Source organism: Aphidius gifuensis, linkage group LG2, assembly GCF_014905175.1.
Source record: "Aphidius gifuensis isolate YNYX2018 linkage group LG2, ASM1490517v1, whole genome shotgun sequence".
NCBI classification, from domain to species: domain Eukaryota; kingdom Metazoa; phylum Arthropoda; class Insecta; order Hymenoptera; family Braconidae; genus Aphidius; species Aphidius gifuensis.
Genome location: NC_057789.1, coordinates 10,800,495 through 10,872,583, shown reverse-complemented (window position 1 = coordinate 10,872,583; position 72,089 = coordinate 10,800,495). Strand labels below are relative to the sequence as shown.

Here is a 72,089-nt window from a genome sequence, read left to right as displayed (position 1 = left end):
TCAATACATCTTTTGTCTGTATAAATACTTAATGTGTGTTGTAATATTTAATTTATACTCTTAGGTGTTTTTTGAATATATATCCCAATACTTCATTATATTCTGTGTATTGATTTTTTCTCTTTTCTTGACAGGTAAAAACATTGAAAAATGAAGATAAACTTTATAGAATTTTACCTCCTGATGACAGTCGTTTAAAGTTCTGGAAAAACTGGATTTCATTTTTTCGACAACATGTTAAGAAGACAGATGAATGTGACTTAATTCATTTATCAAATGACACCGCAATCATAAAGATGAAATTGTTAGACGAGTGTACACCAGAGAAAATTAAACAATTGTTAAATAAGCACTATGAAAAGAGGTGTATTTTGGGAAATTATAAAATGAACAAAAATTTTTTTCATGACAATGAAATAGTTGCAATTATTGTCAGAGATTCGATAGATATTGATCAAATGTGAGTTTCTGCTGTTTTTTACAGTTTATTTAAATTTAATCATTATTGAATTTAATATCTCAATATGTATGTTATTTTTTAATCTATAAACTTAGTTGAAGATCACTATAAAGAGATTTCAATGTCAATAATCCAATATATTTGAAGGAAAATTACTTGAGACGTACTAAAAACCCCATGGTGTAAAAATTCATAGAAAATTTGAGAATGAATCACACAAATGTCGTGAAATACTCGGAAAAACCAAACAAAAATAATCAAAGAAGAAAAAATGATAAAAACTTGAGTACTATTTAAAGAGTAGGCTTTAAAGGTAAATCAATTATCAAATCAATATTTGTCGTCGACAATTATTATTTAAAAAAATTTCTTCTATATACTAATTATTTGTTTAGATCCTGAAATGATCTTGTGGCTTTCTGTAAATGATAATGAATCATCTCTTGATACAACTATTGATCACTGGAAAATGACTTTCAAGTGGCAAATTACATGCAAGAAAATGCAGAAATAAATGTTGTTCAAGTCTATGTGAAATGGCCTTATCTCCAATGTCCTTACGCTTCATAATTAATTTATCAGGACTTTTCTATGTTGTTTCCTGATCAACAAAATGGTATAAAAAATTGGGACAAATTTATTAAATATGTTCGAGAAATGAAGAAATGCAATAAAAATACTATCTGCACAGACTTGTGCATTCTCATAAATGGAGAAACAACTACACCAAAAATAAAAACATCATTGGAATTACTTCATTCAGCACATTCATTCCCAGTCAAGGGTAGTCCAAAATATTGAAGATCAAGAAGATCAAAAAAAAGTTGATTATTCACCTGTACGAAAACCAACTGAAACTCGAGGAATTAGTGTCCTCGCGACAACAGAAAGTTTAGTTGTAAGCGTAGCTGTAAGTTCGAAGCAATTTTTTATTTATAATAAATGAGATATGAAATTTTCACTTTGTCGAATGCCACAAAATAAATTATTTATAAGATACAATTTATGAGGAAGAACAAATTGTTTTCATTTTATTTTTTACAGACTGATGCAGATCTGAAAACGTCGATTAACCAAAAATCACTCGAATCAAGAAATAAACAAATTGAACCATATATAATTACAGTGAGTAATAAGATATATCTAGATGAAGCCAAGAAAACATTTGTAGTATTGGACACTCATAAATATGCTGTGACGACAGGAAAAAAAGCAATTGATTTATGCTACAAAGTGCTTCATGTGTTGAGGCTAGAATTTCTACGAGAAAGTCAACACGTATGGGAAATAATTCCACAAGGTCTGTACAAATGCGATTCAAAAAGTACAAGAAAAAGACCTGGCTACATGGTAAAATTTGTGAATCCTATAAAACAAAAAATTTATTAATTTTATTTTACGTGCGTTCCAACAAAAAAAAAAATTACAAGATCTGAAATATGTTTGATGCAGCTGATAAAAATCATGTTTCATCTTTTAGTCTTTTTTATTTCAATCTTTATACTTTTTCGCTGAATAGTTCAAATTCATTTATTTAAATAGCTTCAGTAGGATATGGATACAATTATAACTTTACATGCAGTTGTAAAACCATAACTTAACAGTGTCTGTACAATTCAACATAACGAATGTTAAACTCATAACAACAATGTTACAAAAAGACCTGGTAACGTTTGTTGGAGCGTGTGGCCCGCATTACCCGTTGAAAATTAAAAATTTTCAATACTGCGGCTAGAATCATGATTATTTCAAATTATTGCTTGAAATATAATTTAATGGTTTATCTTTAGAATAGCTTATTGGAAGCGTCACAGAAAATTAGATTTCAGAATTTGCAGTTATTTTAATTAATTGCTGGGAAGGGTGCGTTCAATATGTAGTAATTAAATCAATATTAAAGTAATTGAATTTTTTGCAAGCATAAACTCTCATTTACGCGAGAAATGGATTGTAAGGTAAATAGTAATTTCAGTAACTATTTATTGTAATTAAATGTAATATGTATAATAAAATTCTTCGCAAAAGGTGTCATTCTTTTTGCAATCTCTCAAAGATAACCTCAAAATCTTCTGGGTGTTGTATGCACGTATATACCAAGTATATAAGACAGTAAATTTAGTAGCTGCTCTGTCTACGGCAAAACAAAGTGTTGTCAGCTCACAGCTAAGTGAAGCTATCCAGTTGAAGAATAATCTGAACATTCTCGGATCCATCCGAGAAAAGGCGAATCCAGCAAGCAAAGTCACACATAAGTGCCGTGTATCCAAGCGCTGGTGTGACGTCAAAAATGAAGCTGGCTTGCAGGTGCTGCTATCTTGACCCCACGGTCACTTTTGTTAACATTCTTTTACCTCGACAATGTAATTGTCAACTTATGTCTGTGTGACCTCAATTGGTAACATACATAATTAAGCTACTTTCCAAAAAGATTCCACGAACTTTCTCAACAATCGCAACTTGTTGAGACGATTATCAGGTACATCCAACACAGATGGCTCAGGTACTGCATTCAGTGGTTTACCAACCAAGAAATAACCAGATGTTAACGCCTGAAAATCCTCAGAATCATCACCATTGAGCACAAAGGTTTCGAGTTGAGTAAACACTCAACTTGTGTTAAAAACGTACTAAAATGTTCGTACGTTAGCTTGTGATCACCAATGACTCTCTTCATGCGACGTTTAGCTGACTTGACAACGGATTTCCATTTACCACTAAAATGTAGTGGCCCATGAGGTATAAAGCTCCAGTCTGTGCGATCTTTTGCCAAAAGATTGGCAAGATCTTCAGATTTCTTCGACGCTGACTTAAAAAGACGTTTTAATTCAGCATCTGCTCCAGCAATATTTGTACCACAATCATTAATTTATTTTTCACATCGTTCACGACGACTTACAAATCTCTTGAATTCCTCAGTTGAATAATCAATAGCTAAATCAAGATAAACTGCTTAGCTCTTGTAAGACCTATTACATTTGCCTGACTAATTCTCCAGTCTGAATAGACCAGCATAGTCAACTCCCGTATGGCTTGCAGTTTAAGACTGTAGATGCTGGCAGTTGACCCATTAACTGTTGTGCAGCTTCAGCTCGATGTCTCACACAAACAACACATTTATTTATAAAGTTTCTAACTGGTACTCGTCCCGTAACAATCTAGTATTGTTGTGTTAAGGTGGCCAACATCAGTTGTGCACCGCTATGTAATATATTTACATGACACTCGTTGAGTATCAGTTCAGTTAGTTTTGACTCTCTCGGTAATATCAACGGATTTTTTTCATCACCTGTCATGAGGGATTTACTCAGTCGTCCTCTGACTCTCAATGCACTATCCATGTCAAGGAATGGTGTTAATTTTATCAAAGGACCAGACCTTGACAGTGCCTTACTCTTTGATAATTGTTTAATTACCTAATAAAAGTACAATCACCGATTATTAATTACTAATCCCAGCAATGTATTTCGACATTCTTCAGATGTGAGCCAGCATCACTTATTAACGATATATCTTATTAAAAAAGTCCGATAAAATCTCCCCAACCAAGCTGCAGCAGTTACAGCCTTTTCCAGTGATGAGAAATTGTATAAAAACCTCTCACTGATGGTTGACGTCACATTGCAAACTAGAGGTTTTTCTTCAACTTGAGTCATATGAATCTCTTGATTGTTTAACACAAGCCACTTATTTTGATTTTTAATAATCCAAGCTGGACCCTGCCACCACAAAAGACCTGTATGTAATAATGATGACAATGTACCACGTATTCTACATCAGCTCGATTATCATTACCTAGTACGTCATGCTAGGTTGCCTGTTTTAAAATATTTTGTATAAATACCACTCTGTTACGGACAAATGTTTTTCATCGATTAACGTCAACAATTATCCGATAATATGTATTCGATGAGTCAGTCCACAAGTGTATCTTTGCTGACTGACAATCTAAACTCTGTTGAATATTTCTCACTAATTTTACCGACAGCACTGCTGCTGACAGCTCAAATCTCGTTGTTAAAACTTTAAATTTTTTTTTATTGGAGCTATTAAATTCTGATTTGATACGTGCAAGCTTCGAGTTGGCCGCTATTATAATACTCTCAGCTATACCAAGAGAATCAATAGTCCCAAGTAAACTACAGCACCAATTGCTGCATCCGCAGCATCGCCAAATCTATGAACCTCCATAAAAGTGACCGTTGGTGTGATATTCAACCACCGTGGTATTTTTATCTCTGACAAATGACTCAGTTGTGAGATAAAATCTCTCCAAGGACCCAATGAATTTTAAGGAATTGGCTCATCCCAATCAAGTTTGATTTTCTGCAATGACTGCATGTATAATTTCCTCTTTACAACCACTCGAAAAATCTAGGCAAGTCGATCAAAAATTTGAGTTTTAGACTCCTTGAATGTTATCAAAATGTAACTAAAACATACAGACGTCGTATCCCAGCTGAGCCCAAATGTCCTGAAAATTTCATGGTCTCCACTCAAATGGTCTTGTTGGTTTCTCGTGAAACTCCTGTGGAATATTACACAGTAACTCCTTTGAATTGCTGATTCATTTTCGCAATTCAAACCCACCAGAGTAAAGCATTTTTTGTACTGCCTTGTCAACTGCTCGTTGTAAATTATCAGCACCAACATATATATCATCCATATATGCTCCTTGTGAAATTGCTGATTTTACAAGTGGAAATTTATCTCCTCTTTTCAGTTGACGTTCGTATTCTTGAACTGGTGAGTCGAGTGTGTGTTCCCAAAGTAATGCCTGGTAATTTCGATCTTTAGGGTGTATCAAAATCTGTTTAAACATTTGTCTGATGTCAGAAGAAAAGACAAAACGCCACTTTCTCTATTGTGTCAACACTAATCCCAGAGAGTTTAACAACTTTAGACCCTCGTATGAATTGTCATTCGATTATTCTCTTGTATTTGTTTTTTGCAAACTATTAAATACAATTCTCAACTTTGTTGATGTACTCGACTCTATTATGACACTGTGATGTGGTAAGTAATCACACTGGTCTTCAACAGGTGATGCTTTTACCATGTGACCTTGTGATTCATATTCAGTCATGAATTCATAGTATGACTGTTAGAGAGCTGGATTTTTCACTATTTTCCTTTCTTGGTTGTGGAGCATTAGGGCCAATTCAAACGAGTTACCGAGAATGTGTTGTTTTTTAGATTGGTATCTTACCACAAAACGACCGTGCGTATCTCTCTTATAATTTGAGATGAAATAGCTCATACAGATGTAATTATTTAAATAAAATTGAAAGATTATTATGTTTAACGTATTATCTTTTATCACAAATGTGTAGACGAAATTATAAAGAATCAAAAAATTAGAATACTCGAGCAAAACTCATTGCTGAAATATAACAAGTAAAAGCTTACGATAATAACATAAGAACTGTTAAATATAAACAAGAATTTGGAGTTCAAAAAAAGATAGAATTTTTTAGACATTTCTGTCAGTAAAGTCACTTGACAGTACCTTGTAACTTTGCTTTTTTCTAAATTTTTTATTCTAGGTAATAACTTTCAATGACATTTCGATGTAAAAAATTGAGAGCAACAAATTTAACAATATTATCAAGGAAAGAAAGAATGATACTAATGATCTTATTGTCATAAAATTAATTATAATTTTTAACACTTATAATTCTCTCGTATGCGAATGTTTTTATATTTTTGATTTTTTACAATGTCAATATCACGGCGTTGTACACAAATAATAATTTCTTCATAAACCCATACAGATTATAAAGATAATAAGAGCAATTATCGTTCGTTTTCAATTATCTAATCTGCTTCCTTATTTATTTCGTTGACAATAGCAAAATCTGGCTCCTTACGATACTTTTTTCGATAAATGCTAACCTATGATCGCATTTGGACTTCTGTTCGAAGAACATTTTTACTTAGTTCAAGAATTTCTTTAATTTTGTTTCTTTGAAGAACTGCACCAGTTGTAACATACAATTTGCACATTTTCAAAGCATTTTGATTTTCAACTTCCGTCCAGCGAGGTTTTTTATAAATGATTTGCCTAAAAAAGGAAAAAAATTATTCAAAAAAAATTAGTAAGCGCTTTGAGAAAACGTCGAAAATAACATGTTTATTTTTTTTTTAGTTATTCAACTTCGTCAACGCAATTTGGAGATATACGTAGATATTTCCTTTTTCTTACATGTATTAGATTTGTCAATACACCTTTATATAAGCTTGTGATCATATTTTCACTTGTGATATTACCTTGGCCATCTAATTGATTATCATTCAACGTATCGTAATTCAAATTATCCCGATTATTAAAGTTGACAGTAGGGGTAAATTAGTGGTGGAAGGGATAAAACAAGGGGACGTAAGTTATTCAGGTATAAAAGAAATATCATCAGTTCAGAACTAGTCTCTATACAGTAGGGTTGATATATTATAAAGCATAATGTCAGCATTCATTGATTTTCATGAATTTCGAAAGCTTTGAGGTTTATTTGTTGTAAAAGAGTTGGTTATTGAACCTTCCAATTCAAGATCTTCACCAACTATAAAATATTCAAACCGCCTTGTGGCCAAACCAAATGCACTAATTTTTCATACATTAATTATTCAATTAAACACTTTAAAACGCAGATTTAATAATGATGCAACGGCAGCTGTCAAAACCCTAGAGTGACGGTGTAGCAGCATAGAACGCTCAAAGCAAAGTGAGACCAGCCGGTTGTACACCGGCAACGAATCTCTCGGCGTCTCTACACACACACATACAAACTTGTATGCGCGAAGTCATTAGCGACAACTACACAGCATGGCTGACAACCACGCGAGCACTTGAATATGTAATTTTTCAATGAATTTCGGTTTATTTAAGGTTTATATAAAGGTTTATTGTTTTTGATTATTTAAAAATACTATTTGAATAATATCGCGTTCTTTATAACTAACTAAGTAATTAGGCGGAGTTGTCAATAAATATTGCGCGAAAATAATTATTGATATAGCACCCATTAAATAATAAAATTATAAACAATGGAGTTGTTAGACAAATAAGTATGAGTTAATATCGCGTTCTCTATAATCAATTAGATGATTAGACGGAGTTGTTAGTGGATAGTCGCTCGTTACCTAGCCAATAATATCGCGCCTAATAAATAATAAATTCATAAATAACGGAGTTGTTAACTATTAAAACTTGATTTTAAAATTTCTTCTTGATAACGGGTCCCTGTTTGGGCGCCATTTGTAACGTGACATTTTTGCATGTTACCTTCTCAGACTATAATTATCAAGTATTTTATTTGGTTTATTTATTAATTTATCTCGAAACACAAAACTAACCAAACTCAAAATGCAAAAACGTCAATTATTATTATTTTAATGTTAAAATCGTGTAGTTTTCAATTCGCCCTAAAACTCGAAAAAGGCATAACACATTCATACCAGAAACACGAGATAGAAAGAACACATAAACCCAACAACCGAAACAATAACCAAATAGCGTATCAATAATTAGCCTAGAGGGACGCTAGAATCACTCAGTGTGCTGGTCGTGGTAGAAGGGCCGGATAAAGTCACAAGAAAAATAATTAATATCAATTAAATAATTAACAAAACACATTAATATTTTTATACTCGTACCAAAACGTAATATTTATTATCCAAAACTTAAACTTAAATCCAAAATACAAAACGTAGTCTCAAAGTCCAAAACATAATCTCAAAACCTCAAAACGTACAACAAAACTTACTCGTGACCTTGAATTTAATTTATGAGCACATTGGCGCGCTACGCGCACCTGTCTCCATATTTTTTAACTTAATATTTATTGTAATTTACGTGTTATTATCGATTTTCACGATATAGTTTTAATAGTTACTTAGTTATTCTTTATTTTACAAAAAAATAAAAGAACAAATTCTTTATATAATCTTTTCAATTATGAAAATACATATATTACCTAATCAATTTTGGGGTATGTTGAGGATAGGTGCACGTCCTCAAATTTTCCTCCAAACACAGGTGATAAGTCTCTTCTGATTTTTCTTAATCTATTCAGCGCTAGCTTGTAATGAATGAAATTGGAAAAAAAGCTGTAAGTTAAAGTCAGATGCATTCCTTCAGATTTCCTCTTGCTTAGAGCCAATCTATTTTATGTGAGGTTTGGAAAAATGATTACACAATTGAGGTGTATTTTTATTGATTTTCTTCTACATACAGCTAATCTATTTCGATTTCATTTTTAAAAACCATATATTTTTTTAACTGATTTTTGTAAAATAAGAATCGATTTATTTTATTGACATTTAATCCTCCGAAGATCACTCTTTGTTTATTCGATTGATTTTGTTAGCGACAAAAAAAAAAATACGTCTCACTCACTCTTTTTTTGTTGCTAACGAAATAAATAAAAAATAATAGAAATAAACGAAAGAAAACAAAAAACTCTATAAGAGTGAGTGAGAAGAAAAACGACCAATCAAATGTCCGGAAGACCGATGATGTTTATCCTTTTTATATAAGGATTAATTAAATAAACAAAGGGACCGCGTATCTAATTATTTAAACAAAACTAAACTAAATAATCAAAACGAAAATGTATGCTTGACCACGTCCCACAGCCTCACAGAGCGAGATCAGATCAAGATATTTCGGAGCAGCCCGGATCTACCAAGCTGTCCCCACTCAAAGCTATCCCTCCTCTCTTTATCTTGGTGAAAAAGGGGGAGAATATAATGAACAATAATAATAATAATATACCAAAAGAAATACTAAATAATAAAATATAAAAACGAAGTCGTTGGTTGGAGGATTTCCGTTGGATCGGTCTTTATCAGCCTATAAGGCAGCGAGAATCGCTACAAAAGATTGAAAGACTAGAAAAGAAGACTAACCATGGTTCTCGATGGTGAAAATAATCAAGATGTAATATTAGATGATAGTATATTCAATTTACATGATTTCGATGACGATGAGAAAATGTGAATGAATAAATAAATACACTGAGTTACAATTATTCTCAATTGTTTTTTTATTTAATTAAAACCATTAATTACATTTGACTTATGTTAACTTATGTACCATTCCCCTTATCGGTCTATATTCAGTTATTTCGTCATGTCAAATTGAGCAATATGCTGATGTTTCTTGAGAGAAGTTTTCTTTTGATTCAATATCTAAGCGTACATCTACAGAACTACTATTTAAAAACTCATTTTGTTTACAACAATCTATAACGATTAATAAAGATTTTGTAATAAAAGTATTTTTTGACATTAAATCTATCTTTGAGCCATAGTAAGACTGTGAAATATCGTAGCCAGATTATTTATTAAACATGTGTATTTTGCCCAATAAAATAATCCTGCCTGATATATAATTAATTGAACCTAATTTTCCCTGCTCACTTAAGAAAACAATAGGAGGGTTTAGGCAGATAGACGCGTAATTTAGAAAGGATAAATGACACCTGAAATGGACACGAAAAAAATATGACACAAACACAGATATGACTCAATAATAAAATAATCGAGACGACACACGACATTTAGTATTCGGAAAAAAGCATTAATTTTATTTATAAAAACACAATAATTTGAATTAAAAATTACATATAAAAACACACTCAATTCGACTTAAAAGTTATAAAAATATGAAACGCTCAAAACTACATTAAAACAAAGGCCCCACGTGTCGATAATATAGAAAGAGAAAAATCAAGTGGATTACGGAGTCAGTGATTTGAAATATTAAATAAACGACTCGTTAATTAAATCTTACGCGACCCGATAAAATATCAACTAGATTGAGAAGCAATCTAGTTGTTAAAAAAATTAAATGAAACACTGACTCTACATATACGTAATTACTACACTTGATTATCGCCGTGACTCTACTTAAAATTACACTGATATAAAACACAAATAAACACTTAATATAACATTAATAAATGTACTTACAATGATAGATGAATTAAAATTACTGGCTATGTACGACGTGGACCTTGACCTGGGCTTCGCTTTGATTAAAGTAGATAATTAAAGATGTGTAGTTGATTGGTGATGGACAACGGTATTAATCGTAAAAATAAAGCACTCGCGTAGCACAACAATTTAAACTTTTAATTAGTCAATGATAAAATATATTTAAAACCAAATTATTTAATTTTTTTGTATAACAGAAGGCTAAATAGAATTAAGTTAAAATAACTAATGAATTTAATTTCAAATGAGAAATATAAAAATATTGAAATAATTAAACTTGCAAATGATTCGAAAATAAAAATATTCTAAGTTTTAATTTAGCAAAAATAAAATATTCTAAGTTTTAATCCAAAAAACAATTAAATTTCTCTAAGTCAAAACTCAGATATTGTAAAATTTTCTAAGTTTTAATTCAGAAAAAATATAATATTTCTAAGTATTTATTTAGAAAATTGAAAATATTCTAAGTTTTAATTCAGAAAAAATAAAATATTCTAAGTCTTTAAACTCAAAAATAAAAATATTCTAAGTTTTAAATCAGAAATAATTAAAATTTTCTAAGTCTTTATTAGAAGAATAAAGGTTCGGCGATTATGTACAACTTAATTAGAGCTGGAAGAGCTAGTTATGGTGCAGAGACTGCGGACCAAGTGATTTGTAAAATCTAGATCGATTTAGTTTGGGACTCAATCAGCCCTTAGAAAAGTGGGGATCTTTCGGAGACGTTCGGTTTTCTCCTGGTCCATTTCCTATTTTCCTTAGTCTACTTTTTTTCTATTGGCCAGCCCGGAAGCGTGATCTTTGATTATTAATTAAAAATATTTCTAATTAAAATTTTATAACATGAGTGGTATCAAGAGGATCCTTGTAATTTTGCGATTCTGTTGATATCACTCACTGTACTAATTTATATGTTAAATCAATTAAGAAAATTGGCGGTATTGCCGCTTGGCATTAGTGCCGGCTCAAGAAAATTATTGAGGGGGCCAAGTCGTTGGTTCCCCAAAATATATTACTGTTATATTGCGTAAGATGGAGCTCGGGGTATCGAAATATACCCTGAATATATATTAAGATAAAAAGATTTAAACATAAAAATAAAAAAATTGGTGCGCCTACCGCAGGACATTACAACTGCAAAATTAGCATACATATCATATAATAAAGGAAATTGATTTTTTTCAATATCATGATATGATGATATGATTCAATATAGTTTAACATTTGTTATTTCACAATGATCAAAATGTGTTTCATCTTTTTGTCAATTTTTTTTTCTATTTGATTGAAAACCAAGGATAACCTAACGTTTTTCCAGTTCAAGCTGAAAACAAGCTGACAAAAAAATGCACGAAATCAGGAGGGGTCGGAGTCACTTTTTGCTGATTCACGTAAGCTCTTGTAATGTTGCACTCAATTTTATAGGTATTCACTTTTAAAATATTAATTGGGTGATCTGATTCATGTATTTCATTAGCCTTCCATACTTTCGAATCAAATCCTAGTAAACCTGCTGGTGATTTTGATCTTTCAAAATTAATGTCTTTATTACTTTCGATATATGAACGCCGAGTATTCTTATTATATGTAATTTTGATATAATATCCGTTCAAGTAAGCAGCGAGATCATCTATTTCATAACTTCCAGTTGGTATTTCAATTATTTCATCACTATTCAAAAATGAAATTATATTATGATCACGATCGATTCTTGGTAATGAATTGAATGATAAAAATGAAATTAGTGCTGATGAATTATTTTTTTTACTTGATAATTGTATTGGTGGAAAGCAATCAGTTCCTAAGACCGAAGATTTACCGGTTAGAGTTGAAGTAAATGTATTGTTCATTGTCAAAGTCGATAAAAAACTGATAAAAATTTTTTTTTCTCAAGCTTTTATAGTTTTCGTGTGAGAAATGCAAGACTTTACCGATTGTTCGCAATTTTACGTATTCCAATCTTGATAACGTTTATAACTATAATTAATGCTACCAACATTGAGATAACTGACGAGATCTTTTGGTGGTTGCAAGTTGCCAAAACTATCAAAGTATATTGCTAAATTTTTATTGAGCCTTTTATATGCTACCCAATGTGTTCTAGGATTTTTTATATCATCTAAATTAATGATTCCGCACTCTTGTTCCCATGGTCCATCTTTTGGCATATCATTTCGCATAAAAACTACCCGAAAATTAAAAATTTTTGATTGTTTGGCAAATTTCAATAAATCACCGTTAGTCGAAGCTCTTTGTGGTAGCAGCAATTAAAGTTTTTTGGAGACAGATAAAGTCCCATACTGCTTTTATGAGGTGTTAAATAAAGTCCTTTTCCTATGGCAATTGATTCCATTATTTTAATATGTCGCTTATTTCCATTTAATTGTTCTTTACTTGACTTTACTGCATTGATAGCTTTCAGGCATTTTCATTCTTTGAATAATTGAAAATTTTCTTCCTCCATCAAATGTTTCTTTCCAGAGACTCTCAACTTCGTCCTAAGGGTCAGCTAAAGTTTTCAGTTCATTCAGCTTATCAACACTCGATTCAGGTTTTGGAATTGAATATATATATTAGACCTGTCCAAAAAAAAAGAATTTTTTTTTTTTGTACCCTCCTGAGGTCTAAATATGTTCTTTATGATGACACAAAAATACTGCTCATCGGGTTTTTGTATTTCCCAATTGATTAACACGGGCGCGTATGGCTGTATATCTTTGACTTTGTATAACTCAGTCAGTTTTAATCCTAGAAAGTTGATATTAGTCTCATTTTGTAGCTTATGAAAATACCTTCAAATTGTCACTGTACATTTTTTTTGTACTGTTAATAGTTTTGTTTCAAGAAAACCTAAAATATCATGACTTTGCAGGTATATAAGATTTAACTTGTAAACGTATTTTATTATTATTATTAGTAAGATAAGTATTATTATTCGAAAGTATAAAATTGTTGAGCTTGATAGAGAAAAAAAATTTTATGTTAAATAAAATATGTTTAGCAGTTAAATTGCAAATCATGATTTTCGAGCTTTTTTTGAGACGAAAAAGTAGTACTACTTAAAGTAGTACTTAAAATTATTACTTTGTTTTTTTGGGATCACCATATTTTTTTTTTGTTTTTTTTCTAACAAGGTTACAAGTTGTTATCATTCAATGATAGATCATAGTTTCGACATTAATACAAAAATACATAATATCTAGAGAGGTAGTTTAATATGGCATAAAACATCTAGAATTTTTTTGTGCTTACATTAGTACTTAAAATTATTACTTTGTTTTCTTGGGATTGTCCATATTGTCATTTATTTATTCTTTTCCTGACAAGATTACAAGTTGTTATCATTCAATGATAGATCATAGTTTTGACGTTAATACAAAAATATATAATATCTAGAGAGGTAGTTTAATATGGCATAAAACATACACGACAGATAGTATCATGAGATTACACGTCGTCATTATTCAACGATAGTTCCTGTTTTCTTCCGGCGACCTGAAAAAATGTCATAAAAAGTAATTGTATAATTTAATTAATTGTAAAATTTTTTCTGATAGTTAAACTTACAATCTACGACTGCATAGACATTCTCTGATTCAGAACTGGCAATATCTGAGTTCTTTTCTTCTTCAACTAAAAACAAATAGACAAAATGAATAACCATAACTTAGAAATAATTGATATATATTGTGACGAAATTTATTATTTCGTGGGTTCTCGAAATAAATGATCATCGGAAAGAATACCGATTATTTATTTGTTAACGCTTGCGTGTTAATAATTAATGGGAGTTAGTTAGTAACAAATAAAGGATCACTAGTGTGAGGTTCTGTGTAGGGTCAAGACTATTATATATAACATCAATGGGGCGCCTATTTGATAATTATAAGATGTCTTGATACGTAAACCTTATTGCGGCGATGGCTCCACTCCTCCGTCGAAGAGACGAACTCACCGAAGGCTGCGTACGAAGACCGATCGTAAACCTATCGAACTGCGGGCTAGGAAAGCGTGCTGCGTATGTCCGGGGGTGATAGGTAGGGGAGTGCTACTGAGTGAAGTTAGAGCTCACAGTAGATAAGCACTGAACGTTGTCGTTAGACGACACAACTTGTCTGGCTCTCGAACTGATCACTACCTTCTCTTGACTGGCTCTCTTGGTTCACTACTGGTTTTCTCGACATCGTTTGGATATCTCGTAAAGGCTCTCTAGGTATCTGAAGTTAAGTCCTGGTGAAACTCTGTCCGAATTTCCAATGACAGACTAATACTAATGATCACGCTATATGGCTCTCTTATTATAATAATAATAATTATTATATTCTCACTACGCAATATGTATGTGATGGTTAGACTGTCATCACACATAAATGTGTATGTGTGAGTTCACGAATGGATCGCTGTAAATAATAACAATAATAATAATATTGAGATATATTATTATTGCAATGACAACGTATGTGTAAGATCTGGTCACGGATGGATCGCTGGATGGTTCCCTATACAAAATACACATCTCACGTGTAGACTATTTGCTCCCACACTTACGATACTTGTGACGTAGGTATTTTACTATAGTATAGTCGCAATGTAATACACTATATAGGCATATGTAACACACTATACTTGGTTCACGATAGTATCCTCAGGTTTGGTTACTTATTCATAATCCGATCAGGTAGACCACGCCCCTCTACCATTTCTAAGACTGAGTTAGGCTCCCGTATTTTTTCTCGTGACTCCCACGGTTGTTGGCTTCCGAGATAACCAACATGGCTCTCCCTGGTGATTTTGAGGAGGATGGTGAGAAATCGTCGTTGCTAACCTTGGCCGATAGTTCTCGCCGCACAGGTCAGAAAATCGGTTACAATATATATATACTCACTCATAAAAAAATCTGTCCTTTCCATTTCAATATATTCGATTTTAGGTGGTACATGTTCTTTCTGTTCTCTTTCCTTTTTAGCACCAATTTCAGCTAACACGTCAACTTTTCCTTTTTTAACTGAAACGTTAAAACAAAATTCTATATACAGAATTTTTTATTAACAAAATATATTATTTTTAATTGTATTTTGTTTACGTAGGCCCCTTTGTTAATTACTTTATTTTTATTATTTATATTATTTTTTTTATTATTATACTAAAAAGTAATCGTCAATTGGTCACAAAAAAAACAACTCATATCTATATACTCTGGTTCAGCCATATCGGTAGATGTTTCCGTTTCTCGTATTTCGTTTTCCCAGGTGATTTATAGTTCTGTTGATGCTTCATTTACATCTTCTTTTACGACTGAAAAAATTGAAGAGTTAACATTAATTTTAACGAACAAAATACATTGTTGTGTGATAATGTTATTGCACTATAATGAATAAATGATGCAACAGTGAATATTTTTTTAACTCCTGTATATAAAAAAATAAAGTAGGGAACAGAAATACTATTATTCAATTAATAATATATAAAAACCTTTGTCTTTCCAGGTGATTCTAAGTCCTTTCGCTGGTTTGTAGCTGTTATCAAATTGATTTACATTGTATTTTTTTGTTTTTGGTTTTACCCAAAGAATTAAGATAATAATCCCAATGATTAACACAATGAAAATAATGATCACAATTTGAGACCAAATATGGACAAATAACTTGTATCGTATCGGATAGTCGAGTTTTTTAACAACAGATTTTATGCACGTACGATTGTACATTTCATAAGATGCGTTAATATTTGTTGATGATGATCTAATACAGACACTGCAGTTTTTAATTGAGTGAGAGTTGAATTGTATTTTATAGGTGGTGATCTATTCATTCAAATCTTTACATTCACAGCTGGTCAAGCTTAAAGGGTTATTTTCTATATCCAGAATTTCAAGCGAACAAAAAACTGTTGAATCATTTACTGTTACTTTTCCTATATTGTTATTTGATATATTAAGATATTTTAATTTTGGAAATAACATAGAAGATGGTAAGGCTGATAATTCATTTCCAGAGACATCTAAATATTCCAAATTTGAACGTAAATGATTTTTAAAAGAAAAGTGTCCCATGTGATTTTTTTTGATTAACAAGGTCGTTAACTGAGGATATTGAAATAATTTTGCTGGTATTGATGACAGATGGTTGCCTGATAGATCGACAAATTTCAGATATTTTTCTTGATGCATGAATGCATTTGCATCAATATGTAATATGCTATTTTGACTGAAATCGATGCTTGTCATTTTTGAAAAATTTTTAAGACAAAATTATCAATACGTGACAATTTGTTTCCTTGAAAAATGAGAACCTGAAAATGATTAAATACAAGATGTAATTCGAGTTGCACATTAGTATTTAAAGTTATTGAAAAAATTATTGTGACATTTTTTATCAACACGGCCTCTATGTTGAATTATATTATTTTTATTATTATTTCTATGACCAAAAATTATTTTTGAATTATTTATTATAGTATAGTACACGTTGAATCATGTCGTTTTTATTATTATTTGTATGATTCAAAATTATTGTTCAAATATTTATCATAGTGTAGTATATTATTTATAAATAAAGTAGCCATAAAAATTAATCTTATAATCATATGTTTAAACAGTATAAAGTTTTCAAAATCGCCAAACTATAGGGCGTTCTCTCTGTCTAATTATATTATTTTTATTATGATTTCCTATGATAAAAAATTATTTTTGAATTTTTTTAAAATGAAAATGGAATTGTTTTAATAGAAACTATGATTTGAAAAATGTTAAACTTTGTTGTTACCTGAGTATCAGCTTCGATATTATTGGGAAATTTTCTCAAATTTTTTCCCGAGCAATTCACTATTTTTACATGGTCATTAATCTCTTGAAAACACTTTGTTAAGTTCGTCTTATTAACGTTTTTTATTGTTGGCACTGCTATACCTTGCGTCACCATAAGTAAAAAAACAATTAATACTTTAATCATTATAATAATGGTTAAACAACTTTTTCGATTTTATTTTATATTATATCTTATAAAAAAAAAAATATAGGCAATTAATATACAACGTCTGGTGTATGTGACAGTATGACTATCTTATACTATCTATTAGTTGTGGTTAAAACAAAGATATTAATTTGGTCAAATGCAGTCAAATGTCAACTGATCCTGAACGGATTGTCTGGAAAAATGTATGCTTCGCAATCGAATTTACAACAATAACAAACCGGCGCCTTCCGATTTAGGACGGATCTTTGATGCTTCGAACAGGCTATGCGGGGCTATGAATGGCTGAAAAGAGAGGGATTGCGAGTGTGAGAACAACACAGACGTGTATGTGTGTGTGTATATGTGTCAACTTCTTTCAGCACTGTCTAGAGATGCACACGAGACGAGACCAGTCTCGGCACTTTCTCGTCTCGTCTCGGGAACTCGAGACGAGACCGAGACGATACTAGCATTTGTCCGAGACTTCTCGCGAGACTCTCGCGGGAGTCTCACCGTGTCATCGATAATATCAAATTTGGTTTTCTTAATTTTTTTTTTTTTTTTGTGGTGCCTTTTTCAGTATTAAATTCTTATACATATTGCATCTATATAATAACTATAAACAAACGAAAAAATATATTTATTTATTTATTTTTTGAGTATTACGCCCTTGTCATTTTGTACTTACGCTACATTATATAAGTTTTACAATTACAAGTTTTGTTTCTTAATAATATGCAGCGTTGCCAACTCTAAAAACAGCAATATGGTATGAAGGAGGGGAAAATATGGTAAAATGGATACCATTATGGTAAAAAAGGAAATTTTGAATTTTTTATTGAAATAAATTAAATGAAACCATGCAATTATTTTTTTTTATTATTATTTATTTATTTATTCATATTTACTTATTTTTATTAATATAATTATTTATTAATAATGACATTTTTCATATTAATTTTTTTTAATTTTTATCATATGAATTTTAGTACTCTTTAATGTAAAATATATTTTTAATTAAAAAACAATGGGTGCATTCCTTTAATAAAAATTTTTTTTTCGTTTTGCAATTTCGCCCTGTAATACCGGCCAAAATTTTATAGGAAAAAGCTGTTTCGTGTAGTGGCAGTACTGGCACATGACATTATTTTTTTTGGCTTCCAATTATTAGATGGATAACTGTTCAATGTTTATATCAAACTGAAATAAATAGAAAATTGACTTGTTGTGATTGTTTGTTATTGTCACATAGCTCATACCACACATTATCGTAAACTGTAAAGGCTGGAATATTGCATAGAGAAATTTATCACTTTTGTCGTTTTTTCTGTTTCTAGTTTTTAGTCGGTGATACAGGGCGAAATTGCAAAACGAAAAAAAATTTTTTATTAAAGGAATGCACCCAATATATATTGTTTAATTTTTTTTTTAATTAAAATATTTAGTTTGTATCAAACGAAACTCCCGATAACTCATCATCATCATCATTAATATAATTTTCTTTTTCTTCAACATTTGGTTTATCATATAAAGTACTTGTAGTCATACGTGAAAGCATTTCTTTGGATGGCTTAAATTTAATGCAATTTCAATTGGAAATAACATGTTGACTAGCTAATAATATTCCACGCATTGTTGGTACAGCTAATTTATTTCTTATTTTTGTTTTAGCCAAGTTAATTTTACTGAAAGTTCTCTCACTATCAGCATTACAACTAAATTATGGTATATGGTAAAGTCGTTATGGTATATGGTATGGAAGATCAAAATATGGTAAACATACCATAATTATGGTATGGTTGGCAACGCTGATAATATGTATTATTATATATGTAAAGAGATGAGTATATATAATATATATTGATGAGATGAACATGTGGTAGTAGACAGTCGCTGATGACCACGTGACGATCTACGATTGTGACAGAGTGCCATATGTATATGACGATTCACGGCTGTAGCGGACTGACACATAGACTTCCACGTCGATCCACAACCAGATGATCATTATTGGAGTTTCGAGAAGATTGTACAGATTCTCGAAAACGAGCCTTTATTTTACATCGCCCTGAGTTGCCTTAAATGACAACTTTTTCGATGGAAAATTACTGTATAGACTCTGCACTATCTAACAATAATTTTTGTTTGCCGTAGTCCGGGATCGAACTCGAGACGTTTGGGTGGAGAGTTAAGAGCGCTATCCACTACACCAAACGAGCCGGCATATATAAAATCAATAAAAATTAAATTGAAATCCAGTTTGGTTTAAAAAAATAAATAAATAATGGTTAATTATATTTGGATTTAGACGTACGAAATAAATAAAGAACATCTTCATTATATATGTTAAATCAAAGTATAAATAAGCATTTTTTTTTTAAATTTAAACTTGATTTATTTATTATTAATTTATATTCATTTCATATATTTTTTTTGTTTGTTGTTCAGTACAATCGATACGTAATTTTTGAGTTAAAATAAATGCAATATTCATTGTTAATTAATAATTGAAAAAAAACTAATAAAGTACTCATACGTTATAAAAGAATAAAAAAGAAACAAAAAATATTTTATATGCATATATTACAAGAATGTATATATTTAAAAATGTTGTATTGATAATAAAAAAAAAAAGTTTACTTTTGTTCACTTTATATTTATACAGCCGAAACTAGACGAGACTCCGATTTTTTTTACTCGAGACGAGACCGAGACGAGACTCTGATTTTTTCAGCCGAGACGATACCGAGACGAGACTGTTGTTTTGGTCATTTTTCGAGACCGAGACGAGACTCGATCAAATCTCGTCTCGTCTCGTCTCGTGTGCATCTCTAGCACTGTCCAATAAATTAATTCTTGAAAATCGTTATAGACTTTTATATTCGTTGGATTTTTTATATTTTTTTTTAAGTGTAAACATTTTGGAGAACAGACTCCCCATAGTGAGACCATATCATTAAACAAATAAAAAAATTTTCAAGTTAAATTTTTTTTTTTTATTTTTTTTATATTTTTTTATATTTTCATCCAGAAAATAATACAAATCATTTATACTTTTATATATTCTTGTACAAAATTTTTTTTTTTATTTTTCCGAGGAAGTCTTTTAAATAATATTAGGTAATTACATACTCATTCATACATATCGATGTTGCTTTTATTCGTTACATTCATTGATTAAAACATCTTTAGCTTTTTTTAAATCAGTTAATGTACTAATTGTGTTGATGGATAATATTCAATTAATAATAAGTACATTCATTTAAAATAGTAAATAGAATCAGCAGCGACCGAAAATCATTTCTTTGAGAGAAAAAAGTTTATTCCAGGAATAGAATTTGTCATGCAATAAAAAAATGGTGCAAGACAGCAAAAAACCGTGAATCCAATAATAATGAAAATAATCATGAAAAAATTATCGACAATTACTTTTCCATATTTTAAAATAAATGCAATAGCTGGATTTTCCAAAATTTTATTTTGAAATGATTTTAAAGCATCTGACATCTTAATAATTTCAACATTGAGTGACTTGACAATGATTTTTGATTCATGTTGAACTTCTTTTGATATTTTTGACCCATCCAAATTTTCAAGTGTCCCTTCAACTTTTGTTTTCAAGTCATTGAAGCTTTTCTCAATTGCCTCCTCGGCATCTCTTAAAATCCCTGGAGCAACTATACAATGGAAAAGATTCTTAATTAATTTTCATGTTTTATGTTTACATTACCGTATTGTAACCTACCACATGTCCAATTGAATGATAGAATCACGATATGGACGCATATAAACCAGCAAATGGTTCTAATGTTGCCTGGAATAATTTTTTATTAGATCAATACTAATTATAAAATTCAATGAAATATTTCATAAAAAAAAGCAACATTGGTACTATTATTTTATATATTATACAATTGGATTTTTACACTTATTATATTTAACATATATAAAAACATATGAACACCCAATTTATAATAATTCATAGTGTATAAATGTAAACATATATATATGAAAACACAATGAAAATAAAATAATGTACTTACAAAAAAGTTAATGTTAGGAGACACTAACTACTCACAGGATTCCACGACAAAAAAAATTTTCAAAAAAAAACTCGACAAAAAAAATCACGACAAAAAAAATCACGACCAAACATTCCAAAATCCATCAACATCTAATGATAATACTGACAATAATAACAAAGAAAGTATTAATGATGATGTTAAAGTTGAATGTAAAGATAAACCAAATAATATTGAAGAAAAGAAAGCAAAAAAAGAACAAGTACCATTAAATTTTTATCCAAATTATCGTTCAACATATTATGATCCATATTTTTATGGATATAATCCATATCAACAAATGCCATCGGTATTTACATCACCAGGTAACTGTTAACAGGTGATCATCAGCAAAGAAATACAATTTATCCAGGACAAATGACAATTGAACAACAGCCCTTTCCTGCTGGTGTTTCATTGTCATCAAGAAATTATGATGATAATCCTGTAATACAAGCTCAACAAAAACGTGATAAAATACCAGATGTTCTACCACCACCAGTGCCCACTAGCAAGGGATATAAAAAATCATAGTGATAATTATTTTTATTATTGTTTAATCATGAAACGTTATTTACTGCTATTTTTAATTACATTTATGAATTGATAATTTTTTTTTTTTTTTTTTTTTGTTTTGGGACGTTGCCCACCGTTTTCCAGTTACACCTATTGTTTTTTTCTTTTTATTTTATATATTTAAATTTATGTATTATAAATTTACTTGAATTAAAAACTTAAAATTTATTATTTTTTTGTCATTTGACGTATTTACTCTTTTGATTATGGATTACTGAACACTGTCTCTTCTTCAGTGTAAGTGTATGTTTTACGAAATACTTTCTGTTCAAGTTTTCCCATTTCTTTGTGACCCTGAAATGAAAAAACAAAAAGAAAAACAAGTTAAAGCTTTTATAATTATTTGAAGTTTAAAATTTTTAAAATTAACAAACTACATACTGAGTTAGTTATGGAGTTAGTTTCGTCAGTTATTCCATCGAGCTCAACAAAATGTTTCACATTGGCAATTATAACGAGATCTTGCATTGTGGTACTTCCATTGAAGAATCTTAATAATGATCCAGAACCTGGGCGATCAGTGCTTATATATTGTTCAATAAATTTACTTAAAACATTAAATGTATTTAAGATTGTTTGTTTTTTTTTGAATAAGTGTAGAATCGTCATATATTATCTCAGGTATTTTACTCATTGAAAGATTATTCCAATCAAACTTGCCCATTCTCTAAAAAAACGAAAAAAAATACTGATACCTGTGTAATTTTTAAAAATAAATTTTATAAAATAAAATGAAAACTATTACGTAAAATCTTGTAATCAACAATTAGTCATTTGATAATATAAATTTGTAATACTCACTGAAAAATTGCCTGTTCGAGTTGAAAGTGTAGTGCTGTTAAAATAACTGGTTCCATTTCTCCCCTAAAGATGAATTTACAAAAAAATTAAGTTGGGAAATAAACAACTGAATTGTTGAAAAACATTATTATATAGACCGAAAAGAAAAAAAATTACACTCTACTTTGTGTGTGTGATTATAATTTTTAATTTTTATCTTTGTATTATTATCAGCGAAACGACTTCATTCGTTTTCAAAAAATAAATAAAAATAATAATATTGGACACACGACTTATCGTCAAGTCATTAGCAAGCCATTTTAATATTTTCTGGGAATTTATCAATTATTTATATTAAAAACACTGAATATTTTTTAATCTTTATAAATAAATTTCATAAAATAAATCGAATAAACAATTACGTAAAATTTTTAAAAAAATAATTTGTCATTGGTAATATAAATGTAAAAAACTTACTAAATTAACTGTTGTAGATCCAGGTGTAGTTGCATTGCCAGAATAATAAGCATCATTTGTCATCTGAAAATGGATTTACAAAAATCGTGTTTATCAAAAAATTAAAAACATTCAAATATCAATAAAAAGTACAATTATATTTTATAAATTATTTAAAAAATTATATTTAAATGAAAAGCTCAAACCTCATAATCAGCTCTTGTTGAATTTGCATTTATTGATGAAGCAGCCAACAAAGCAATCGTCACAAATAACAACACTGTTATTTGAATCGACATCTTGAGTATTTTATTTTCTTTTTCCAAATTAAATTAAATTGACTAATCTTGACGGAGACACAACAACAATATACCAACTGTGACTGATGTTAAATTACCTCTTCATTACAAATATAATAAATAAAAATAAAAAAAATATAGAAGGATAAATATATATTGACAATTGAGACGTGCATAATTAAGAGCTTGTAAGACCGGTGTGAATTTTATTTTACTTGTAATTTAATCCCATGATGACATACTGACTTGTTGTCGATCTCAATTGATGCACGATTGATCAAATTTATTATAATTTTTCATGTACTTTATGAGACAAATAAAATATCCATAAAATAATTTTACAATTTAATATTTATTTTATTATAAAAGCTTTATTTTTTAATTATAAATTTAAATAATTCATAATAACTCATAAAATAATAACTTATTATGATTTATTGAAAAAAAAAAAAATAATTTTAAATCAAACGCTTCAATTCTTGCTGTATTGTAAATTCAATGCTTCACGTAATCTTCAAAAATGAATTGAATTATCAACACAAGAAATATAATCGTCAGAAATAAATATTTCTAAGCAGAGTATTCATGAGATGATACTTTACATATGTAAGCAACACTATTGTACAAAATTTCATTTAAAAATATTAAATGTAATCCAATAAAAAGTCTAATTGATGATTCGTTTTTTTTTTTTTTTTTTCTTGTGTAAAACAAATAAAAAATGTACTTATGTAATTTTTCTTTTTTTTCTCAAGTAATATATCATTACTTAGCTCGACATCTACGCCAAAGAAAAAAATAACCAAGTACATGAAATGACGCATAAATAATAGCCATTGATATGATATCACTCCAAAAATTATCCTCATCAAAATCATAAATGTCAATGACTTCTGAGCCATCTGTTACACAAGGAAGTTCAGGCTGGCTGGTTCCACATGCTAAAAAAAAATATTTATTAAATATATATCAATTCAATTAAAATATTAGTTGAAATTTAATTAATTTTTATTTTATTGAATAATGTTTAATGAGTCTTACATATGTTATGAATCCCTTGCCATTGAAGAATAGTTATTGCTTCAGTTGAATGCAGCGACCAAGAAATATATTTTATCCAATTGATGTAAATTGGTAAAGAGCTAAAATTAAATTATTTCAATTAATAAAATGGCTCGTTGAATTGTATTTTTTTTTTACCTTAATTTAGCAAATGGTCCCATGGTAATCATCAATAAATAATCAAACGGTACAAGATAAGCCATGGCCAATGGTACTGTCTCAAATGCAGCAGAAAAAAAACAGCCACAAGCTGATGATACATTCATAGTAAATACTGTCACCAACAATGTTAACAAAAATGATTCAAATGAATTTCTAAGACCTGCTAACCAGTAAATAATTATCGTAAAAATCATTGGCTCCAGTACAAGTCCAGGTGTCTGTAAAAAATTTTAAAAAAAACAATTTCTTTTGATATTTATATTTTTATATTTTTAATAAAATTACCAGTGAAATAATTCTAGAGATGTAATAGAGATGAGTTGAATACATTCCAGCTCTATATTCTCGTAAAAATAATGGCAGTTCTTGTGGAAATAATGAGAGTGTTGCATACATTGGAGAAAATGTATTTTCAGCAACAAGTACAAATATTACACTTTGAACAGCTTGTATACCATATTGATCTAAATTAACAGCTGCTACAAAACATAATCCAGCCATAATTGCAACACACTGAAAAATAATTTTAATAATTTAATTTTAATTAAATTTTATTTGTCTTATTTTTTTTTATTTTTTTAATTACTGTTTCTTGTAGTATTCTTAAGAGTTGAACTGATTGATCACGAATTACTTGAACAAAGCCACGATGTGTTAGCCAAAATAATCTTGTCCACCATCTAGGATGTTTGCTGAAAAAATATTAATATTATTTTTAAATTTAAAACAAGTTGAATTATTTTTACTTACAAATCTCGAGTTCTTGAATGATCAATTCTCCACTGAAAATAATGTTTTAAAAAAATATATAAATTGTTTTTTTTTTTTAATTTAATTAAATATTAAAAAATTAATTTACATCATAAGATTTTGACATGTGAACTTCAAGCTGTAATGTAACGTCAATTTCTTTGCATGAATCACTTGTTAAAAATGCATCACAAATTCTTTGAGCTGTTCTACGACTGCTGTCTTCATCTCTTGGTGCAATAGCCAATGTTGCAACAAAATAATCAGCTGGATTAAAATTACTAGGACACTTGTAGCCTTGTCTAAAATAAATTTAAATTTATTTAATATCTTTTTTCTATGTAAATTTAAAAATTAATAATTGTAACCATAATTACTTGGCAAAAAATTGGAGAGCTTGTACTCTAGTACCGGAAAATGCAATTCTACCATCAGCAACTAAAATAATTCTATGAAATTTATCAAATATTGATGAGCTTGGTTGATGAATTGTGCATAATACAGTTTTTCCACGAGATGCAAATGATGTTAATTGTGATATGAGTACACTTGCTGAATAAGAATCTTGTCCAGTTGTTGGTTCATCCAAAAATAATATTTTTGGATCAGTTAATAACTAAAATAATTTTTAAAAAATATAAATATATAAATATCAATTGAATAACAATTAATTAATAATGAAAAAATTACCTCAGTAATAAACGCCAGTCTTTTTTTTTCACCACCAGATAAAACCTTATCATCACCACCATTGCTACCAATTGTAACACTTGTTCGATGAAATAAACCAACTTGACGAAGTAAATTATCAATTCTATCACAAATTTCATAATTTTTCATTCATCTATCTAGCTTCATTCTTGCCATGAACCACAAATGTTCCATCACTGTCATTGTTCCAATAAATATATCATCTTGATGCATGTAACCAGTATGATGTTGCATGTACGATGAATTAACACATAATCCATTAACACACTGAAAAATAATTTTAATAATTTCATTTTCATTGAATTTTATATTTGTCTTATCTTTTTATTTTTTTAATTACTGTTTTTTGTAGTATTCTTAAAATTTGAAATGATTCATCACGAATAACTTAAACAAAACCACGATGTGTTAGCCAAAATAATCTTGTCCACCATCTAGGATGCTTGTTGTAATAATATTAATGTTATTTTTAATAAAATAGTAAAAATTAATTTACATAAGATTTTGACGTAAACTTTAAGCTGTAATATAACATCAATTGAAAACGACCAGAAAAAAAAAAGGATCATCAATATTATTAAAATTAAAATAAAAAAAAAAAAAAATTTCATAAACTAATTTTGATGTTTAGTTCAAAATAAATAAATTAAATAAATTGTTATTATTATTATTATTATTTATTTTTTTATTCCACAGAATACATGAATGCAAAAATCTGCATATGAAATTTCAAGTTTTAATTTTAAGTACTGTTAAGATTTTAATCATTAAAGGTCGTTAATAACTTTTTGCAATTTATCGAGTTCAGTATCAAGCGGTGGTTGTTGTAATTGTAAGAGTGACTGTTCTTCATTAGACAAAGCTAATGTTGGAGAGTCCCATTTAGCTTTATCATCAGCTATTTTTTCGCGAGCTGTGACTTGTGCTTCTCGAAAAATAAGTTGTTCTTCAAATTTTTGTAAGTCAACCACTTTCTTGTTCCACTCAATTTTTTCTTTTTCAAATTGAATTTTTTCTTCTTTTAATTCTGTAACAAAATAATTGAAATTAATTATTAGAATTTTAATTTTTTTTATAAATTATAATATAATATAAAATCAAAAAATACAAGTGCTCATTTTGGATGCCTTGTTTATTTTAGACCCACCCTCAATTTAAATTATACCTCACCTTTTTCGAACATCGCTGTGTCATCCAAAAGAGTGAACGAATGAGCCAAACGTGCCTCATAATTTTGCCCTTCAATAATCATGTTTTTTTTTAGTTCTTTTTTTTCACGTTTATATATTCCATATAAACGTTTCCAATTGTTTCCAACTAGTTCTGCAAGACTTTCATTATCAGCAAACCATGGAACGAATGATTGATCAAATTTGTCAACTAACCCCTTGGGAGCAGAGTGCGATCTAAATCTTCAAGTGTGGATACGATTACTGGTATCATCGATCTGTTGAAACGAATTGAAATAAAAAAAATTAGAATTTAAATAAAAAAAAAAAAAGTTGATAATGTGAAAAAAAAAAATAAATAAAACACTTACGGTGATAGAAAATAGCATTTTTCATCACATGTTTTTTGGGCCTGCATAGCATCATTCTTGTTTGTATAAACCACGAGGGCTGTTCCTCGTGGATTTCCATTATTATCAAGTATTATTTGTGTAGACTCAATAGTGCCAAATATGGAAAATGCAGCTTTAATTAAATTTGTGGTGGCCAGTGGTGTGACGTTGAATATTTTGATACTTCTTATTGCTGGACTAAGTTGGTCATCTGCATTAATGCTAAAACAATTGCTACGTCCAGGAATAGATTCCAAGCCACGTGGTGGGCTGTTTTTTCCAACATGTGAATGGGTTTTTTTGTTTTTTTTTCCAGGCATCGTGGAACTAAAAGTGCAGTTAACAATTACGCATATGAAATATAAATTTACAGGTTATATTTAAAAAAACAAATAATTGTTGTTATATACAACCCAATTATAACAATAAAATAAAAAAAGGGTCTTCGAATTTTATGTCAGTGTGTGTGTGTGTGTGTGTGTGTATTCATTTGACTGACCTGATAAAAAACAACAAAAATCAATAACAATTTACATCGTACCAGAAAAAATGATGTGTTCATATTGTATAATTTTAATTTTATATTAATATAAATTGATGATCAATAATGAACAATAAAATAAAAAAATATCTTCAAATTTTATGTCAATCAGTGTGTGTGTGTGTGTGTGTATTCATTTGTGCAAGATAAAACCACGAGGCAAATAAAATATTTAAAAAAAAAAAAAAATTCTTTTTTATAAAACAGTCAATGATCATTACTCACTTTTTTTTTGCACGTTCCAGCACAATATCGTAAAATGAGCAATAAAGAAATTTATGCAAACTTGATAGGTCCTGCCAATATAATGTAGACTTCAACTGTAACAATTATAATAAAAAAAATTATTAATTAATTTCAAACAATAGTTATAAAAGTAATTAAAAAAAAAAATTAAAAAAAATTAATGATAAATTTTTATTTGCATTTTGTTCATAATTTAAGAAACTAAATAAATGGCCAATTATACTCCGAAGCTAATCACACTACATAATAACAATAATATTAAAAAAAAAAAAAAAAAATTCTTTATTCTTCTCTACAAAATAATTAATAATTAATAATTTACTCCTACTTTATTTTTATAATCTGGTTGTAATTTAATGTGAATTTAATCGGTTAAACAATTTCGCAATTTAATTTATTATTAATAATTATAGAACAAATTTTTTTTTTACAACCTTATGAAACGAATGTGGAAATCCAAGAGAACGAAAAACTGGACAAAATGAACGGTTACTGTGTCAATCGGGACTGCTCGGCACAGTCCGTTGGAACTTGGAAGGGGTTGAGGATACAGTCGCTTAATAAAAATTCACCGTAAGCTATATATAACACAGCTCTGAGAATTTGTAACGGTATACCGTATATATATATATATATATATATATGTCGCATGCGGAGAAATTTCGCAGCGATAGTTAAATTGAATGGAAAATATAACAAAAGGTATGATCAAGTATTTAGCAAAAGAAAAGGAATTTAGGCGGAAAAGTTACAAAAATGTTACTTACCAATGGAATTAAATATTATTAATGAAATTATTTTAAACAATTGTATATGAAAAAAAATAACCAAACATGCAATTTGAATTTAAATTTTGATAATATGGCTATTAATTATTAGTCGGTTGATTTTAATCAAGCATGTTTTATTTTTCATAAATACAAAAGCAAAAATATGGTATGATATTAACGTTGAAACAAAAAAAAGTTAATGATATTATTACATTTACTTTTGAAATAATTTAATTGTTTTGGGATGATGGCGCTTAAAATTAAAAAGGCCACTAACAATATCAGTGCTACCAGGCAGGTTTTTAAATTTTACTTAATTTTGATTGATATACATAATAATTAGTTATATTTTTTTATTTAACATAATGGCTAAAATATATATAGAACATTACACATATGTTTATAAAAACGTAGATTAACTACAAGCTTAACAAATGTTAATTTATTTATTAAATTATGTGCAATATTTTCAAGTTGTTTTATAGATTTTCCAACATTCTGTGGTGATCCTATAATTTTTATTTCATCCACATATTTTTTTAATCTTAATACTTTTATGTCCAATAATATATTTATGTACCTACGATGGTGCTTCAATTGATGCTATTTTAACACTATTGCCTTTTTTATATAAGTTTATTTTCTTATCTTGTACCAATTGTTGAATCACTACTTGGCAATCTTCAGTTCATACATGGAATACAGTACTTTTAAATAAATGCTATTATAATCTAGAATTTCAATGATGCTTTAAATTTTACTGTTATATCATTTATTTTTGGCATTTCATGATACTAAAAAAAAAAATTATTATTATTTATAGATATTTTATCACTTGATAAAATCCAATAGTCAGTTAAAAATATCATATTTACAATTATTTTATTCAATGTGTCTCCTAAATATTGTATGTAATAATATTTATTTCCAATTTTTTAAATAAAATCTATTTGTTTTAATAGACTATCTGTATTAACAGGATTTGACATTGCTTCTTTTGCAATTATTTCATACTTTTATTCAACACTTAAAACAAATAAATAACTTATATTATTTTAGTATAAAATTTTTATTTTTAATAAAAAAAAAATACTTAAAATTTTGCTTTTGATTAGTAATGATTAATCAACACTAATCAATAATTTCTTCAAGTATCAAGTATCAATAAATGTATCAACAAATTCTTCAAATGTACTTATTTTAAACACTCCGAAAAATATAGTTTTATTAATTTTAATTGAAATATTGCAACCAGGTTCATGATAATAATTAATAAAAATCTGATAATCGTTTAAAGCCTTCGACGCAATAAAATTATAAACCTTATCAAGTACTTCACCATTCTAAACATTTTAGAGAAAAAAAAATTTTGAAAAAAAAAAACCAGAAACTTAGAAAAAATAACGAAGTTCCCCCGCCGGGAATCGAACCCGGGTCTTTTGCTTTCCGGGCAAACGCCTTGACCACTAGACCACAGGGCTTCTTACTTTTTCTAAGTTTCATCAAATTAACTCCGACGTCCTTCTATGCGTCAATTCATTTTTTGAAAAAAACCAGAAACTTAGAAAAAATAACGAAGTTCCCCCGCCGGGTATCGAACCCGGGTCTTTTGCTTTCCGGGCAAACGCCTTGACCACTAGACCACAGGGCTTCTTACTTTTTCTAAGTTTCATCAAATTAACTCCGACGTCCTTCTATGCGTCAATTTATTTTCAAAAATAAAAACCAGAAACTTAGAAAAAATAACGAAGTTCCCCCGCCGGGAATCGAACCCGGGTCTTTTGCTTTCCGGGCAAACGCCTTGACCACTAGACCACAGGGCTTCTTACTTTTTCTAAGTTTCATCAAATTAACTCCGACGTCCTTCTATGCGTCAATTCATTTTTTGAAAAAAACCAGAAACTTAGAAAAAATAACGAAGTTCCCCCGCCGGGAATCGAACCCGGGTCTTTTGCTTTCCGGGCAAACGCCTTGACCACTAGACCACAGGGCTTCTTACTTTTTCTAAGTTTCATCAAATTAACTCCGACGTCCTTCTATGCGTCAATTCATTTTTTGATATTTAATATTTGTTGATATGTATATTTGATATTTAAATGTTATTTGTTTTTTACACAATAACAATATTATTTTTAGAAATATTTGATTTGCGATTTTTTTTGTCGGAATTTTTTCTGTCGGGGTTTTTTTTGTCGAGTTTTTTTTGGAAAATTTTTTTTGACGTGTAACCACTCACAGGGCTAAACGTCGTAGATAAAACGGTCGAACTCTTTACTTTTGAATTTTAATGAGAAATTAAAAACGTAAAAGCTGTTAATCCCCACTCTTTTAACCTGTTGAATGTTTACGAATGAATAGATATTGATAAATAAAATAACGAATTTCGTCGTCACTTATCAAATTTAGATTTATTTATGATTTTTTTTTTGAATATTAAATATAATACATCATACTTTAAATAATCGAAACGGATATTTTCTTTGAAGACATATCGCTTTGCTATTTGTGAAACAAAAAACATAATACTTACGATAATCATCAATTAATTAAGTATTATGTAGCAAGTGTTTACATCACACTTATCTTTTAAAAGTTAGGCTTACAAATTTTTATAGTAATAATAAAGTCGACATGTATGATATTTGTTATTGAAATTATCTACGTTATATTGCCAAAAGTTAATCTTATAATTATCAAATATATAAATAAGTACAGTAATCTTTTCTTTAAGTTTACAAGAAAAAAAAAAGCTTCACATAAATTTCTTACCTTCTGATTTTTCTTTAGGCATTTTGGAAAAATATTGAAAATGAAATTTCTGACTACTGAATCGTTTGTGCAAAACTCTCCAGGTAGTTTTGGGTATTTATTTAGTTCTGCCTGGTTCTGCCTATGAGGGTGAAGAATTTTTAAGGCTATGCATTGGCACTAATACTAGCATATCTCAGAAAAAATATATATCAGTATGATTTTTTGGTGTTCATATATTCTTACTTGATATCCTTATATAAAAAGGACAGTTGTCATCGATCTTCCTAAGATTTGATTCGTTATTTGGTTTTCTTTGTCATTCTCATGTCATTTGTCATTCTGTCTTTGTCGGTTGTTAATGAAATAAATAAACAAATTTTTTTTCTCAGTCACTCACATTTTTTTTTTTTTTCCCGTCGTTAAGGTAATCAATAAATTTATTTGTTTATATATTTTTAAATCAAGATTTGACAGATCGCTTGAACAAAAAATAGTCTTTAAATTATAATAACTGTTTTTATTGATAATAAATGAAATGATTTATATATAACTTTATTAATATGATGATGGAAAAATCAATAGGCTTATGTACAAGAAAATAAAAGTATGTATCTATATAATATCCACATACATTCTATTTAGAAACAAAAAAAAGAATCATTTTATTCACAATTTTATTGACAATTGAAAATGTAATCATTCTATTTTGACAAAAGTAGAATATGTATATACATATACATGTCTCTTTAAGTAAAAACTGATTATTTCAGTATAACTATTGATAAATATATGACTGTTATAATTTATTGATGGAACTGGTCATGTTGATATGATTAATGGCATAGGTGTTTATTTTTATAACTTTCACATCTTATAAATAATTCACGAAAATGAGTAATGTCACACTTTGTTTAGAAGTTGTGGTGAATTATGTAATGAAAAGAAATTGAAACAAATAAAATGAGGATTCGAAACTTTAAAGGTAATAATATGTTGGTGTTGTCTTGATATTAGTCATGATCTCACTAAAATTTTATTGGAAAATATTTATTAGTCTCACAAGATTTTCATGTATCTAAGCTAGGCAATTTTTTAGAAGAAGTTCTTTGATCAGGCTGGCCTTAATAAAGAGAAGTTAAGGTTTTCTTTATCAATTCTTGATCAGGCTGGCCTTATTAAGGATAAGTTAAGGTTTTCTCGATCAATTCTTGATCAGGCTGGCCTTATTAAGGATGAGTTAAGGTTTCCTTGATCAATTTTTGATCAGGCTGGCCTTAATAAGGATGAGTTAAGGGTTCCTTGATCCAATCTTGATCGAGTTATCCTTAATCAAGCATCTTGATCAAATATTGATCAAATTTCGATCAGGCTTCCAGTGTTAAGGGAACATTGATCAAGTCTCAATCAAGACTTGAAGTCAAATCAGGCTAGCCTGACCAGATTTCCACTCGGGATCATATTTATAAAGAAGAATTTTTTTTTTTTAAATACTTAAGAACATAATAATTCGCTCTGTGTGAATGAATGATTAATTAATCAAAAATATACATACCCCTGAAAACGGAATAGTAAAATGGAAAATGTTTGAAGTAAGCACAAAAATGTTATAAAGAAATGGATTTTTTTTTCGACAAAGGTTGCCGGGAATTTCATTGTTTTATAAATTATATGTTATTCGTGAAAATATAATGTCGATATTTTTTTGAAAATAAATAATCAACATTAATGAAAAATAATTGAAAAAAAAGATTTTAAAATAGGCGCATGATTTTTCAGATCTTTAGTTTATGATTTGACAAATGGCTCAAGAAAAACGAAATATTAGCCACTTTTTGAATTTATTTTATCTACAAGTCGTGGTAAATATAAAATTGCATAAAATAAAGAGTTATAATCATTTCATGAAATTGTTCGGAGATTTTTATTGAGGGTGAGTTTGAAGTCTCAGATTCATAGTTTCACAAAAATTCTATTCAGAAATATATGTTTTATGTACATGACTTGAAGCAGGAAACGTCGTATTTCGTGTACAAGTTATAGCAAATATAAAAAAGAGTCAAAATTGATTTTAAAATTTTTTAGGATAGAAGTACTGCACGGACAAAAATGAAAAGTAAAATTTATCATAAAAAAATTGTATAATTAATATTTTACGGAGGAAAAGAAGAATCTAAGGACAAAATCAAGTGAAAATTACCTATTAATAAAATGAAAGAACGGAGACGTGTTTTTATATTTTTTTAATATGAATTTTACAATTTAAAAAAATAAAACACAAGCTTAACCATATTAATTTATAAAATTTACATTTTTTTTTTCCTGTAGTTTTTTACATGAGGTGTTTTTTGAATATAGGAATCATGATTTCGGGAAAATTCTATTTAGAAATATTTTATTATGAACATGAGTAATTTTGAAATGAATGTTTAATTAATTAATTGGGAATTGCATCACAGAAATAAAAGAATCGAAAATAAAGTGATCGAGACTTTGATGAATAAAGTATTATGGGTAAATTATGAGAAGGGTTTTTTAAAAGACATAAGAAAACATAATAATGATTAAGTTATCAAAAATACTCAGCCATGAAAAACTGAATAGTAAAATAAAAAATATTCGAACTAAACATCCACAAAAATGTCATAAAGAAATGAGTCTTGCTTCAATAGTGGCTATACGAATTTGTTTAAACTCTATCTTTTTTAAAAATTGTCTTTTATTCGTGTGAACAGAGTGTTGTTTTTTTATTTTCAAATTATTACTAAATAACAATGAAAATAATTGAAACATAAATGTGAATTACTATTTTTACAAAATAGCTCAATGAATAATGACATCAAGAGAAAGTATGATTGTGATAATATTTTTTAAAAAACTATCTTCTCATTTTTATAAGAAAAACAGGCGCGCGAAGCGCGCCCAGTGATCTCGTTAAAATAAATAAAATACTAAAAATGATAATATTGTTTATTTTCTTATTTATCGTTATGCTAGTCGTTTTCTGACGACAATCATAAAACGGATATTTCATTTATCACATAACAGATAGATAAAAATTGAATATGATATTTAAAGAAGCAATAATTATTAGTATAAAAATTCGAAATTTTATATAATTTATTATTTTTATTATTAATTTTTTGAGGAATTTATATTTACTTTGATAAAATATATTTTTTTTTGCTTCAACATCCTAAATAAATTCATATACTTATTTTTATGTCAAAAGCAATACAACATTATAGTCTATAATAACTTTTAAACATTTATGATAATTATTAATGAATGGAATTTAATATTTTTTTTTATTTCGTTCTGTCTATTTAAAAATTGGAGACGAAGAGGCGCCGTATCATCATGAAAGACAGAAAAAAGTGTGCCTGTGCGTGTATTTCAAAGAGAAGAAGAGAGGTAGGAAGAGAAAAAAACCACAGTGGGTTACTTGAGAGACTTTAATTTAATAAAAAATTATGTAAAATTTATTTCGATTTTTTTCAAATAAAAAATGTACTGATTTACAAGTTATCAACGATAATATTAATAGTCGAAGATTTACATTTTTTTTCATATTTGACATTTCTCGTTGTGGTAAATTTTTTTTGTGTCAATTTCCGTTTACATAGTTGACTGGCATAAACCTTGAATACCTGCAAATATAAAAATTAGTTATTAATATATAGTTTTGACGAATAATACATTTTTGATAATAATGAATAGTAAAAATACTGTACGATTGGTGTACAAAGTATTTATTTATTAGTAATAAATTAATATTTTTATCAAATAAATTAAGTCTTTTTTTTTTTTAATTGATTCAATAAGGTATATTATACTGTTCATCATTCAAGTGAAATTTATGGCCATCTTTGATTTTATTGAATATCTGCACTTTTATCCAATCTTTCATTGTTGTATATTTTCTTTCAACTGGAAGCAAAACGTATGATTTGGTGCCGCAATATAGTATGAAGCACATGTATACTCTTCGGTTAATATTCAGTGTTACTGCTGGTCTTCGTGTAACCAAAAAATCCGAAAAAAATTCAGTAGTAGAGTCTCTTATCTTTGCTTGTTCTTTCTGCTTTGAAGCGTTATCTTTTGCTCTATTTTCGTAGAATCTACATTTAGTTCTTTTTTTTTGTTTAGACTCACATAGTATATTGTCCCGATGCGTCCACCTTGAGCTTTTCTTACTAAATAATCTTTAACTGATGAATTATTATGAGCACCATCGTTTCCAAATTTCATATGACATTTGCCAGCATTTAATGTATATGGAATCGTTTTTAACGTTGCATTGTTAATTGCTTTATTAACACAAACACCAGTATTATAACCACCGTGATAAAAATGTGGGAGTGTGAAAACGACCATTCCGGGTTTTTATATAATTTTTACATATTCAATTTGGTGGCAAGGAAATTCTCAGAAACAATGAAATTTTTGTGAGCTACCGGAATCTTGCAGTTTTTAAAATCAAAATTAGTACTTAAAAACGAATTGACTATCTATTCAAATTTATAAGTATCTTTTTTTTGACAACAAACTAAATTTTTGGAGACCCGTACAGATGGATATCTACTGATATCAAGTTCCCATCCTCTGGATGAACTGCAAATACTGACCCCGGGCTACCCATGTATGTGTAGCCCGTATGTAATCCATCGACTTTTTCAATGACTTTGTGTCTACCCATAGCACCGATACCAGCCATAACACCTTTTAAATTACCTAAATTCCAAGGTCGCATAAGTCTAGCTGTGGGATAATAATCTTAAAAATTGAGTATTTGATACCAGAAGCATAATAAATTGGTCGTTTGGATGTTATTTGATTTTTTAAAACTGCTTCTGAATTCTCATCGCTATTCAGACCTTCCTCATCTTTAATTAATAGTTTATATTTTTCAAAAGTAATAAAATCAGTATCAAAAGTTTTGTCTTTCAGCTCTGTATTAACCAGTACATATTGATGTTTTCCGTAATCATAATAAGATTGTTTAGCGATATTAAAGATGGGAATTTTTATTTGATTTATTTTTTCTTTTAAATCTTCGAATACCTCCTTCAGAAAATCGTAAGGTAATTCAAAAACGACGCATTTATTATCTTTATTCATCGCAAAAATACTCTCAATTAATGACTCATTCTAAACTTGGTCCCAATCCAACTTGACAACCATCGGATGAGATTGGAATTTATTGTCACTTGTATCATCATTCCTAGAAAATTCAACGTTGTGACGTTCTGCTTTATTATTATCGGACTCTCCATCTTTGTTTGCTGCTAAAAATGTTGACATCTCAATAAAATCTGTAACAAATGAATACAAAAAAGGGATAAATATGATACGACTCTACCAAAAGACTGTCTCAAAACTAGGTAAACAAAGTATTAATTAGAAAAATTCATATAAATTAAAAATATGAATATTAGTTTGTTTTTTTTTGGCTACTGTATTTATAAATAGTGTTTCATACTATAATTAATAATTTAACAAAAATTTTTCATCATAAAAATAATAATAAAAATAATATAATTCAACAGAAAGGACGCCCTAAAGCTAGGCTATTTAAAAGAAATTCATATCTTTCGAAAATACAAATATTAGTTTGTTTTTTATGGCTACTTTATTTGAATATAGTGCACCAAAATATAATTAATAATTTAACAACAATTTTTTGTCTTATAAATAATAATAAAAACTATACCATTCAACGTAGACGCCGTCTCACAGCTAGGCGATTTCGAAAAATTTATATTCTCGAAAAATATGAATAGAAGTTTGTTTTTTATGGCTACTTTCTTTGTAAATAGTGTACTAAATTATCATTAATAATTTTACAATGATTTTTTATCATGAAAATAATAGTAAAAAGAATATAATTCAACATAAAAGACACCCTATAGCTAGGCTAGTTTTGAAGGGGCTGTATTTCATAGAGCCAAGATCTACACAGCATCTGAACCAACATTCACACCAGCACTAACATACCTTGACATGTGCATAGCTGACTCAAGGCTAAACATATCCATAGATCCAGCTAAACCTGGCAAATTAAAAACTATACCTTATAACAATGATCATAATGCACTATCATTTACAATAAATTTAACAGCTGAAGAAACCATAAATTTCTAAAAACCACAAGCAGCTAAATATAAATGGGCTAAATTCACAAAACAACTAGAAAAAAATTATAACATTAATTAACCTAGTGACAGAAGGCTCTCAATAAAAAAGATTGATGAACACCAGGTAAAAATTGAAACAGCAATCAACAACACTATTGAAACTACAGTACCAAAAACAAAATCAAAAGCTGACATACACAATTCACAAATATCTCAACTCAAAAATTAAAAAATTACAAAAAAAAAAAAACCAAACTAATAACAAAATATAATAAACTATTAAAAACAGATCCAACAAAAAAGAAACTATAAACAAAACAAGTCAAAAAACAAATAACACAAACTAAAGAAGCAATAAGAGCGGAACTAGAAAAAACAAACCTGGCTTACTGGGATGCACAAGTTACACAAATTGATCATAGAAATCACAATAAATTTTTCCCAATAATCATCAGATTATTCAGGAAAAAACAAGCAACAGAACTCTATGACCAACACATTGACACAAACAACAACAATGTACTAGACAGGTGCAACTATGATTTACCAAACATATCAATAGAAAATAACAAATACATATTGACAGATCCAATTGACAAACTAAATGTCATAGGAGCATTCTATGAAACAATAAATTCACCAAGAAGACTAAATGCAACAGCTAAAAACATAAACATAATCATTAATACAGCAGAAAATTTGATAAAACAATTAAATAAGGACAGAAAAAACAATATCACAATAACCAAATTTGACAAAAAAAATCTAGCGCACAATCCAACACAATATCTTACAAAAATCAACAATGAATTAAAAATGTGTTCAACTAACGATGTCATTATTATCCTTAAAAAACTATCAAATAAAACATCCAGTGGGCTAGACAACATCCCACCTACAATCCTAAAAGATTTACCATATCCAATAATAAAAAAAAATGTGTGTTGCGAGTACGCGCGGGGGAAGTGAAACTTCTTTCGGAGTAGTTGCATGTACTCTCTCTATATAATTCTCCCTTCTTTATCCGCTTGTGACATAGCGCGTGACCGGGCATGAGATGAAGTGTGTAACGCTCAGCGTAACGCTAGTGGGGCCCCGAATTCCGTCACTACCCGTCGTAAAGAAGTTTCACTTCCAAAACTTTACAATACTATTCAACAACGGACTCAATCATAAATATTTCCCAAATGATTGGAAAACAGCAAAAATATTGCCAATTCCAAAGAAAGGAAAGAATCCCAACGACCCAGCAAGCACCAGACCCATCAGTCTAACATATGCGGTTGCACCAAATCTGCTGGTATATGAGAATTTCATATACTGTATATGGAAATTTCATATACTAGCATATGAAAAAATCATAGACTTTGAATTTTTCAGCTCAAAGCTAGTATATGAAAAATTCATATACTGTATATGTTACGTACCAAGTTGAAAAATTAAAATTAAACTATGAATTAACAAAAAAAAAGAAAGAATATGTAAAACCAAAATTAACTAGGCAAATAATCATAGAATAATTAAAACAAATCAACTTGGTATTTCACGTTAATATTAAAAAATCCTCTTATTTTGTTATCTCTACAGGGTAACGGGTTAGGAGGGAATGTGTATGATTGTAGATGTACCTTGATGTAAGAATAATCTGAAACAATTGTTGTTGAGAGCGTGTCAATCTGGATGGTCGCCTGTTGATGTTGGTAGTCTCGAATAATCGAAACGGTAAAATAAACTCGAAGCACAGAAAACAACACCCCGGAAAAATGCCACAGTCAATAATTTTATAAAGAATTAGGAACAGTCAATTGATAAACGGAAAAACAATAATTTAAACACAAAGATTATTTAATTTACATTCACTTTTTAAAATTTTATTTGTTAGAAACGTAAAAGTTCAATTGATTTTATTATTTATTTAATTTGATTTGACTTATAAAATTTAAATTGAATAATTAATTTAGATATTGTCCAAACAAAAGTTGTCGCAAGAGTGAAGCTCCTTAAAAATTATTAATTAAAAAAGATCTGGTAACATTTGTTGGGGCGTGTGGCCCGCGTTACCCGTTGAAAATTAAAAATTTTCAATACTCCGGCTAGGGCCATTGTTGTTTTTATTGCTTAGATATAATTTAATTGTTAAGTAACGATAACATTAAGTATATTTAAAAGAAAGATACCCAAGTGAAAAAAATATATCTATTGGAAATGTGAAATATATTTATTTTATATTTAGAAAAAATTTAGAAAAAATATGAATTAAATTTAAAATATCTACAGTTTTGGACATACTAAAATTAAATTTAGAAAAAATTTAGGGAAGATTTAGAAAAAATATAAACTAAATTTAAAATATATACAGTTTTGAACATACGAAAATTAAATTTAAAAAAAATTTACAAAAAATAAAAAAAAATCAAGAAAAAATTTAGAAAAAGCTTAATTTTAGTATGTCCAAACTTGAACATTTTCTGAATTTAATTTATATTTGTTCTAAATCTTTTTTAAATTTTTTCTAAATTTACTTTAAGTATGTCCAAAACTGTATATCCATTAAATTCAATTTATATTTCCATTAAATATAAATTAAATATATTTTTTCCACTTGGGTATTTTAATTTTAGTTAAATATTTAGATGATCATTAAAACGAAATTTACCGTAAGATAGATCATATACTAAAATAAAAAAGGGATTTCATTTTTCATGGTTCCAGATATGTTCAATTAATTGATCAATAAAAATTATAAACATTTAATTATATTTAGAGATGCCGCGATAATCGATAATATCGCGACAAGGCGATACGATAATGACGACAACGACACGATAATGTTATTTTTATCGTATCGTCGTCACGACACGATACGATATTTGACTGGAGATAACCGATAATATTATCGTGTCATCGCGATAATGTCGGAAAAATATACATTTAAATCAAAGCAATATTTTCATATTGTTAAACTCCAGAAAATAAAATTAAAGAAAAAATAGATTACTGCAACATATAATATTAGATACATATTAATCTAACAATATGAAAGTAATATAAATTATAATAATATGATAACTAATAATAATTTTATATAAATTATATAAACCGTTGTTGCATGTGTTATAATATTTTTTTTTTAATTTGGTTTTCAAGTTTTTTTTCAATATTATTTGCCAATGAACTTTTAAACCATGAATTTAAACATAATAAATTTTGACTATAATAATTTTTACTTAGATAATTCATGTAATTTACTTATTGTCCTTAAGATAATTCTTCCTGCTTTTATAATGTTTTTGTATGCAAAAAATATTTTAGAATTTCCCTGTAAATTATACTCAAACAAAAAAATTATCGTCGATCATGTCGATAATACCCGATACGATACGACAACACCTATGACGATACGATAATAAGACGACACGATAATCCGATTTTTGTCGAATTTTTAGACGACACGATACGATAACGACAATCATCTTTCGCGTATCGTATCGCGGCATCTCTCATTTATATTTTCTTTTATTTTTACAAATATTTCAATCGTTTTTTTATAATTTTACAATTAATTTCGGATTTATAATAAAAAATACAACTCTTTAATAATATTAGGATACAAAGATATTTTACTAACAATTATTTGAATTTCTTATAAAATATATTACAATAAGTAGTAATAAAATATCTTCGTTTCTTAAGGTGACTGTATTTTTTATTTTAATTTTTAGATTCAAAAAAAGGTTAAATAATTTATTCCAAACTTTTGCATTTAAAAATTTATTCTGATTATAGAAAAGAAACAAAGAAGGTGTAACTAATCGTTTCGATATTATAAGTACACATTGGTAAGAATCAGCTTACATATAATAATTCAATGTATCTGAATATTACTGAATATAATCGATGCATATTTTCTGAGTATTGCTTTCAGAGTGAATTTTATTCTGCCCAAGTGAAAAAATATGTTTATTTTATATTTAGAAAAAAATTTAGAAAAAATATGAATTAAATTTAAAATATATACAGTTTTGGACATACTAAAATTAAATTTAGAAAAATTCAGAAAAATTTAGAAAAGATTTAGAAAAATATAAACTAAATCTAAAATATATACAGTTTTGAACATACGAATATTAAATTTAAAAAAAATTTACAAAAAATAAAAAAAAAATTAAGAAAAAATTTAGAAAAAGTTTAATTTTAGTATGTCCAAACTTGAACATATTCTAAATTTAATTTATATTTGTTCTAAATTTTTTCTAAATTTACTTTTAGTATGTCCAAAACTGTATATCCATAAAATTTAATTTATATTTCCATTAAATATAAATTAAATATATTTTTTCCACTTGGGTGGTTTCAATTTTTTGAAATCTACCTTCGATTAGTAATTTCATAAATAATTTTCTCGATGCTTGTTGACTGAACAATATTTTTTTGCATAATATGTTTGTCTGTGTTTTTATTTTTCACATTCCTGTTTTGTTCAGAGATTCCATAGATAATTTTGTGAATGTTTGTTGACCGAAAAGCTTTGTATTTATGTTTTATATCATAATTTTCATGGAAATTTTTATTTTATTAAAAGACTTGTCATGAATAACTTCTCAATGCTTGTTGATCCCAATCGATAATTTCTTTAAAATCTACCTTCAATTTTTAAAATCTACCTTCGATTAGTAATTTCATAAATAATTTTCTCGTTGCTTGTTGACTGAATACTATTTTTCTGTATAATATGTTTGTCTGTGTTATAATTTTTTTCACATTCCTGTTTTGTTCAGATTCTATAGATAACTTTGTGAATGTTTGTTGACCGAAAAGCTTTTTGTATTTATGTTTTTATATCATAATTTTTATGGAAATTTTTTATTTTATTAAAAGACTTGTCATTAATAACTTCTTCAATGCTTGTTGATTCCAATCGATAATTTTTTTAATTCAGTTTTACATTTCATAAATTTAACTGTGATATATTCTAAACTTTTCGTGAAAAACTTGGTGATGGATAAAAACATTTTAAAACTGAGTGTTATTCGAATTACTCCATCTTTCAAGTATTATGTAAAGACCATATTGCTGATATCGTGATCAATAGTATTTTACAAATATTCTAATTTCTTGGTAGTTATTGTCTTGTGGCATGATGTAAATTTTCGTAGTGTTGATATATGTAAGACAGATTACCATGTTATGAACTTAAAATAAAAACAATTAATTACCTTAATGATTTCAAAATTGCATAATTAATATTATTTTTAGAGTCTTTCTATGAATCAATAAATTTTAAAAATACAGTCACCTAATCTTTTATTCTAGGTCAATATTGCAATTTTTTTTACTAACTCAATAAAATTTCTAAAATAAAACAAAAAAAAAAAAAATATTTTGGAATTATTCTATAATTAATAAAAAACAAATATATAGTTCTGAATATAATTTAAATAATTGAATCTAAAAAAAAAAATACATAGTTATACGAGTTACAATTAATAAAAAACTAAACATTTGTAGATATTTTAAACTATAAACCAAAAATACATGTTCGATTTAGAAAAAATAATAATAAAATTCATCAAAGAATATTAAAGAAAAAAAAATTGACCGTGAAACGACGAACAAGCAATACTACCAATGGTAAAAAATGAAAAGAAAAATAACCATGGATGTTGTTGAGTTGCAGTCTAATTCACAGGGCATTACAATTTAGGGCTTTTTTCCTCCACTGACGGCGCTTGTGAAGCTTTTGTATATAAAATATATATAAAAAAAATTTTACAAGCGCCATCAGCGGCAAAAATAGCCCTAAATTGTAAAAAATTTGCCCTGTGAATTGGACTGCTGATATACACTGTCCGTTTGTACGATTTAATGTAAGACCAATTATTACTAGATTTAAATTATAACTAGCTATACACAGTCGATAAAGAAGATTTCTTTTTCAAGGTTTTTCTTTTTTCCTCGATATTTTTTACAACCGAAAAAGAATAAAAAAAAACGGGCAATAGAGTTTTTCAAAACTTTTTTTGGAGCCTTATAAACATTTTATTTCAACTCGATGATGACATTTTTTGGTCCGTTTTTTCGATTTTTTTTTCGGCGAGCCATAACTTTTGTTATAATCAAGATAGGGAGTTCGTATTAGGCTCAAATTATGCGCCTTAAAAATCTACGGCATTATGGGTTTTTTTCGATAAGTTTTCGAGCAAAAATTAAATATCCGAATTTTTGTCAAATTTTGAAGTTTTTTTTCAAACTATTATAGATGGAAAACCATTATCGATAGAGTTTTTCAGACGCAAAAAATTATAAAGTCTCTTTGATTTTGCGTTGAGTTATTTATTCGTTTTCAGTTTTTTTCGAGCCATAACTTTTGTTATAATAAGATAGAGTTCGTATTAGCTCAAATTATGCGCCTCAAAAATCTAGTGACGGTATTATGGGTCTCGATAATTTAGCAATTAAATATGAATTTTTTCAAAGAAGTTTTTTCAAAACTATTATAATAGATGAAAAACCCATTATGTCGATAGAGTTTTTCAGATTCATAAAATAAGCCTTATACGAAGTCTCTTTGATTTTGCGTTGAGTTATTTTTTGCGCCGTTTTTCAGTTTTTTTTCGGCGAGCCATAACTTTTGTTATAATTAAGATAGTGAGTTCGTATTAGGCTCAAATTATGCGCCTCGAAAAAATCTAGTGACGGCATGAAAGGTTTTTTCTTAATAACGGTTTTCGAGAAAAAATTAAATATCAGAATTTTTTCATTTTATAGTTTTTTTTTTTCTCAAAAACTATTTCAAATGGAAAAGAATTTCGCGGGCGATAGAGTTTTCTGAGACACATAAATTGAGCCTAATACGAAGTCTCTACTATGATTTTGCGTCGAGTTATTTATTGCGCAATTTTTATAACTAGTAAAATTTTCACATAAAAACGTATGTACTATTTTAAGTTACGTAATTAATAATTTAAAAATAATGAAATATAAAACAGAAAAGATTTACGAACAAAAAACCTCTGGTGATGAATACTCTCCGATGGATAGTTTAGACACCACAAATTTTTAAGTAAGAAAAAAAATTTTTTCAAAATTTACATTTTAATTTTTTGATTAAAAACTATTATCAATAGAGCAAAAAACCTATTACGCGGGCGATAGAGTTTTTTAATGCGCTTCTTTTGAGCCTAGTACTAAGTCTCTCGGTTACTTAGTTCGTAAGTTATGAGCTTTTTTTTTTTTTCGCCGATGAATTCAAGACTGCGGCTGAGCCTATGGCTCCTAGCCTCCGTAAAAATTCCCATAAAATAAATTAAAATGAATTTCTACATGATAATAATTGAAACACTGATGTGAATTAGTTTCAGTAATTGCGTATGTATTCACCTAGTATTGAGCTGATGGAACTCGAATATTATTAAAAATCAACCTTTTCCAGTGTGATCATAGACGAGTTTTTAAGTTATAAAAAATTTATTGTATTGAATGTGAGGAGTGTTATTACTTATGATCTGTCAGTCATTTTTACTACGTAAACTGACTCTTTTTCAATTATTTCTTCAATTGTACTACATTTTCTTTTTCGATCCAGGAAATCAGGTATCAAAATAAGCCAGCACATAAGGATGAAAAACAACGTGTCAATTTGTTATTTAACTTAGATTTAAAATAATTGGTTCTGTTTTTCTTTCCGAAAAATGGCATGTAATTCAGTAATTTGCTTTTTTTGCCAAAAGTATTTTAAAAATATTGAAAAGCTTTTGAAACATACAAATATTATACATGACAATGAAGAAACTTTTCAATGTCAAGAAAAAACCTGTCACCGATATCAAAAATTTAGACGATTGATCAACGAGTCTCGGTATCGGTCTCGTCTCGCAAGTATCGCCGGGTCTCGCTTTTATACTAATATTTTTTCGTTAAGTCAAATATGAAAGAATGGAAACCAAATGATTGAATAATATATAAATATTTTATCCAAAATTCATATAAAATAAAAACAAATAATATTATATTATTTAATATTTTAAAATGATATATAAATATAAAATAATGAAATAAATTGAATAAATATTGAATTATTTTAATTAATATTTTATATCAATAAAATTGATAAATTAAATCATACAAAATTATAACATGAATAATTTTTAGAATGTTTAAGGGAGTTCGAACAACACTCGATTATCTTTAACTTTTTTTAAAATTTTTAGAGTAGGTTTATGAAATAGTTATCTATCTTATGCCAAAATTTTAGAAGTCTATCCCTGCTAGTAAAATAGTTATTAATGTTTAAAGTCAACAACTTTTAACGTGCACGCTAATTAGTACACGTTAACGTAAAAAACAAAGAATGTCAAAAAAAACCAACATATCTCGAATTTTCACGGTGTTATTGTCTTAACACCCAAATAAAAAACTACTTTCATAAAACTTCAAAATCTTAGAAAAATTATAGAAAAAAAAAAAATTCAAATTCCCTGCTAGAAAGTTGATTTAAGAAAGTCAACAAATTTTAATGCTTCAAATAATTATTAATCGCATGATGATATTTTTACAAATTATGATTATTTTTTGAGTAAATTCAAAACTGAGCAGCAAGCTTTTAAATATTTTAAAAATCTTAATACTTCAATTGTACCGGAATCTCACCACAAGCGTTCGTCACATTGGATCATTTGGGACTAATCCAAGACCACAATAATATACCAATAATATACCACTGGGCTAGAAACAAAGGTGATAAAAAAATACTGATGAAAATAGACGACTTTCTTAAATTCAAATACAAATTTAAGTTCTCAACAGAAATACCTCCTGTCGATCAACAAGACAACCATCGTCTAAACCAAAGAAATTACTGGTGGCTCAATCAAAACGCCCAACATATAAAAGAAGTCCCAAGATATACAACAACAAACAAAATTTCATCCATTTTTTTTAAATATATATTAATACCAGACCATCTGGTATTACTTGACTTGCTGGTTTTGCCAAAGGCTTTTTCCAAGAAAAAGAACAATAATCAAGCATCAATTCAACACTTCAAAAATACAACTACCAGAATAAACAAATCAGTACACACAAGCTGATACATCAAGACTGGATTCGAGTTGCCTGCTTCCTCCATGTCTTCAACAAACTCCTCCCTTGTATATATTGTATAGACCCTATTTTTACGTTTATCCATTTATCCCATTTATCCATTAATTATTTATTAATCAATAATTGTAAAATTGAATCAATTTTTTCAGTATCATAAAACAAATAATTAAGTATAACCAATGAAAAAAATAAATTACTCAAATCAGGGATGAACACGTATAAAACATAATGTTTCAAACTATGTTTTAAACTATGTTTAAAACTATGTTTAAAATGTTAAAATTTGCTTACCACATAATTTATTGGGCTACATTAATTACTGAGCTACTGCCTATCCTTGGAAATTTTCATTTGTTTAAAGAATAAAATACATGTAATAGATTTTTAAAAAATGAAAATGTTCAAGGGAGAAAATGTACCATCGTAGATATATTTATCCGCCATTACTATGGCTTCCTCCGGCATTACTCCGTTTTTGGCCCATCTCCGGAAAAATTAATCTGACACTACTTTTATGCCGGAATAATTTCTCAGCCATCAATCTCATGCTGGAATAATTTCTCCGCCATCAACCTCATGCCGGAGTAATATTTCCACCAGGGTAGCTAAGAGAAAGATGTGTCCACGGAGTTAATGTTGCTTACCATATTTGGTTAACTACATTAATTCCTTAGCTACTCCTTGTCTTTGGACATTTTCATTTATTATATGAAATAAAATACATGTCACTTATTTTTGAATAAATGAAAATGTCCAAGAAAAAGCAGTAGCTAAGGAATTAATGTTGCTTACCACATAATTTTCGTGACTACATCAATTCCTTAGCAACATCTTTTTCTTAGCTCCTGCTGTTCCTTGGACATTTTTATTTTTGAAAATAATATTACACGTTTTTTATTTATAAAAAAAATGTAAATGTCCAAAGACAAGCAGTAGCTAAAGAAAAGATGTAGCTAAGGAATTAATGTTGCTTAAAACATAACTTTTTTGGCTCTATTAATTCCTTAGCTACATCTCTTCCTTAGCTATATCTTTTCCTTAGCTACTGCTTTTTCTTGGACATTTTTATTCTTAAAAAATAAATTACATATATTCTTTTTTTTAATAAATAATAATGTCCAAGAAAAAGCAGTAGCTAAAGAATCAATGTAGCTAAATACATTATGTGGTAAGCAACATTAATACCTTAGTTACATCTTTTTCTTAGCTACATTTTTTCTTTAGCTACATCTTTTTCTTGGACATTTTTGTTTTTTTGAAATAAATTACATGTATTCCATTTGTTAAATAAATAAATGACTAAGGACAAGCAGTAGCTAAGGGAAAGATGTAGCAAAAAAAATATTTTATGGTAAAAATTTGAGCTACTGAGAGATCACGTGGGTTTTATCTGTTTTATCCTGTTTTAAACGTTTTATTTATGGATAATTGTAAATTTAGGTGACAACGTTAGTTCAAGGACTGTCCTCAAAAGAATATTTTATTCTGGAATTATTTCAAGACCCTCAATTTTTTTCAATAATTTTCAGGGACGGTCCTCAACATGCAGAAATGTCCTTAAAATGAACTATTGATAAAGGCATAGATTTTGAGGACAGTCTCCAAAAAACGTATTTAGTTTAAGAGCGATTTTGGGGACATTATTTAGTCAGTCAGGATTTCAAACTTGTAAATTTCCAACAGCTAGTTCTATTATTATGATTAATCTGGTATTACTTTTTAATTTGATACATATAATAGTTTTAAAGTCATACTGGATTTTTCTCTGAAGTATTAGTTAAGAATATTATTTTAATATTGAAGAATTGAGTACAGATGATACTAATTAATACCTGTATAAGTATATTGATTATCCAAGTCAATTAATGAGAATAGTAAATAATACTTGTTGCAGTTTTATTTGAAATATTCATACGGATATAAAAGAAACTAAATTTTTTTTTCTTTTAAAATTAAGTCTTGAACATTGAGGACAAAAAAATGGAATGGATAGAAACGTCAAATAATAATCATAATAACATGGTGCTTAGATTTCGATTAAAAATCTAATCATTTCATTTTTTTGTATTCAATGATCAAGACTCAATTTTTAGCGGTGGTTAACTTGGAAATTGTTTGAAGACAGTTTCGCCAGAATACATACTATTTTAGCATTATCAGTTTGTCACTATCCCAAACTGACAGAATTATTGTTAGAAAAGGTCTGTCAAAAATTATGAATATGCAACGATACAGATGTAAAATAGAATTTATAATAACTTGCTGCTTGGATTTTCATTGTCAAAATCATTTTATTACATAAAAATAATTGAAATCGAAATTAGTACTAAGTGTATATCTAAATATATACAAAATCAGTATTTTGAGGACAGTCCCTGAATTCAATGTTGTATCAATAGACTAGTCCTCAAACTACGATATCCACAATTTCATATATTATACGTATAAATTCATACATATTGCAGTTTGAGGACTAGTCCATTGATATAACAGCGAATTCAGGGACTGATCTCGAACTATTGATTTTGTATATTTTGAGATATACACTTAGTACTAATACGCAATCTAATTAATTTAATAGAATAAATTAATTTTTACAATGAAAATCAAAGCAGCAAGTTATTATAAATTGTATTTTAGATCATAAACGGGTTGATTATTGAGTTTTTTTTTTGTAACAATATGTATCCAACATCAATTTAGTGAGTGTGAAATAATGACAAACTCATGACGTGAAAACGTCATGTGTTGTATGAACATGCATCTCTGAGAAATTATTGTTTATACTTTTTTTTATTATTGCGTACTTGATCATCAACACCTAATTTTTTAGTGGACTTACACTTAAACTTTGTTTGAAGACATTTTTTCACTGTCCATACTATTTCAACATGATTCTGCCAGAATTAGTGATGGATGAGTTCTGTCATAAAAAAAAGGAATATGATACAAGTAAGGGATGTAAAATAAAATTTATAATAACTGGCTGCTTAGATTTTCATTGTAAAAATAATTTTATTACATCAAAATAATTAAAATCGCAAATTAGTACTAAGTGTATATCTGAATATACATCTACAAAATCAGTATTTTGAGGACATAAATAATTTCAGTTCGCACCCTATGGTGGTCGCTCACGTAGATGGCAGAATACCGTCACGTGCCTACTCATAGGCCCGAGGTCTATATATTAGAATTTGCAGCAGAAAAAATCGTTTCCTATCCCTTACTCAGATACTTTACTGAAAAGATCGCAGACTTGCAAAAATTCAGAGCCGGTTACATGCTTGTAACTGAGCGATTCGGTTTCCTCAGATTACCAACTACTGTGCGCACACTAGCCCGGCATGGTTGATAATCTAAGTACTCACGCGGGGAACCTCGGGAAGGCTCGCTCGTTGTGACAGCCCATCAGTCACCGGTTTTCGAAGAGGTACAAGAAGACTAAGGCACCTCTTCATTTTCTCACTCTGCACATACGCGTTTATGATACAGAGTGGTAGTTTTTAAGCTGAAAATAAAGACCATCAGGGAGTGTACGACCGTGGATGTCTAACCGAATGAATCAGATTTCTTTCGAAGATTACAAGCCTGTTTTCATTTTTGCCTAAGATTTCCGACTTTTCCCAGGTGGTTAGTTTTCGAAGCGGAATCAACTTACGGCCTTTTGCTCTTCTTCTCTTAGCCAGAGACACTCAGAGCAAAAGTTTGCGAAGACTTCGAATGACTTATTTGAGACAAGCGACCTAGCTGTCTCTGGCCATTCGTCATTTCCACATGCATCAAGTAGTGCGACTCGTTGAGCTTCATCCTTGAGGCATTTAAGAAGAAAGTGTTCTATGTCATCTTGACTTTCTTCATCGCAATCACAAGGCCCACCGTCCCTGAGTCCAAATCTGCTTAAATAAGCGTTAAAGTCCCAATGGCCAGTGAGGACTTGCGTCACGTAGAAGTCAGTCTTGAATAACACACAATCCAAACGATCTCTTATCGACTTGAAGAAAATACGTGTGGTCCTTCCTGTTGCTGCTGCTTTGTACTCTGCGTCCCATGCGTCTATTGCCTCGCCCTGGATTGATCTGAAAATTGAATTTGGTTGTTCTGGATCTGGTCTGTAGAGCTTTCCGTTGAATGTTACTTCTTTGTTCTTCCTCAGCATGTAAGCTGCTCTTCTCTCGTTCATGGCGATCCTTATTGGCATTGCTCCTGCAATGGCTTGAAGTCCTGTAAGTGGGGCTGTTCTATAAGAAGAAGTTAGTGAAATGAGAACTCTACGCTGCGCTCGGTCAAGTATGATCCTGTCCGATGCGCTAACAAGATCAACCCAACCGGCCGCTGCGTATGTCATTATTGGGACGAAGACAGCGCGATACAAACGACTCAAGGTTCTAAAGTTTAATCCCCATCCAAAACCCGCTACTCTTCTGAGTTTCTCTGCAAGAGATCCAACTTTATCTTGGATATATTGGCAATGACTGGTGATTCCCATTTCTTTATCAAAATATACTCCTAAATATCTAACTGTGTTAGTAAATTTAATTCTTTGATCCCCAATCTTTATAATGAATTCGCGATCAGAAGTAGGTTTACTTTTGCGTTTTTTACCTTGAGTAACGTTGACAATCTGCCTCTGACGGATTCGGGGTTGGGGGGTCTGTCCATTCCGTCTTCTGTCAGGCGCTTTCATGTTCACTTTCGCCAACATCACTTCTGTCTTACTACTAGATAATTTTAACTTGGCGCTATCACACCATTCCACAATTAAATTTGTAACGTGCTGAGCTTCTTCTGCCAGTCCCTTCTGCGATGATGCAGAAACAAGTACTAGAAGGTCATCAGCGTACGCGATGAATTTATCCCCAATTTCATTCTCCAGTGCCTTGAGGAGGTCGTCGAACTGAAGATTCCAGAATGCTGGTCCCGCTACAGATTCCTGTGGGCAACCCTTTGAAGCTAATTTACTAATTTCCTCGTTTCCCCACTGGATTTTAACTCTTCGATTTTCAAAGTAATTGAGGATCACTTTTTATATATTTTTAGGACAACCGTTCCTATGCAACCCGTCAAAAATCAGCGGCCACCAGACATTGTCAAAGGCCCCGGAGATATCAAAGAGCACTACAGCGGTATATTTATCTGGACTGACATCAACCATCCGGCGTAACTCTACGATTGTACTTCAGTTGACCTTTCAGCCATAAAGCCAAATTGTCGACTGGAGAGTTTCTCCGGAGACATTGCATTTGTTTGAAGATAGGTCACTAATAGCTTCTCGAAAGCTCTACTTATTACCGATAACAAGCAAATAGGTCTATATGACTCGGCTTCACGAGGATCCTTTCCGTTTCCTTTTTAAAAGGTTCTGAGGGAACCTTCTTTCCACGCACCCGGGAAGACTCCGAATTCCAAACATCTATTGTACAAGCACACAATTTCGTCCAGAAGTGAGGAGGCCCTCTTAAACACCTCAACTTCGATAAAGTCAGGACCGGGTGATCAGCGGGTGATTACCGTTTTTCAAAGATTTAATCGCGGTTGCTACATCTAGCATGTCGAATTTTGGAGCGCCCTGTGTCTCTGGTGCAATCCTTACTCTTTCCTTGAGGGCGCGTTGTTCCGGTGATTCTATCTCTACTTCGTCATCTGGGACGTGTGTATCTAAAAGATGCTGGGCGGTTTCCAGCATCGTTTTGGTCGCTCCATTTCCCTTGCGGAGAGTATGTATTGCACTGTTGACAGGGATTTTCCCAGCTTGTAATTTATAAACGTAACTGAAAGGATTCTCGTTGCCTATGGATGCTACGAAGTCGTGCCAGCACTGAATGCGCGCGGACCTCGTTGCATCCTTATATTTACCTAGCGTTTTCCTATATGATGATACTAATTCTAAATTATTTTTATCTTTACGGACCTTGCGACGTAATTGGCAAATTGAGCGCTTTTGCTCTTCGAGTTCGTCCGTCCACCAAGGATTTTTCTTGCGTATAAGACGCTTTCGTGGCATTGACTTCTCACAGGCCTTGATGAGTACCTCCGTAAGTGTCTTTGCCATTATTTCGACATCTTCCGCGGAGTTAAGTTGGAGCACTTTAAGTTTGGAGCGTGAAAGCTCTGGGAGACAACCGCTGAACTTTTCCCAATCAGCTCGACGTAAGTTAAACCGATTGAGAGTGGCACCGCGATTGCCCCGATCTGCTCTTGGTGCTCCAAGTCTGATGTCTACAGCCACATGATCGCTAGTTGTCCATGTACCTTGAAGTTGCCAATTGCCAATCATCTGATCAAGTCCAGCCGTTGCCAGTGTGATGTCGATGAATGACGATTCTCTAGCAGTGCAATACGTTGGACCTTGAGCAATGTCATCAGCTATGACAAGTTCATGTTCCGCAATAAATGCCTCAAGCATTCCTCCCTCTTCGTCGGTCTCAACACCGCCCCAAAGAGGTGAATGTGCATTAGCATCTAACCCTATCAAAACTTTTTGCCCCCTCAGCCGATGAAGAACTTTCGAAAGGTGACTGAGGTGTTTCTCCCACTCTTTACCCCTGTCCTTGCACTGGAAATACACTGACACGGCGTAAAAGGAGAAATTGGGTGCTCGGATCTCAACACAGGAACAGTGTGAGTTGCTGAGCTCTGAAATAAAAAGACCTGTAAACGACGGATTACAAATAAAAACTGCTGCCCATGGTGAATTCCTGAAATCTGCAAAAATTGTATTGGAACTTCCGAAACCTGGAATGGACTTTTTGCCTTGAAGCGCCATGACATATGGCTCTTGTAATAACAAGATGTCGAGATGCTTTGCAGCAATTAGTCCTCGAACTTCACCAGACACAACTGTCGACCTGGCCATGTTCAATTGCATTACCCTGATACCAAACGATTTCCCTCTCTTGGAATGCAAACCATGAGTTGGAGTTGGAGCTGGAGCTCCAGAAGAACGACGCGAGACTTGTATATTTCTAAGGGGGGTTACCGCGGTCGACGCGAACTTATTTCTTATTCTATCTAAAATTATCCTAACTTCCTTGGTGATGACTGCTCCATTCGTTGACTGTGTTGCCCTGTCTTGGAGGGTACAAAGATGTACCTCAGGCGCCACCGACGCACGAGACAGAACGAGGTCTGATAAAATCGTTAACTGGCCCACCCCGGAAATCCATGCGACCGATTTTGCTTCCGGAAAAATTTCTATTAAGCGACTTTTTCATTGTTATGTGGTTCAACTTTTGTTAGAGTAAAGTTGAGGAAAAATCGGCTGGAAAAAAATAATTTATTAGTGACCTGTGAATAAAGTATAGATTAGTTGCTTGGGTATTGGGATGGATAGCAAAGCTTCGAAATGGTGAGAACTACGTTCTTATATATTAGAAACTTTTCGAAAATTTGCTGGGAGTCAGTGACTAAGAGTACAGAACTTATTAAAACTATGAGAGCAGTGTCTCTATATATTAGAAAGAATTTTAAAATCCTGGTCAGGGTCAGAGACTTTTGGGAAACAAAGTTCTGAAATAGTGAGCACAATGTCCTTATATATTAAAAACTTTTCAAACATTTGTTGGTGGTAACATGATTCATACGTATTGCTTTCAAAAAATAAAAAAAAATAAAAAAAAATGGTAAGTTAATTCATACGTATTGCTTTCAAAAAAAAAAATGAAGAACGTGCTATAGCAGCTGACAGCTACACCACGTCTCCATCTGCCCCCCCCCTTTTATCCATATTGCTACATTGCTCAAGCAGTTAGATTAGTCAATGCACAGTTAGACTTGTTTGTCAACCAATTGTTTCCGCTATCATCGCTGTTTTCTCTTCTCTCAACTGCGATGGGAGAAGGTCATTTCATTATGAGATCTTGGCATAGTGTATATTGGCACACTTTATCATACCTTGATTTACATAAGCTGTGTTTCCTCCACTTGCAAGATATATTCAACTGTATTGCTAGGTGGGTGTTATAAAATGACACTACATTCACATACTCTACATATACGCAGTGTATCGATGTAATGATGTGAACATCTCTTGTCGGTAGTGCAGCACGTGCATTCGTATGTACGAACCCAGAGGTTTATAATAGAAGACATATTCAGGCTCGTTTGCAAGCAGTTTTGTTTTCAATTACATCCCTTCCTCGTTTACTATTATATTCTGCATGTAAACGATTGGTGGATACGCTTTAGAGAGACTCACTATAGGTCCGATATCAAGAGTGATGCCGGGACCAGATAAGTGAGATGAGCACGCAACAGTCCAAAATCCAAGATGGTTTCCGGACTGTAAGGAGTGTTTTTTTACGTCAAAAGCTCGCCCAAAACCTCTTTCAAAATTTTAGTCGGAGCCAGTAACCCAAAAATTAGTTTATTTATTTTTATTTTACGTACGATGCACTCCTCCTTGTCTTCTCTTTCTATCTCGCCCCCCTTTCCCCAGTGCACCGCACGGCAACAGTTGTGAGTAAATGAGGCGCGCAGCCGAAGATGACATCAACATTACGCACTCATTCCCCCAGTTTTCAACCACATCTGCATATACAACATGCCCATACAAAACACGAGCAAGCAATAGATATATAAATATAACTAAAACAAACTGAGCACACATATGGATGAGTACTTGCGTATTTACGAGTATGAACATGGATACATACAAAATATGGCAAAAAGCAACCCCAAACCACACCCATACATATACAACACACACACAAAACACGAGCAAGCAATAGATATATAAATATAACTAAAACAAACTAAGCATTCATATGGATGAATACTTGCGTATTTACGAGTATGAATATTGATACATACGAAATATGGCAAGAGTTCCTCTCCAAATAAACTAAGACGAGACGTGCCGATGATCTACTCAACAGCACAATCCCGTCTCAGTACCTCCTACTTGATCCCTCTGTCCCTATCTTTGCGTCACTAATACGATGACGTGTCAATTGCAAAGGAGAGAGTTTTACAGACAACTCGTTTGACTCTCTCCAACTTATTTGTAACGTTCGTCTGTTTCGTCCTAATAAGAGACAGCAGATTACATAGTTACGGTTTATAGACAGAGTTTGTATAATCCAGAAACAGTGCTTTGACAGTGCTTCATAGATCGCAATGGGGGCACCACGGAAAGGTCCTGTCTTCGTTAAGCTGACAGCGACGAACCATAAGATATCGCTTAGTCAACCAAACTTGTTGTGCTGACTACGGTTTGCGGGTATATTTCTCAAACCGTTGTATGAATGTCACAGCACAACGCCACTAGTATTTTGAGGACAGTCCCTGAATTCACTGTTATATCAATGGACTACCTTGGTAGAAATATTTTTCCGCCATTACTCCGGCTTTCTCCGGTATTAATCCGGCATTACACCGTTTTTGGCCCATTTCCGGAGAAATTACTTCGGCATGAAATTGATGGTGGAGGAATTACTCCGGAATGAGATTGATGGTAGAAAAATTATTCCGGCATGAGATCAGTGAAAGAGAAAAAAATCCGGCATGAAATTAGTGCCGGAGGAATTATTCTGGCATGGGATTAGTGCCGGAGAAATTATTCCAGCATAAGATCAGTGAAGAAGAACTCATTCCGGCATGGGATCCATTGCGGAGATTTTATTCCAGCATGGGATTAGTGCCGGAGAAATTATTCCGGCATGAAAGGAGTGCCGGAGAAATTATTTCGGCTTGGGATCAGTGGAGGAGAAAAAACTCCGGCATCAAACTAGTGGCGGATTAGTTTTTCCGACATTAATCTTATGCCAGAGTCATTACTCTAACATGATATTGATGGTTGAGTAATCACTCCGGCATGAGATCAAAGTCGGAAAAATTAATCCACAACTAGTTTTATGTCGGAAATTCTTCCTCCACTGATCCCATGCCGGAATAAATTCTCGGGCACTTCTTCCATGCCGGAATATTTTCTCCGGCACTCCTTTTATGCCGGAATAATTTCTCCGGCACTCCTTTCATGCCGGAATAATTTCCCGGCCATCAATTTCATGCCGGAATAATTTCTCCTTCACTGATCTCATGCCAAAATAATTTCTCCGGCACCACTTTCATGCCGAATTTTTTTCTCCTTCACTGATCTTATGCCAGAATAATTCGTCCGCCATCAATTTCATACCGGAATAATTTCTTCACCATCAATTTCATGCTGGAGTAATTTCTCTGGAAATCGGCCAAAAACGGAGAAATGTCGGAGTAATGCCGGAGTAATATTTCCACCAGGGTAGTCCTCAAACTACGAATTGCACAAATTCATAGTTTCATATTATACGTATGAGTAATATGAATTCGTGTATTTCATAGTTTGAGAACTAGTCCATTAATATAACAGCGAATTTAGAGACTGTCCTTGAACTACTGATTTGGTATATTTTTAGATATACACCTAGTACTAATTCGCAATTTAATATTAATTTGATATGATAATACAATAGAAATCCAAGCAGCAAGTTATTATAATTTTTTTTTACATCTCCTCCTAGTGTCTCATTCATTATTTTCAGGATAGAATAAATAATTCTGCCAATTTGGAATAACGACTAATCCATGATGTAGAAATAGCATGGATCCTGAAACAATGTCTTTAAATAATGTTTGAGTGAAGGTCCACTAAAAAATCAAGCCTCGATGATTAGGTACAAAATCATAAAAAAAAAAATTAATAATGATTTTTCAGAGATGCATGTAAACACGTTCTCACGTCATGAGTTTGTCATTATTTCACACTGACTAAATTGATGTTGGATGCATATTGTTTACAACAAAAATTCAGTTCAACTGTTTTGTTTATGGTAATACAATATATTGAATGCAGCAGTTCATTGTAAATATAATTTTATTATATTAAATCAATTAAATTATGAATTCGTACTGAGTGCATATATTGAACATTTACGAGATCAGTATTTTTAGGACAGTCCCTGAATTCACTGTTATATTAATGGACTAGTCCTCAAATTACGATATGCACAAATTTATATACTTATACGTATAAGATATGAATTTGTGCATATAGTAGTTTAAGGATAAGTTCACTGATATAGCAATGAATTCGAGGACTTTTCTTAAACTACTGATTTTGTATATATTTAGATATACACTTAGTGCTGATTTCAAATTTCATTAATTTAATATAGTAAAATTATTTTTACAATGAAAATCCAAGCAGCAAGTTATTATAGATTGTATTTTATACCATAAACAAGTCGAACATTGAGTTTTTTCTTGTCACAATATGCATCCAATAACAATCGAGTCAGTGTGAAATAATCAAACTCATGACGTGAGAACGTCATGTGTTTTATTTACATAAAAAATCATTGTTAATTTTTTTTTTATTATTTTGTACTTAATCATCAAGTTTTAATTTTTTAGTGGACCTCTACTCAAACATTGTTTGAAGACATTCTTCCAGAATCCATGCTATTTCTACGTCATTTCTATTTCTACAAATTTTGTTTCTATCGGTACAAATAAGACCACGTCTATCTCATTTAAATAGAAATTAATTTTTTGAACAAATTAATCTTTAGAGGTATTGAACATTTACTATTGCTGAAAAATCGAGTACACTAAAACTTCAATTTATATATATTGAAACGTCCTCAAAATATCTTATCCATAGTTTTTCGCCTGTATATGGGCGTAAAAAAAAAATATCTTTATAAAAGCTGTAATATATATTTTCTTTTATAATATATTGTCTACATATGCCTAAATTATTTGTTTATATACCCTTTTATATATATATATATATATATATATTTAGAGACGTCCTCGAAATTTAGTTTAAATAAGTGAATGTCCTCAAAATCATTTGTTTATACTTAATTGTTAATAAATGCAATTTAAACAAGACTTATCTGTATAGAAACTATCATACATGAGTTGTCTGAGTTTTATAGACTTATATATACCCCCACCCTATCTTCTGAAAAATGTCCTCAAAAGCATGCCAACACAAACAAATATACATATATATATATATTAGGCTGCTTCGAATTTTACTTTCATTTTTTTTTTTTTGGTTTAACCAGTTCTATCGTGAAACAAGCCTTCAAAAATAAGCCACTCAAATTTTCAGTTAGATTGGTTAATAACTAGAGATCGCGCAGAACGCAAATCGTTTTTCCATTTGATTAAGATAGGCAAATGGTGTTTATCTGACTCTTTCTGTGACGGCTCAGTCAATTTTCAAAATATTATGATCGTTTTAGCGTAATTTCAAAGCTTATTAAAATACCTTCCAATGTTATATTCTAAAAAAATTTTATAATTTATTATACTACTTATAAACCGAGATGATTATTAAGAGAAACTCACTAAGAAAGTATTGTGATAAAATAAATTTATATTTTTGTTATTTTCGATTTCTACAATGTAATAGTTGCCGTTTGAATGTATAATTTTTTCTTAAATTATGTGTCTTCAATGATCTAGAAAATCTGCGAATACTACATACATTGTAACTGATTTTTCCACCGATAAAGTAGAAGCCTCAGTTACTATGGGATCAACGAGGATTTCTCACCATCCTCCTCTCTTACCGCCAGGAGGGAGCCAGCTGGTGTATAACGGCAACCAACGGACCGTGGGGTAATTTCGGGAGCAATGGCCGCCGACGGCCACCTCGGTAGCGACTAGTTCAGTAAGAAAATGGTAGAGGGGCGCGGTCCACCATATTAGTTCCAAAACGTCACCATGGCACCATTACTAAAATGTATATTGTTTTTAGCATTTATAATAACCTCACCCCGCGGCGGCGGTTATTACCGTGATCATTAACTCTGGTTTAACTCACTCGCACAAACTTAAGTCAATACGAGAACGAGGATATTCGTACCTCGCAGGCTTTACCGAATATCCTCTATTGCCTACTCACTCTAGGTGCACCAAGAATAGTGAACATAAAGTCCATCCGCAGCCACGCTGGTCTTACGCCGGACCACTCTATGCATTTGGCTACTCGATTATAGGTTACCCTGACAGTAAGTAACCACACTAGAGCGAGAGAGCGAGTGATATACAACGTCCTACCTATACAGCATAAGACATCATAAATCACCGAGAGCATGCACCACGCATCGGGAGCTTGGTTGATCATCAGTGACATCAACTAGTTCCATCCTAGGACCCAGTCGACGTCATCGTCTAAGTCGGCTAACTCCACCATGAGTCATGCCAGCTTCACCAATGATATCAACTAGCTCCTCCATAGGAGCATGTCGACATCACCAAGTCACCAGCCAACTCCACCAGGAGTCAGCTACATCGGAAGCCAACCACGGACTGTCACCAGTCCTGGTGCCATCAGCCCCTCCGAGAGCCGGCCGACGACTGGCCGTGAGATGCCAGCGATCACCAGTTTTATGGACTCTCTATCCCCACCCTGTTTGACCCACTCCATACGACCATCTGTGCGCACACCTCGATGCAACTCTCCGGTGGGAGTGTCGAAGTAGGGGATACGAATCTGTCGTAGCCAGGGTAGGAATCCGGATTATCCACTCATGGTGGATGTCTACCAAGTCAACACTGACATTCAGGCGAAAGTGGATGTCACTACCGAGGCCACTCACAAACCGGTGGTATTAATTAGCGTCTTAGTCGATAAAACCCTCAGACCAGACCTCTAATTATTTTCGGGAGCGAGATCTGCCAAATCTCGTTACACCACCTTTCCTCCGCGGAAGTTTCGACCCGAAACTTAACAATCGTCAATTCTCAGGTCGCTCCTCTCTCCTCATCTCCTCCTGGGTCACGATAAAGTTTGAGGTCAACTATCGATAGTTTACCTCTATCTTTACCGCCGAGATCGGACAATCGATAGACTGTCCTCGATAGCTTCTGCGTTATAACCCACGGCCCCATGAATGGCTTGTTCAAGGCGGCCGTTCGATACGCTTGGGCTTTGGATAGTTCTCGATTTCGCACCAGTACTAACTGACCAACTTCGAATTCGACATTTCGATGTTTTCGGTTGTACTGTTCAGCTTGTCGATCACTAGCCTCATCGAGAGCAAACCGGAAAGCTAGTCTTAGTGCGTCATGACACTTCATGTGTTCAATCCACTCCTCAGACCCGATTTCAACAGTTTCGAGATCCTTCGTCAAATCTCGTTGGAGAGAACCTTTCGATTCTAATTCTCGTCCAAGATTTGCGAATGGTCGCCATAAGAGAACTGTGGTAGAAGTATATAAGCGAATTGTATTTCGCTCATATACTTATCCCACTCTCTATGGTCGAGATCAAGAAACGCACGCACCATCATCTTGATACTCCGATTAACCCGTTCGGTAGGGTTAGCCTGAGGATGATACGGCGGAGTCGTCGATAACTTCATCTGCGTTTCTTCCGAGAGCGACAACAGGTCCTTGTTTCTGAACTCGGTCCCATTGTCCGTGAGCAATTCATGGGGAACACCCCAACGGTGTATAACTCTTTCTTGCAAAACTTGACAGATAGCCTTACCTGTCGCATTTTTCAAGGGAGCTTTCTACCATTTCGTGAGCGTATCTTGTATTACCAAGATATATCCGTGACCGGCTTGGCTCTTCGTATACGGACCCATAATGTCCGCCGTTATACGAGACCAAGGCCCCATGAATTTTCTGGGATTCATGTAACCCGCGGGAGCCCTTTGTTCTACTACGCTGACAGGTGATACATTGGCTGACGTATTTTACCACGGTTTTATACATCATTGGCCAGAAGTATCTTACTGCCAATCGTTCATAAGTTCGGAGTACGCCTTGATGTCCCGCCTGAGGGTCATCGTGGCATTCTCTCAAAGCACGAGATCGTAATTCCCTTGGTAGGACTAATTTCCATGCATCGAAATCTATATTCTCTGCAGAGGCTAGATGTCCTCTACGATGAAAATACAGCTGACCATGATCAATAGTCCAATTGGGGTATTTACCGGGAGCAAGACGTATTGCCTTTCTCTGTCTGATATACCAGCGATCTTTCGTAGACGTGATCGTGGTTATCGTCGCGAGAACAGCGCCGCCTTCGGGAGCACGCGAGAGCGCATCTGGAACATGATGTAGTGCACCTTTCCTATGCACTATCTCAAAATCATATTCCATCAGTCCGAGAGCCCATCTACCAAGTCGACCACCAGGGTCCTTCAAATTATGAAGCCAGCGTAAACTGCTGTGATCGGTGATGACCGTGAACTCGTATCCCTCCACGTATGCACGAAATTTCTTGATAGCCCACACGACTGCCAAGCATTCTTGCTCCGTGACGGTATACTTTGTTTCGGGAGCAGTTAACCCTCTACTTGCGTAGGCGATAACTCTTTCTTGGCCATCTACAGCGCCAAGACCTACACTGCTCGCATCAGTTTGCAGTGTGAACGGGATCGTAAAGTCTGGACAAGCTAGTGTTGGGGCTGCAGTCATATTTGACTTCAGGATCTCGAACGCCTCTTGCTGTTCGGAGTTCCAATGCCACTTACATTGCTTTCTCACTAGCTTGGATATTGGCGAGGCTATCGAATCAAAGTCTGGAATAAACCGACGATACCAAGAAGCCATACCCAGAAACCTCCGTACCTCCTTAGTTGACTGCGGCGCAGGAAAGTTGCGCACAGCCGAGGTTTTCTCGGGGTCTACCTGGAGTCCTTCACTATTGATCTGGAACCCCAGATACTTTACCTGCGATCGGCAAAACTCACTTTTCTCTCTATTGATCGTGAGATTTGCGTCACGCAATTTGACGAGAACTTTCGTGAGCCATTCTATGTGTTCCTCAAATGTCTTCGTCACGATGATGATATCGTCTAAATAGACAAAGACATGAGGATAGAATTCCGGACCCAGCAATCTGTCGAGAGATCGCTGCATCGCCGCGGGAGCGTTCGACAGGCCGAATGGCATCCTTCGAAAGTGGAAGAGCCCTCTGCCAGGAACAATAAAAGCCGTGATTTCACGACTTTCAGGAGCCAGCCCTACCTGCCAATATGCTTTACTAAGGTCAAGCGTAGAGATATAGTTCGCATGGCGCAACTCATCTAGCAAGACCGCCATATTCGGTAAGGGATAGGCATCCTTTTTCGTGATCGCATTGACTTGTCTAAAGTCAACGCAGAATCTTAGCGTACCATCCTTTTTCTTTACCATGACAACCGGGCTGGCCCAGTCGCTAGTGGATGGTTCTATGATTCTATTCGAGAGCATACTATCAGTCCCGCCCATATCGCCTTTCTTGTGGTGAGACATAGGACGGATCCTCTGTTTGATAGGATCGTGAGCGCCCACATTAATAACATGGGCCGGAGCTTTGACAACGGGAGCAAAGAAGGAGGCGGAGCAATGTACTTGTCTAACAGTTCCTGTAGACGACACTGCTCATCTTCTTTCGGGAGCTTGAGACCATTACACACTGTTAAGTGATGGATGGTTTCAACAGGAGCAAACGAGAACATTTCCGTAGGCTGGTCTCGAAAATACCAGACTTGCCCAAAGAAATCGACCACGATTCCTGCTTCTCGTAGAAAATCGATCCCTATGATAAAATCTTCCGATAAAGATGGCATCCATAGAGTTTCCACGAGAATGGTCTTGCCGCCCAACGAGATAGGTGTCATCGATATTTGTCGAATGATTTCTATCTGTTTGTTAAGAACCTTTCTACCCGGACAATCGATCGGCTCAATGTCTGATTTCCTGAGCAACTCGATGCCTCTGTGACCTGCAAAGGTACGAGTCGCGCCAGAATCCATTAACGCTTTGATCGAACGTCCTCCGATTTTAATCGTTAGGTAGAAAGTAATCTTCCGACCAGGACCGAGAGTGTTTTGCAACCTATCCCAGATAGGGTTAGGTTCCGGGGTAGCCAATTCCAATGTATTTCCCTGTCTTGGGGTAATACTAACGGTCGATACGACAGGGTGCTTTACACGACCGTTTTGGCGTTTCCCGGGTTGCAACGGGAGCATTCTTTAAACGTGAGCCCCGGTTTTCCACACCGGTAACAGAACAATGTTGGTGGTTCTGGGCAAACTCTGAACTGGTGTTCAGTGCTTTTGCAATTATAGCAATGCCTTGGTCCCTGGAACCTCGGACGACCCAAAGCATCCAACATTTCGAGATCAGGATTGATAGCTTCCTCGTCATAGAGGATTCCATCTTCCTCGAGAGCGTGGGCATTGTGTCGTATATCTTTGGCCAGTCGAGGAGGTTCTCGATAAGCCAAGCTTGGACACATAGATTCCTCCGGTTTACGCGGAGGTTGCCAACTACGGGAGCATTCCATGTTTTTCTCCTGTTCGCAGTCTATGCTCTAGTGCGTCTAGAGCTAACATTCATCGAACTGTAAACCCAATCGGAATTTGGGCAGCAGATTTCGATAGAGTACTTGTACTCTGCGAGTCTCAGGCCATGGGGAGCGTCTTTGCGAATAGCGCTTTCATCTTAGAAAATGGCTCGCAGATTTTCACCTCCCCTGGGTCGGGATAATATCTCCATCTCAGGGTGGCTTGAAAATCGAGATCAGAGAAACGAGTCCTGAAAGCCGTGCGAGCAGCACGCCAGCTACCGAATCGTTTCTCTCTCATAATAGGGCTGTATCGCAGACACCCACGCAATACTCCTAAAGGTCTTCTTCCCAGGGAAACTTTCGAGAGCGTCTTCGATACGAGACAGGAAATATTCCACGTCTTCGCCTCGTTGACCCGAGAACTGTACGTTCCAGCGACTTAGTAACTCGAAGACTTTCGTTGGTGACATCGTTCGAGGTTCCCCATGATTATGGTTTCCCCCTTGATGCTCCAAGTCGATTCTCGGAATCTCCAACTCCGGAATATACACGTGGTCAACCACACGACCATTCGGTTGTGGGGGTTCTTCCACTCGAAGGTCTGGTGTTAGCCTTCCAGGAGAGGGTGCACGACTCCCGTCTTTCTTCGGTCTGCTTCTACTACGAGGCTCCAAAGCTTCAAGACGAGTTTCTATATTGCGTCCATCTACCTGCAGCAGTAGAGTGTTCCAACTGCCTCTCTATTAACAGTAGAGTGTTCCCAACATTTTCGGAGCTGCCTCCTATTAATGGTGGATTCACTACTTCTACCTCGGGAGCCTCCCCTGGTTTCTCGCCAGAGGCACCTGGTTTTTGGTCATCAGCCATATCGAGAGCGTTCAGAGAACCTTCCTCCAGCTCGTTGAAGCCAGAAGTGATTTCTCTTTACTCGGGATCGGCCTTATATACCCAGTTTTGAGTGGTGGGAGTCTTGCATCCCTCCTCTCTACTCCTGCGCAAAGCCCGTGAGCGCATCTTTCCCTGGAAGGGGAATGATGCCAGCGCCATCTGTTAATGTCCGTAGGTGGGGATCTACCGAACATTAGCGGAAATAGCCGAGAGCGTAGATTTCTGAAATATCTCAGCCTGTACGAGGACAGCCGAGATTGTTTTCAGAGACTACCGAGATCGTAGATCTTAAGACTGTCGAATCCGTACCAAACGGTTACGACCGCGTCCGAGAACTACCGAGAGCGTAGTTTCTTTTGACTGTCTTCAGCCTGCGTTAAACAGCCAAGACTATCTCTTGAAACTACCGTGATCGTAGCCCTTTAGATTGTCTTAGTTTTTTAACGACTAAGACTATCCGAAGGCTACCGAGAACGTAGTTCTTTAGACTATCGCATACTGTACCAAACAGTTACGACCGTGTCCGAGAACTACCGAGTCCAACAACCGGGAACCAACAACCCTTGGAGCACAAACGACCAATGAGTTACCACGAGAACGAATAACCAAAGTTATTCCGGGCAACGAAAAAAACGAAAATTTCCGATTGCAAACGAGAACAAGTGGACAGAACCACTTCGGGAGCGACTTAAAACTAGCCTGAAAAGATGAAGGGGAATAAAAACGCAAAAGTCAGGTGATTAGAAAAATATAAAAGACTATTTATTTATTTCTTTACAGCCTTCTTCTTTTTCTTGTTCTTCTTCTTCTTCTTCTTCTGCTTGTCTTCGGGAGCGGCCTGAGCCCCGGATGTACTGGCTACGGCCCTCGCAACATTGCCTCCCAATGCCGCCACATAAGGTCCCTCAGCCTTCCACCCCTCTTTGCAGCTTTGGCAAGTCTTTAGCGTTACCCCCTTTCTACCACAACGCTTACAGAATCCACCTTCCACCATAGGTAGTGGACATCTGCTGAAGCGGTGTCCAGGGGCGCGGCAGTTGTAACAAAGAAATTGCTTGGCAACTTCTACCACACTTGCTGCGTCGTGACGTATTGGTGGACCACCAAAGATTTCCCCTGAGCCATCGAGAGGACCATGTCGCTTGGGAGGTACGTTGTATGCTTCTTTCATCATACGTTGGTGATGTACCTCCGGCGAATAGCGCATCCCTTGACCAATACTTAGCGCCTCTAGCCCACTTAGCTGTGAGGTGCCGGGTGTTGGCGTTCGGGGCCAACGAGGCATGATTGGAGGAGTGGGAGCCGAGGATGTCCTAACAACGACATCCAAGTGACTCCGCTTGGCATCCGGAGTCGCCATCTCCTCCTCTCTACCCCGCTTCATGGCTGCCTCCAGTTGGAACCATAGCCCAGGGTCTGCACGAATCTGCTGCAAGATGGATTGCAACGCATGCGACCGTGGTCCGTCATGAGCATAGTATGCTACCGGACTTGGTGCAATCGAGCTTGCAGAGGAGGTGCTGCGATATGAGTTGACTGAACGTCTCCCCATGATGCGAGCGACCTCATGCTCCGTCTCATCAGCAGACTCGGAAGGTGTAGATTTAGCCTTTTGGCTAGGTTGACCCTTCTCAACCTCGGGAGCAAGAGGCTTAGCAACCTCTTCGATTGGAGTCGGTGGTTCAGCGGCCGATGGTGTTTTGTCCATCTTCCCCTGTACTGCTGCCTCCACGGGAGCGAGCGGAATTGCCACTCCTGGATCCATTGCTGGATCTGCCATCGTAGGTGGTGATAATGGGTCCACCAACTCGAAGTTAGTCCAGTGTTGGACGTCCTTCATCACCTCCTCGAAGGTCGGTTCAGTGGATCCTTTCAACAAAGGTTCCCCCGGCTGACCAACCGATGGACTTGGTTCCTGGATTGACAGAGGATTCCCTTCGGGCACACCAGTACCAGGTTCCTCTGTCGGAGTCCATTCCATTGCTGGGTCAGACTCCCCAGTCGAGAGCGAGTTGGTCTCTACCAACTCCAGTGGCTTAGGATCACCCATGTTCTCCATAGCCTTGCTTTTAGAAATTAGCTATCACACAAGCTTGGTCTCAAAGAGCAGTATCTCTCGTCGTAACCGGACAAGGAATGAGCTTCTTCACTCGAAGCAGCTCCTTATATACGCGTGGGAGTTCGATATTTCGCCCCTCCAATTTGCTACAACAAGTATCGATCGTCTGCGCAACTCCGTCTTCCCCACCAATCACGCGAGGGGTTCACATGACCAATGAGAATGGAGCGCACTAACGCCGAGCCCTGATGCGGCAAAAGTTGGAACTACCGTACCAGACTCCCCATTTTGCCGTGAGTGTCGCTTCGAAACCTGCCATGGCAGGCCCCACGTTGGGAGCCATTTAGTAACTGATTTTTCCACCGATAAAGTAGAAGCTTCAGTTACTATGGGATCAACGAGGATTTCTCACCATCCTCCTCTCTTACCGCCAGGAGGGAGCCAGCTGGTGTATAACGGCAACCAACGGACCGTGGGGTAATTTCGGGAGCAATGGCCGCCGACGGCCATTTCGGTAGCGACTAGTTCAGTAAGAAAATGGTAGAGGGGCGCGGTCCACCATATTAGTTCCAAAACGTCACCATGGCACCATTACTAAAATGTATATTGTTTTTAGCATTGGCCGGGAGCGTAATAACCTCACCCCGCGGCGGCGGTTATTACCGTGATCATTAACTCTGGTTTAACTCACTCGCACAACCTAAGTCAATACGAGAACGAGGATATTCGTACCTCGCAGGCTTTACCGAATATCCTCCTATTGCCTACTCACTCTAGTGCACCAAGTAGTCGAACATAAAGTCCATCCGCAGCCACGCTGGTCTTACGCCGGACCACTCTATGCATTTGGCTACTCGATTATAGGTTACCCTGACAGTAAGTAACCACACTAGAGCGAGAGAGCGAGTGATATACAACGTCCTACCTATACAGCATAGCGACATCATAAATCACCCCCGAGAGCATGCACCACGCATCGGGAGCTTGGTTGGACTCATCAGTGACATCAACTAGTTCCATCCTAGGACCCAGTCGACGTCATCGTCTAAGTCGGCTAACTCCACCAAGGAGTCATGCCAGCTTCACCAATGATATCAACTAGCTCCTCCATAGGAGCATGTCGACATCACCAAGTCACCAGCCAACTCCACCAAGGAGTCAGCTAGCTTCATCGGAAGCCAACCACGGACTGTCACCAGTCCCGGTGCCATCAGCCAGCTCCGAGAGCCGGCCGACGACTGGCCGTGAGATGCCAGCGATCACCAGTTTTATGGACTCTCTATCCCCACTCCCGTTTGACCCACTCCATACGACCATCTGTGCGCACACCTCGATGCGACTCTCCGGTGGGAGTGTCGAAGTAGGGGATACGAATCTGTCGTAGCCAGGGTAGGAATCCGGATTATCCACTCATGGTGGATGTCTACCAAGTCAACACTGACATTCAGGCGAAAGTGGATGTCACTACCGAGGCCACTCACAAACCGGTGGTATTAATTAGCGTCTTAGTCGATAAAACCCCTCAGACCAGACCTCTAATTATTTTCGGGAGCGCGAGATCTGCCAAATCTCGTTACAACATATAGGCTCAAACAAACTGAATAATCTTCAGGAAGGTTGTTTCATTAGTGTATCACAACTTTATAAGCTTGATATTAGCTACAATAGTCTAATAAGTTTCTGACTATGATTCTTTGAAAGAAAGTGATAAAATAAATTATTTGTTAATAATTGAACTATATTCATTTCGTTATTGAAGAAAAAAAATACCATTTCTGCTTTTTTAGGGATTTGAAATTTTCCGTTTATTCAGATAATAGTTTAAAATTACAAATACAGTCTTATTTTACATATAAAAGACAACTATTATATTGTAGAATTCGAAAATAACAAAAATATAAATTTATTTTATCACAATACGTTCTTACCCTGGTGAAAAAAAACTGGCAGTTCTTTTAAAAACCGGTCTAAATCTCTAAGAATCTGACAGAATCTGTAAGAATCCGACAGAATCTGGCAGAGTCTGTGAGAATCTGCCAGGATCGGTAAGAATCTGTCATCATCTGTCAGAATCTGTGGGAATCTGCCATAATCTGTCATAATCTGCCAAAATCGGTAAGAATCTGTCATAATCTGCCAGAATCTGTAAGAATCAGTAAAAATCTGTCATAATCTGCCAGATTCTGCGAGACTATTTTTACCAAAAAATTCTAAAAAAAAAATTCTCGACGAATTATTTTGGTTATTATAAACATCTCGGTAAGGTATCAAGAAACTTTGATCTCGAAGCGTTGAATTTTTTTTTTTTAAACTTGAACATGTTTTTTAAATTTTTATAAGTATCATAATCTCAGTTCCTATATATGTGAATAAACTCTGACAAGAGCACATGTGAGAATCGTTGAATAACAACTAACGTAAAATAATGATAAATGAGCTATAAAAGAATGAATTATAACGGACTAATAATTCGATGACGACTTGATGTCTCCTAATCAGTTGTATTAATTCAAAAAAATCAATTTATTGAAAAATAAACAATATTTATTAATTGAACTGGCAGAATCTGGCAGAATCTGGCAGACTGTTGGAAATCAAATATATGGGGCTGACAGATTCTGGCAGAATCTGACATGCTGTTAGAAGTCGAAAATGTGGCCGACAGAATCTGGCAGACTGTTGGAAGCCGAATATTTGGCTGACAGAATTTAGCAGACTGTTAAGATGGAGTATTTGCCTGGCAAAATCTGAAAGAATCTGACAGAATCTGGTAGACTGTTAAAATTCGAGTATTTGGCTGGCAGAATCTGCCAGAATCTACCAGAATCTGAAAGAATCTGCCAGAATCTAACAGAATCTGCCAGATTTTTTTCACCAGGGTAGTGAGTTTCTCTTAATAATCATCTCGGTTTATAAGTAGTATTATAAGTTATAAATTTTGTTCAGAATATAACATTGAAAGGTCTTTCAATAAGCTTTAAAACGATTACAATATTCTAAAAATTGACTGAGCCGTCACAGAAAGAGTCAGATAAACACCAATTGCCTATGTTAATCAAATAGAAAAACGATTTGTGTTCTGCGCGACCTCTAGATATTAACCAATCTAGCTGAAAATTTGAGTGGCTTATTTTTGAAGGCTTATTTCACGATAGAACCGGTTAAACCAAAAAATAAAAAATAAAAGTAAAGTTCGAAGCAGCCTAATATATATATATTTTCATGACTATAATTTAACCAGATTTGAACCTTTTATTTTTGGCTTTTTTTTTCTAATATATATATTAAAATTGTTTACGAGTGATTGTGTATGTGTGTAGGCACCATGGAAAATTGAATCATGCGCCTGCTCAGTATACGATATTTATTTTATCAAAAATTTTTTTCGATTTTTTTTTTATTTTTGTCAATATAACGTAATAATAATAAGAATAAAACTATTTATCTTATTTATTTTCAATTCTAAATTATTTATGAGAATAATTATAATAACAATTATTATTTCTTTATTTTTTTTTATGGTCAGTGTAAAATATGGTGAAAAAAAGTATTTAAAAGTCTAATCAAAATCAAAAAATACATTGACTGACAAATCTAAAATATACAAGAAACATGTTTGTATTTTTTTAATTTATTTTTTATACTTATATATACAATAGCATACATGCGAAAAATTTTATTCTAATGTTTTAATAAATAGAAAAAAAAAAAACCTAATTCTCCAAAAAAAAATTTTAGAATTATTTATTGATTATTTTTTTATTTATTTTACTATCTACTCTTATTGATGCTGTTTGATTACTGATGCTGTTTGTTTTGTAATTTTATTAGTTATTTTTATAGGAAAACAACCACCACTCCTATTCTGTCCTTCTTTTTCTTTCAACCTCTTCTGATGACGCAGGAGAAAAACAAAAAACAGTTGCTCGTACCGCATGGTGGTATTGCCGTGCTATATTTATCTAATCTCGCTCTACATCATTGATTACTGGAAAAATATAAAATAGATTTTTATTCTCGTCGTTATAGCAATTTATCAAAATGCATTTTTTTTTATTTCTTCTAATGAACAACATGTCATCTGTTTAGTTTTAAGCAATTGCGTGTTCAAAATTTTTACTTGTCCAGTTACTGTACTTGCATAATATATCACCATTCGCAATATTGTAATTTTTTCCAAGTATTCTGTATTCCACGTTTTTATATTGTACATCATAAAAATGTAATATCTCTACTATTTTCATAGACGAACCATTCGTAGTTTGAATGATACTATTATTCTTTTTGATGAATCTATTTGGTTCAAAACCGTGGTACACTGTACTTTTCAGTACAAAACGCTTGTACGATTTTACGCGACAACCATGAGCGATTGAAACGCCAAGATAATAGGAGAAACTCCAGCTTGACGCGGAGAGTATACAATCACACAAAAAACGAAAACAATTTTTTCTTCATCAGATAATACTTTCAGATGGTAAGCTCCTCTG

General features: G+C 32.4%; 1 protein-coding gene across 1 annotated transcript; it reads right to left on the bottom strand.

The window, feature by feature from the left end:
* Positions 1-24,328: 24,328 nt before the first annotated feature.
* Positions 24,329-36,506, bottom strand: LOC122850364 (protein scarlet-like). Its single transcript, XM_044149523.1, is given in 14 exon segments — positions 24,329-24,519; positions 24,620-24,720; positions 24,779-25,020; positions 25,088-25,315; positions 25,389-25,494; positions 25,553-25,584; positions 25,662-25,854; positions 25,930-26,168; positions 26,243-26,530; positions 27,049-27,188; positions 27,649-27,710; positions 27,804-28,151; positions 28,591-28,685; positions 36,285-36,506. Coding segments are annotated over 14 exon segments (2,472 nt in total). The 3' UTR covers positions 24,329-24,343.
* Between the last annotated feature and the right edge of the window lie 35,583 nt (positions 36,507-72,089).